Source organism: Eubalaena glacialis, chromosome 16 (assembly GCF_028564815.1).
Source record: "Eubalaena glacialis isolate mEubGla1 chromosome 16, mEubGla1.1.hap2.+ XY, whole genome shotgun sequence".
Lineage (NCBI taxonomy): Eukaryota > Metazoa > Chordata > Mammalia > Artiodactyla > Balaenidae > Eubalaena > Eubalaena glacialis.
This window is the reverse complement of record NC_083731.1, coordinates 62461394-62533482: the sequence shown is the minus strand read 5'-3', so window position 1 is coordinate 62533482 and position 72089 is coordinate 62461394.

The following is a 72089-nucleotide window of genomic DNA, read 5'->3' as shown; positions in this document are numbered from 1 at the left end:
GCTCAGACTGATAAAAACAGTAGAGAATCTCTGTCAAGTTCTGTGCTGTGTCCCTGGAAACCAAGATAATGACAACCGTGCTTTTTACGTAGGTAATCTTAAAACTTCATAACAATTATAGAAGTTTCTCACGTAATTATTATAACACTTTACATTTGAAATTTTATCAGTCTATATCACCTGGATTTACCTGGTATTAATAAAATATGAATCATTTTATGCCCTGTATGGAACAAAGTTTGCTTGATGCTTGTGCTTTTACTTATACTATAGAATACAACTTATTTCATTGTGATACATGTAATACTGTATTAAATTGGGCAATTTTTATATAAGTGGGTTACCCTTCAGATACCTCTTATGAGCTCAAATTAACTGGTAGTTATGGCTTCTATAGTTTAGTACTTTATATGTAATATTAAAATTTTGAAGTGATAAGGGACAAGTTACAGTTGTGTATATGTATTAAATGTAAACAGATATTTTACCAAGTACCAAGGCAACTTTAAAAGATAAATTGGCTGTTTTTTGATTTTTAGCTAGATTTTCTGGAAAATGCATACTCCAATGTGTCACAAATGTGCCTAGCATACTCTACGATTATGGTTGCAAAAGTCCAAAAGTCTCTGATTTTAAGGCCAATTAAAACTGTGGGCACGCCGCGGAGCAACTAAGCCCATGCACCACAACTACTGAACCTGCGCTCTAGAGCCCGCAAACCACAACTACTGAAGCCCGCATGCTCTGCAGCAAGAGAAGCCACCGCAATGAGAAGCCTGTGCACCGCAACGAAGAGTAGTCCCTGCTCACCGCAACTAGAGAAAGCCGGCGTGCCGCAACAAAGACCCAACACAGCCAAAAATAAATAAATAAAATTTAAAAATATATATATAAAAAAAATTTTTTTTTTAATAAAATTAGGGCCATCCATCGTCTGTGGCGTTTGTAAAGTTAAAAATAATAAAATATACCTGAAAAAAACAAACAAACAAAAAAAACTGTGGGAACTTAATTTGCCTCACCTAACTAAGCAGCATTCCCAGAAGCAAGTTTCTGCAAACATAGATCTCAACAATTCACTTCTCCCTGCATTTTTATCACTATGTCTTTCCTACCTTTCTTCTATTTTATACATAACTTCTTCCTTTTTACATTTCAGTTGACCACTTCCTTCACCATGATTATAGCTATCACCAGAATTGATCTGATTCCATAGACCTCACCCTACATTTTTGTTTTCACCCTATTTCTTCTGTGAATTGGAACCATTAGTAGTCCAGAATGCTGTTGTCCCAACAGTCTCATTGTTGAGCATGTAATGGGTTTAAGATTAGCAAATTGTTTTAGAGGAAACTTAGTAAGCAGATTTGTGTAGGGATCAGTAAATATAAATATTCCCCCCTCCCAACTTAAAGTCTGTTCAAGGAATTAAAGAATAAATGATGAATCAGGAAATAGTTCACCTCAATAGAAAAAAAAGAAATTCTAAAGTTTGAATGTACAGTTACTGAAATGAAAAATTCAATAGATGGGTTCAGCAGAGGTTGAAATAAGTAATTTTTCAAATGGAAAAAAAAAGTGTATTCCACAGAAAACACAAACTTATTCTAGAACTCTAGATGGGTCTGCACTGCACCTCCCTTGTTAGGACTTGCTAGGAAGAAAATGCACATTGCGCATTTATTAACTACTGATACCTTAAACATCTTTGGGTGTTAGAAGGTCATAAACTGAATCATAAGACCTATGTGATAGGAGCTTGTCTTGCATCCTGAACTTATTATAAAACTCTCATTTGCTGTCATTTGAAATGACCAGTCTTCTAAGCCAGGCTTTCCCAACCCCTGGGCCATGGATCAGTACCCGTCCATGGCCTGTTAGGAACCAGGTCGCACAGCAGGCGGTGAGTGACAAGCGACCGAGTGAAGCTTCATCTACATTTGCAGCCACTCCCCGTTGCTCACATAACCTCCTGAGCTCCACCTCCTGTCAAATCAGCAGCGGCATTAGATTCTCATAGGAGTGTGAACCCTGCTGTGAACTGCACATGCGAGGGACCTAGGTTGCTCACTCCTTATGAGAATCTAATGACTGATGATCTGAGGTGGAGCTGAGGTGGTGATGCTAGAGCTGGGGAGTGGCTGCAAATACAGATTATCATTAGCAGAGAGGTTTGACTGCACAGAGACCATAATAAATCAATTGCTTGCAGACTCATATCAAAACCCTATCAGTGAGTGGCAAATGACAAGCTGCATCTGGTGGTGGAATTTATAGTGGCAAGTGAGTGGATGTACTTCAATTGTACAGCTGCATCTGGTGGCAAGTTTTAAGTCAGAGTCTGACATTTATTTTAGTCCATGTGTGGCCTGCCCATTATTTTATTTACCACTTCCATCCGTGCCTCTTTCCCACACTACACACTTGTCTCAGTAGCAGTTTTGGTAAGCCCACAAGCTAACCCTAGCCATAAGGAGTAAAAAACAAATGTCATTGGAGAGCTTCTTTGAAAATGGGGAAAGACCCAATGATGAGACAGCAGAAGACTCTAAGATTGCCAACAAAAAGAAAGCTGCATTTAAAGGGAAAAACCAAGAGTCCTACTTAAATTATGGGTTCATTGCAACAGGTGATTCACATTCTCCAAGGCTGCTTTGTATGATATGTGGCAACTGGCTACCCAACGAAGCCATGAAACCGTCAAAACTGCTTTGCCACGTGGAGACGAAACACCTTGCATTAAAAGACAAGCCTTTGGAGTCTTTCAAAAGAAAAAAAACGTGAACATGAAGAACAGATGCAATTATTGAAGGCCACCACTTCATCAAATGTGTCTGCACTGAGAGCATCATTCTTAGTGGCTAACCACATTGCTAAAGCTAAGAAGCCCTTTACTATTGGTGAAGAGTTGATACTGCCTGCTGCTAAGGACATTTGTAGTGAAATTTTAGGAGAGGCTGCAGTTCAAAAGGTAGCACATGTTCTTCTTTCTGCTAGCACCATAATTAGATGAATTGATGAAATAGCAGAGGATATTAAGGTACAAGTGTTAGAGAGGATTAAAGAGTCACCATGGTACACAATCCAGGTTGACGGGGGGTCTACCAATGTTGACAACAAGGCAACAATGCTTGTTTTTGTGCATTATATTTTTCAGGAGGATGTGCACCAGGATATGTTATGTGGACTTTTTTTAAAATTTAATTTAATTAATTTATTTATTATACACAGGTTCTTATTAGTTATCTAATATACATATTACTGTATATATGTCAATTCCAATCTCCCAATTCATCCCACCACCACCACCACAACCACCCCCAAATTTCCCACCTTGGTGTCCATACATTTGTTCTCTACATCTGTGTCTCTATTTCTGCCTTACAAACTGGTCATCTGTACCATTTTTCTAGGTTCCACATATATGCGTTAATATACGATATTTGTTTTTCTCTTTCTGACTTACTTCACTGTGTATGACAGACTCTAGGTTCATCCATGTCTCTGCAAATGACTCAATTTTGTTCCTCTTTATGGCTGAGTAATATTCCACTGTATATATGTACAACCTCTTCTTTATCCATTCATCTGTCGATGGGCATTTAGGTTGCTTCCATGACATGTCTAATGTAAATAGTGCTTCAGTGAACCCTGGGGTGCATGTGTCTTTTTGAATTATGGTTTTCTCTGGGTATATGCCCAGTAGTGGGATTGCTGGGTCATATGGTAATTCTATTTTTAGTTTTTAAGGGAACGTCCATACTGTTCTCCATAGTGGTTGTATCAATTTACATTCCCACCAACAGTGTAAGAGGGTTCCTTTTGCTCCACACCCTCTCCAGCATTTGTTGTTTGTAGATTTTCTGATGATGCCCATTCTAACCAGTGTGATATGATACCTCATTGTAGTTTTGATTTGCATTTCTCTAATAATTAGTGATGCTGAGCAGCTTTTTCTGTGCCCCTTGGCCATCTGTATGTCTTCTTTGGAGAAAGAAGTCTATTTAGGTCTTCTGCCCATTTTTTGATTGGGTTGTTTTTTTTTTTTAATATTGAGCTGCATGAGCTCTTTATATATTTTGGAGATTAATCCTTAGAAGGTTATACCTTTCTAAGAATTTGTCCATTTCTTCCAGGTTGTCCATTTTATTGGCATAGAGTTGCTTGTAATAGTCTCTTATGATGCTTTGTATTTCTGTGGTGTCTGTTGTAACTTCCTTTTCATTTTTAATTTTATTGATTTCAGTCCTCTCCCTCTTTTTCTTGATGAGTCTGGCTAAAGGTTTCTCAACTTTATCTTCTCAAAGAACTAGCTTTTAGTTTTATTGATCTTTGCTATTGTTTTCTTTGTTTCTATTTCATTTATTTCTGTTCTGATTTTTATGATTTCTTTCCTTCTATTAACTTTAGGTTTTGTTTGTTCTTCTTTCTCTAGTTACTTTAGGTGTAATATTACATTGTTTATTTGAGATTTTTCTTATTCCTTGAGGAAAGATTGTATTGCTATCAACTTCCCTCTTAGAACTTCTTTTGCTGTATCCCATAGGTTTGGGGTCATCGTGTTTTCATTGGCATTTTTCTCTACGTATTTTTTGATTTCCTCTTTGATTTCTTCAGTGATCTCTGGGTTATTTAGTAATGTATTGTTTAGCATCCATGTGTTTGTGTTCTTTTTTTTTTTTTCCCCTTGTAATTGATTTCTAACCTTATAGCATTGTGGTCAGAAAAGATGCTTGATATGATTTAAATTTTCTTAAATTTACCAAGGCTTGATTTGTGACCCAAGATGTGATCTATCCTGGAGAATGTTCCATGTGCACTTGAGAAGAAAGTGTAATCTGCTGGTTTCGGATGGAATGTCCTATAAATATCAATTAAATCTATCTGGTCTATTGTGTCATTTAAAGTTTTGGTTTCCTTATTAATTTTCTGTCTGGATGATCTGTCCATTGGTGGAAGTGGGGTGTTAAGCTCCCCCACTATTATTGTGTTACTGTCAATTTCCTCTTTTATAGCTGTTAGCATTTGCCTTACGTATTGAGGTGCTCCTATGTTGGGTGCATATATATTTATAATTGTTATATCTTCTTCTTGAATTGATCCCTTGATCATTATGTAGTGTCCTTCCTTGTCTCTTGTAACATTCTTTATTTTAAAGTATATTTTACCTGCTATGAGTACTGCTACTCCAGCTTTCTTTTGATTTCCATTTGCATCTAATATCTTTTTCCATCCCCTCACTTACAGACTGTATGTGTCGCTAGGTCTGAAGTGCGTCTCTTGTAGACAGCATATATATGCCTCTTGTTTTTGTATCCATTCAGTGAGCCTGTGTCTTTTGGCTGGAGCATTTAAACTATCCACATTTAAGGTAATAATAGATATGTATGTTCCTATTACCATTTTCTTAATTGTTTTGGGTTTGTTTTTGTAGGTCCTTTTCTTGTCATGTGTTTCCTACTTAGAGAAGTTCTTTTAGCAATTGTTGTAGAGCTGGCTTGGTGCTGCTGAATTCTCTTAGCTTTTGCTTGTCTGTAAAGCTTTTGATTTCTCCATCAAATCTGAATGAGATCCTTGCTTGGTAGAGTAATCTTGGTTATAATTTCTTCCCTTTTATTACTTTAAATATATCATGCCACTCACTTCTGGCTTGTAGAATTTCTGCTGAGAAATCAGCTTTTAACCCTATGGGAGTTCCCTTTTATATTATTTGTTGTTTTTCCCTTGTTGCTTTTAATAATTTTTCTTTGTCTTTAATTTTTGTCAATTTTATTACTATGTGCCTCGGCATGTTTCTCCTTGGGTTTATCCTGCCTCGGAATCTCTGCACTTCTTGGACTTGATTGACTATTTCCTTTCCCATGTTAGAGAAGTTTTTGACTATAATCTTTTCAAGTATTTTCTCAGGTCCTTTCTCTCTCTCTTCTCCTTCTGCCACCCCTATAATGTGAATGTTGGTACGTTTAATATTGTCCCAGAGGTCTCTTAGGCTGTCTTCCTTTCTTTTCATTCTTTTTTCTTTATTCTTTCTCTGGCAGTGAGTTCCACCATTCTGTCTTCCAGGTCACTTATCCATTTTTCTGCCTCAGTTATTCTGCTATTGATACCTTCTAGTGTATTTTTCATTTCAGTTACTGTATTGTTCACCTCTGTTTGTTTGTTCTTGAATTCTTCTAGGTGTTTGTTCTTGAATTCTTCTAGGTCTTTGCTCAACATTTCTTGCATCTTCTCGATCTTTGCCTCCATTCTTTTTCCAAGGTCCTGGATCATCTTCACTATCATTATTCTGAATTCTTTTTCTGGAAGGTTGCCTATCTCCATTTCATTTAATTGTTTTTCTGGGGTTTTATCTTGTTCCTCCATCTGGTACATAGTCCTCTATCTTTTCATTTTGTCTATCTTTCTGTGAATGTGGTTTTCCTTCCACAGGCTGCAGAATTGTAGTTCTCCTTGCTTCTGCTGTCTGTGTGTTATTTGCACTTTTTTTCTACAACACCACAGCTGCAGAACTATTCAAGCCTTTTAATGATTATATATCAGGAAAAATGAATTGGTCATTTTGTATCAGTTTGTCAACAGATGGAGTGGCTGCCATGAATGGACAGTTTTCTGGTTTCACTACTAGGGTCAAAGAGGTTGCTTCTGAATATGAGTCTGCACGCTGAGTCATCCATAGAGAAATGCTGGCTAGCCAAAAAGTGTCACCTGAAGTTAACAACATTTTGCAAGATGTGATTAAAATTATCAACCATATTAAAGTATATGCCCTTAACTCACGTCTATTCGCACAGCTCTGTGAGGAGATGGATGCAGAGCACACAATTCTTCTCTTATACACAGTAGTGCGATGGCTTTCTAAACGTGGATTGCTGGCCAGAGTTTTTGAGTTACGAGAGCCACTCCAGAGATTTCTTTTAGAAAAACAGTCACCACTGGCAGCACATTTCAGTGACACAGAATGAGTCACAAAGCTTGCTTACTTGTGTGACATATTCAACCTGCTCAGCGAACTCTGTCACTTCAGGGGAGAATGACACTGTGTTCAAGTTGGCAGATAAAGTGGCTACATTGAAAGCCAAACTGGAATTATGGGGGTAATGAGTAAACATTGGGATTTTTGACATATTTCAAACATTAGCAGGGATTTTGAAAGAGACTGAGCTAGGGCCTTCTTTCTCCCAGCTGCTGCATCATCACTTATCTCAGCTTTCAAAAGAGTTTGAGCATTACTTCACAACCACAAAAATCCACCGAACTGAGAAGGAATGGATCCTCGACCCATTTGTGAATAAGTCAGGTGAATCGACTTTGTCTGTGCTAGAAGAGGATCAACTGCTTGAGACTGCAAATGATGGTGGACTTAAAAGTATATTTGAGACAACTACAAATCTCCATACGTTCTGGAGTAAAGTCAAGGTGGAATATCCTGAGATTGCCACAAAAGCACTGAAAAGCCTGCTTCCATTTCCAACATCTTATCTTTGTGAAACAGGGTTTTCTGCAGTGACAGCAACCAAAAGGAGATTATGGAGTACACCCGACATAAACAACACACTTCAGGTGTCACTGTCTCCCATCACCCCCAGATGGGGCCATCTAGTTGCATGAAAACAAGCTCAGGGCTCTCACTGATTCTGCATTATGGTGAGTTGTATAATTATTTCGTTATATATTACAAGGTAATGATAATAGAAATAAAGTGCACAATAAATGTAATGCACTTGAATCATCCCAAAACCATTCCCTCTGCCCCTGGTCCATAGAAAAATTGTCTTCCATGAAACCGGTCTCTGGGACAGCTGTTCTAAGCCACTGATCAATTGTTTGGAGCAATATCCCCAAGTATATTATATCCTCCCAAATCTTGAGGCTTCTTTTTAATGTTGGGAGGCACAAAGTGTAATGACTTTTCATTTACTTTAAACAGAATGTCCCAGTATATCTCAGACTCTTTGACCGAATAGAACCTTCACCCAGGTCACAGACCCCTAACTCATGGGGCTTGTTTCCAGCTCTCTGGCAGGCATGTGTCCTACCAGGCCATCTAGTATATTTGACATTTCATGCTTACCAGATTAAATTAGCACATTACAATTAGTATAATAGAACAGCTTGACATTGGTGGAATGTCGAGACAGTCAAGGTTTCAGCTGACTAGATTATATCTGATAGAAGAGATGACATAGCTCTGGAAGCAAATATTGAAGGTGTACTTCTGTTCCTGCTTTGTGAAGGTGAACTTTTTTTTTCTTTTACCCTCCCACTGTTAGGGATTGAAAAGAACATCTTTACCAGTTCAATAGATATATTCCAATATGTTGTTTAACCAGTAAATATACTTAATACATAAGGACAGCTATTATTGGTGTTGCCACCTGGTTCAGCTCACAGTAGTTCATCACCATCCACTAATATCCAACTAGTTTTTACAGGTGTAAAACAGAAAAAATTAACAGGGGTATACTTAGTACCACTCCTTAAATCTTTAAGAGTGGTATTAATCCCTGTAATTCCTCCAAATATATGGTGTTTATTCTAAATGAATATCTTGGTAAGATTTTGCAATTTCAAGGGCATACACTTGGCTCTTCCTATGATCACAACCTTGCTCTTTAGGGCAGGGAAATAATGTGAAGGTTTAACTAGGCCATGTCTGGCCTAATTATATAATTAGGGAGTAAGGAAATAACTGTAGAGTATTTAAATTTAGGGTAATACTCAGAGTATTGCCTGACCTACTAAGCCCCTCAATCTAAATGAAGGAACATGATGGTATGTCGGCTGCCTGGTTCCAGTGTCAGATCAGACCTGTTTCTGTTATGAAATAAACTGGACATTTTCTTTTACCTGATGAAACCTTACCCTGACCATACTCTAAGCCTCAGATTACTTACTGAATTACAGCTTTTTTATTCAAGGACACTGGGACAGTATACTAACTTAGATTTGAGAACTGAATCAGGGGTTTCAATTGTCCATTGCAGATGCTGAGATCAGTCTCTACTCACCAAATTTCAGTTGTTTTTTTATTAGACAAGTTGAGTACCAGCTTATTTGGCTGTTCTTCTTGACCCTAGTAATAACATAATTTATTAGCTACTGACACAGATCCCTGTGAATAAAAATACTAATTGCCATTTGGCCTTAACGCCTATTATAGAAATTATATCCACATCGTTTCTGATGATTAAGTGATAAGGATGATAGGGAGTTTTTTTTTTTTTTTTTTTTTCAGCATCTACTGTAGGCAAATCTAGTTTACAAAGGTCAGTAACCACTGAGCATCTTAAAAATGCCAGTTCCACCACTCCCTCCTTTAGAGTGCTCCACGTTAATTTCTCAAGAAATTATAGTTTGAAACCTCACAGAGAACATACTTCTGTGGTGCACTTTTGGTTCTTTCATAAGACATCAATTCTAGTACTCTCATCTTTTTGAGACTTCTTATACATCCTATAGTTTGTCAAAAATATTTGGATCTCTCTCTTAATTCTCTGTAGGTTGTTTCCTCTCAGGTTTCAGAGAGCCATCCAACGAAATATTGAGGCCAATTTACTACCCTATGCTGGAACTTTAAATGGTGGATCATGTTTGTGTGCTCACACATTTGTAAAATTTCTCCCATTGAGCAGTAAATTCTTTGTCTCTTGCTATAACACTCTCAGGATCCATTCCCATATATATTCAGTGTTTCTGACAACACATATTGTCTAGGTCCTGAAACTCCTTCAGCATGGAAGCTATTTTCTCTCAGAGTTCTGGTTCTGCAAAGACCTTACCTTATCCTGGTTACCAGGTAAGGTGTAGAAAGGCAGAGTCTGAGAACAAAAACTTCCCATGAGGTCAAGTCTTTGGGAGGAGGGTGGCTACTCTGCTCACTCAAGGTGAAGAGTACTGCTTCCGCTGCTCTGGAAGATTCAGATGACTTGAGGAGCTCCTGACTCTCAGGCTCAACTTTCAAATATTTCTATCCTAGATCTTAGGGATCTATTTTTTTTTCCTGTTAGATCCCTGACTCAGACACTGGAGACTTATGCTTTCATTGAATTAAAAGCATTCGATGACTCAAAAGATAATGTAAAATAACCCTTAAGGACATAGCAAGGTCACAATTTTTGAAAACTGAAGTTTTTGAATGCTACCATGAGTATTTTGAAAACGAAAATGGTTAACATTTGGAGGAAGCCAAATGCAAATTTTATGCAATCAACAATAACTATTGAAAAAACTCATGTTCCTCGTTTCAGGCTTGATCAATGTTTTCTGATCGGGGGAGAAGGAGCGCTGGAGTGGCAGAAGGAAGCAAAGATATGCTGGCTATTCAGTACAGAACACTAGGGGGCAGTGTACCTGAGGATACTGTCTATATGTAGCATGTTCCATGGGGAGTTGCCCTGGTCCTGGTCAATGCTGTTGTGACTTACTTGAAGCCTCAACTGGTCACATTTTGGCACTATGCCAAGTTTGAGCTGGTTCTTCCCCCCCCCCCCCCCCGCTGAGATCCCTACAGCTATTCAGAGATTGAAAAAAATTGTCAATAGTGCTCAAACTGTCCATAGTACTTCAAACACCTCACAGTTAAGGAAGCTCTACTGAATGGTTTGTGACCACTGAGGTGTGGATATGGTTTTATGTTGGGAGATCATCGGCAAGTGTGGTATCATTGGCTATGATGTCTGAAGACCAATCTTTAACATGTGATTATTTGCTGTATTATTTGGGTGTTCTTGGGCCATGTGTGGGCAGACTGGTATTTGATTAAAATAAGACAATGTGTCAAAAAAAAAAAAAAAAAAAGAGGGCATCGATTACTAGCAACATCTCCATATTACCATAACAGGCAGAATATTGTAGACCGGGTTTACTAGAGTACCACCTTGTATGTATCTGGGACCGTCTCATGGAAAGTTGCTTAAATTAGAACTGAGAAGCATGAGATTTTTTCCTCATTCTGTTTAAAACGACATGGGTGTGACTCTGAGATATTGCAAACTTAAAAGCTTTCTCTTCTCTGGTGAAACTTGACCTAAGATAGAATGGGTTATGTCTTAACAATTTTCAAGGGAGATCATGGACATGCTCACACATTCCCACCAATGTCTGAATAGTCTGGAGGGCCAAAGGAACTTAGATGCTAACCTACCAAGAAAGCAAAAACTTAAAAGAGACCAAGTATAAACCTGAAATAACTACATCAAATTTTCTATCATCAGGCAGAATAGAGGCTAGAGTTAGAGTGAAAGTCTATTAAAAGAAATACAATCATATAGAAGTGTTTCACATGAGTTTGTAATGTAAAATTCATATTTGCTACATTTAGTAAGATGCCAACTATGGAAAAACATACATGGTGAGATATATGAGAAACTACAATTAAAATCAAGGTGTTGTATTTATTTTTCAAATTTCCAAAAACTAATGTAAATACATCGGTTTTATCATCAAAAAAAGGCTTTGTAAGGAACTTTGAATACGATTTTATTTTATTTTCTCTATAAAATGTTTAAATGCCTGAGGAATTCAATATGGTTATAGACTTTTTCCTAGTTGTTTTGGTGCTCCATAAATTATCTAACACGTGAGGACACAAATAATTTTAACTTTATACACAATTTCAGAACATGAAAGTCATGTAAAATTTACTAAGCAAGGCCATAGAAGTCCCCGTTGTCATGATGGAGTTTTATAATGATATAATCCTTAATGAATTATACTTCCATTTATTATTCTATTATTAATTCTCTCATCTGAATTGCCTTGGGCATGTCTGCCATAAAATTGTTCAACATAATATTTCTTTCTGTGTCAATCATATAGCACATGCAAATCTCCCAACCATGAATAAGACAAACTTCATTTTCTTTAAAACACATACTCAGCTTTCAGAAAACATTTATGTTGAAAATTAAGATATGCTGAAAGAAAACTATGACTCACATTTAATGGACTAAGAGAGTTCTGACCTTAGATGTGTTGTCATATAGTACTTTCTTCTACTTTTTACAAATGAAAATAGATGGATTCTACTTTATACTTTTCACATCATTTCTCCCTTTCAATCATGCATTTGTTAATTTTAATTTAGCTCACAGCTCTATGAAAGTAGTTGTATAGTTCCAGTCACACAGATGACTAAAATAGATCACAGAAGACTGTAAAAAAACCTGCTGATAACAAAAAATGATAATAGGAGAATTGTTCATAATTGTCTATTTTCTTAGTTCTCTCTAACACTTTAATTTGACTGCCAACCTCAACCCAATATTCAGTGCTGCTCCACCATTGCTTTCCTTTTGTTTCTTGTTAGTTCCCTGTTCTATTTTCTTCCTTGGCTATTCCAGACCTTTATCATTCTCATTATGTTTTCCCTCCTTACTTTCAGCAGACAACAATGTTTTCTTCATAAAGATATACATTTTCTCAAAAACACATGTTCTGTTTCTTTATTTCCAACCAATCAATAGAAATAAGAAAATCCTTAATTTCCCTTCAGTTTCATGAAAAAAGATTTCCTTCTTTTATTTCTGTCCCAGGAGTCCTAGCCAGGCTCTAGTTTCCATCTTTTCCTCCCACTGTTGTGATCCTCTTCATGAAGTAAATCCTCCTCTTCTTGTGTTTAACTTATAGCTCTCTGCTTGATATTTCCCATCAAATTAAATATCTCTCAAAATTTTGAGGAAAAAATTAAACAAACGTACCACTCCTTATTTTCAGATAACTTGTAGCTACTACCCCAGTTTCCTCTTTTTAACTGATGTACTTTATAAGCATGTGATGTGTTTGCTCTATGCACTTCTTTATCTACCGAAGACCCCATACTACTCTCATATTTATCCACATAGTCACTTCTTCATCTTCAATTATGTGTATGTTTGTGATTCACTAACACTGCTATCTCTACCTTAAATGCTTTCATTTCCCTTCTTGGCTTGGCTAACTTTTGGTAACCCAAATATCCATCCTGCAAATACTTCTTTGGCATGTATTATGGTTAAAGTATTCTTCTAGTTTCTGTGACCTTTCCTCATTTGGTTGCTATTCTTATGACAGTTATTAAAAAAAGCAACACCACCTAGAACATAGGTGACAGTTAATAAATATTTTTAAATGAATGGATAGAAATGCAATCACAATACAAGTTATGAGTATCACTGAAGACCTTCTTGGGGGAAGTGACATCTAAATTGAAACCTGGGCATTGAATAGAAATTTGAAAATGAAAGGAGTGGGATGGAAAAAAAAAAAGTTTCAGAGGAAAAGCATGTTTGAGGAGTCTGTAAAAGAAAATAATTTAAAAACCATGTGTTAAAGAACTTGAAAGAAGACCAATGAAACTGGGGGTGGGGAGGGGGTGGGGAGCAGAATGGACGGTGAGACAAGATAAAGCCAAAGATGATATAGAAATGTATCCACAAAAGTTGTGGTTCATTTTATATATACATTTACTTTAACCTAAAAACAATGAGAAGTCAATAAAGTTGTTTAAGCAGGGAAATTTACTTGGTCAAGTTTCATTTTTCCAATGAGTTTTCTTTAACTATGGGAAAAATGAGAACCATTAGCAAACTGTTATTGATAGGACTAGTGCTCTAGACAAAGGTGTGGGACATGGAGAAGGGGTGAAGTAGACAGAATCAATAGCTGTGTCAACCTAAATAAACCTAGTAGGTAATAATCAAATAAAAGTTTTTATTTGGGATTAAAGAATTATAATTTAGGACACACAAATTTGGGTAGCAATCCAAACAGGGTCTGCAAGGAAGTAAAATCCAGGGCCTTTTAAAGGCAAAGAAGGAGGTTTGCATTACAAAGAATTTTAATTAGAGTAGAAGGCAGAAGACAGTCTTGGTTAAACAAGCTAAGGCTATCACTAGAGGGATGGAAAAGTGCATTACTGTGACAAGTTGCAGGTATTCTTGTAGAATCCTTGGAAATTTTTTGTTTTGCCCTTAGTTCCAAAGTTCATGGTCCCACCCAATGAGGATGCACATAATGTTCACCTTTTTAATGGCATCCCAGCTCCCTTTTAAAGCACCTGGATCTGAGTGACAATTTTATTTCGTGTTTCTCCCTTTTGATCAAGATTTTTCTTGGAAAGCATTGCTGATGAACTTACAGATTTGCTTTGTCTCATGTTGCTGGAAATGACCTGTCCTAGAAAGTTATGTCCCACATCAGGGGCATTTTTTAATCTCTGATGGTAATTTCAAGGAGTCAGTGTCATAAGGGTTTGGCCACATTTAAGGCAACGGAGGCATTCAGGAAATGACTCTTGGGCAGTTTTCTCATTCAGGATTTCATCAAATTACCTGAATGTTCAGGTCAATAAGACTTATCTATCATTTCAATCCACTGAGCAAACATAACCTTGGTGTTCGTAAAAGTTTTGGAGTAGAACTGAGTGAGGAGTAACATAAGAGTTTAAATATGAGGACATATAGCAAAATTCAATAAAAATTGTAAACAATATTTGAAGGCCTGATCTTATCCAAACACCTACACCAGAAGGAAGGCAATGGAAAATATCGATAGGGAACCAGAGGGTGCCATTAAAAGACATTGGACCAGAGAGGTTTGTGCTAGTGTTCTAATTTTTTGAGCTCTAATTCAACTTCATCAGAAGTACGGATCCACGTACAGCAGGCCATGTTGGCTACAGCACAGATGCCACCCTGTTCTACAAGGATATAATCCAGAACTATTTGATTACCTAATACAATCCTTGCTAGGGCATCCAGGGATAGTTTTTGTTGAGCCAAGGCTCGAGTAGTAGATCTGCTTACTTAGTTATGGTTAGGAATATATACTTTATCAACAGGTCATTATGGACTGAACCAATCCAAGGAACAAATACTTTGGCAATGATAATCAATGGAGAGTAGATAAGGTATAAAAAGGAGGCTGCCAAGTCTCAGCTAGGGCTATAAGATACTGGCTGGATTTTTTTCCTTTAACAAGAACTTCAGATGATATGCTATGGTATCCCAAAAGGCACTGCCCTGTCATGTGCCTGCTGTCTAGCCCATGGTTCCCCTTTGCAACCACATACAAATGTACATCTGGAAGGGCACATACTACATGGTGAAGCATGTTGTTATTTATGTTTTCATTGACAGGTATGAACTTCAGAATACGTTCTAACCAAAGATCAGTGTGGCCATTACAGCTCATTAAGGGGCCAGCTGACAACCCTTTGTCCCTAGTATGACAAAAGGTTTGACATAGATGGATGAAATCACATTTCTTACAAATTTTGGTCAGCCATTTGCTTGATGCTAGAAGCAAAAGAAAAAGCGGGAGGGTTGGAATGTTGGAGGAGTAGGGTTTTGGAGAAATATTTTGTGGCAGTGTCAACCCCATAAACAAGGTGGAGATACCAGATCAAACAGTTTTACTCTACAGGCAGTTTTAAGGGCTGAATGCTTAAAGTTTCCCATAGCATTGGGAACCAAGGAAAAATTTGTGATGGGTATAACTAGGAGGTCCTTATATTTGGATGATTGTGGTCTTTGGAGACATACTCAGCACTTGGAGGGATTTTCCCCAGTTGTTATAGTTTGGGAATAGTTCACTGGAATATTATCTCCCATTTGCCAAAAGTAGTACCCTCAAGGAAGGTAAAAACTTCAGCTAATATTAAACAGATTCCAACAAAATGCTGACTAGTCACCATCTTGGACTTAATAAAGGAAGTCATTAAATGATATTCTGAAACCACCAGCCAACTCAATGGGCCTTTCTTAACAAGAATGTTGAATTAGTATCAATAAACTCAGTAAATCCATCAGTGTGATAGAGCAGATTTATTATGAAATGGATCAGTAATGAGGTTAGAATAGTGTGTATGTGTACACTGGCCTCGGCCTGAATTTTGCGAAAACTGTCAGAATCAAGATGTGATCTGCTTCACTTCCTAGTTAATTTTAATTTTAATTTTAATTTTAATCCTCCAATTGTTTCAGAAGTCCAGTCAGGTGTTGGAGCCTTCTTTAAATGAGAAACATGAATCCAAGAATCAGCACCTTTAACCTTTGCAGCACAAGGATTAGTTAAGAGTACCTGATATGATCCTTTCCATCCACAGTGTACAAAATCTTTTAAAAGACAGAATCACCTGGTTATAGATTGTGATATTTGTTGTCTTCATCTCTCAGGAGCGCACTGTGGAAAGATAGTTCTACCAAGGTATATTTTTTAAGTAAGGCTCTGATTAGTCCTTTGCAATATTGAAGCATGTCTTTTTCAATTAGTTGAAGAACAGAGAGATCCAACTGCATAGGTCAGCCAGTAATAATTTCAAATTGTGACAGCTTGTGTCTCCCAAAGAAGATAGCTCTCAGATTCAAAAGGACCAGAGGAAGTGTCTAAGGCCAAGCCAATTTCAAGGTCTCTGTAAATTTTGCCAGTTGAGTCTTAATAATGCCATTTGTTCTTTCCACCAGTCCAGAGGACTGGGGGTGAAAGCACAATGAAAATGTTATAGAATATACCAAACCCCACTGATCTGTCTCATGAGACGGCTAGTAAAATGTGTTCCTCAGTCATGATGCAGTTCTGAGGGCACACCCAGGTGAATATAATCTTTTCTAAGAATATTTTTACAATAGCCAAATTTGTAGCCCATTGGCAAGGGAATGCTCCAATCCAATGAGAAAACATGCAAATCATAACAAAACCAAATTTATAGCCTTGGGAAGGAGACAACTGGATAAAATCCATTTGACATACCTCAAAAGCCCTTTTAGGCAAGTCAGAATGTCCAAGGGCAGTTTGGATAGTTTTCCCCAGGTTGTATTTAGGACACAGAGCACTAGTTAATTGTGCCTTCTTGGTAGCCTTAGAAATATTTCCGCACCACTACTGTTTCATGAAATTTCCAAGTTTATCTGCTGTTCAGTGGGTCATCCAACAAGTCATTTTCATCAGGAGTCTTTTCATGGATTCTGGCAAGACAAGTCTTTTATTTGGGCCATACCATAAATTAGTTTTACAGGCTAAAAATACAATTCTTATCTGTCCAATAAAGTCTTTTTTTTTTAATGTGATGCCTTAGATTGGGCATCTTTGGTCATTTTCATTAGCTCCTCTTTCGAAATGTAGTCAAAATTTGCCATACATTTTCAGTTTCATGTTGGGTGGCTTATAAGGCAGTTGTCCTTGCAGCCTGATCAGCCAAATTATTTCCTTTGATTTCATCTAAATTTAATGCCCAGGCACCTGAATGATGGCTAGGAGAGATGGAGGTTGGTTTGATTCCAACAACTTGTTTACCCAATTTCCACTCCTAATCTAGTTTTTTCCCAAGGTCAAAAATCCTCTTTGTTTCCAAAGCATGCTAAAGTCATGAACTGCCCCGAAAGCATCGTGACTGTTTGTATGGATATTCACAGTTTTGCCTTCCACTAGGGTACAAGCCTAAGTTAAAGAATGGAGTTCTCTGCCTGCTATACTGAAGTAGAGGTAAGCAGTGGATCTGCCTCAATTACTACAAAGGAGGAAGTGATAGTATGCCCAACACAATACTATTCTTTGCCATTTTTCAAATAAGAGACATCATAGTAAGCTATGAAATCTCAGCATTAGCAATAGGGGTTCTTGTAAATCAGCTCTAAGTATTAATAACTGATCAGTCAGGGTCAGATAATCATAAGGAATTTTGTCAGTAGGTAAAGTGAGAAGGCTTGCAGGGTGGAGGTTGTTGCAGTGGGATAGGGTCGTATGAAGAAAAGTTAGTAACAATATTTCACATGAGGCAAGATGGCTTACAGAAAGGTGTTGAGTGTGATGAGAATTGAGCAAGGCTTCTACTGCATGGGAAACAGATGATGAATGGAGAGGCCATAACTATTTCCTCAGTTAATTTTGTAAGGACTGATGCTGTTGAAATAGTTCTCATGCATGGGGGATACCTCTGGCTACAGGTCTGATTGTTGACTGCAATAGCTAGGGCATCAGTGTTTACCTCCGTGACTTTGAATAAGCACTCCTAAGGCATTCCTCCCCATTCGTACACAAAGAGGAAAAAGGGTAGTGTGCACTTCTTAAGTTTAGGGACTTCAAAAGAGCCCCATTGTGGCCTCTGAAATTTTAAATTATCTTTGGTGCTATTGGTCCTTTGAGACAGAAATATAAAAAGAACACAAGATGCTGGGAATATTTGTGGTCTGACCCCATTCAAAAGTTTATGGTTCCACCTGGTGAGGTTGAGTATTGTCACCTTTTTAATCATTTCCCAGCTCCATTTTAAAACCCCTTGACATAAATGACTCCATTTTATTTCAAATTGCACAGCTGTTTAAAAGAAACAAATAATAGCTGTCTTTAACTGGTTGTTGGGACTGAAAAGAGGGACAAGTCAAATAAATTTGAGGATAAAGAAATAATTAACTCACTTTTGAACATCTTAGTTTGTGGGAGAGATATAATCTAGATGTAGAAGAAGCAAGTGGAATTACAGACTTGCAGCTCTGAAAAAATGGCTGAGCTACTGTTATAAATTTGGAAACCATAGGCTTATCCTATGGGGGAAAGAAGTTTCCAGTAATGATGAGATCAAGAGTGTGGCAAGCAGTGTCATGCATAATATGGAGAGAGAAATTCTTCCAGATTTTCAGAACCTCTTTTCCTAATGAAAGGATAAGCAGCCTTAGAGTTAGCATGAGATTTCTTCGTTTTGTACAGATAGAGCTCTAGAGTCGCTTTTATTTATTGAGTCATGCAGAAAGATAATACCGGGTTAAAGTTGAAACTTTCAGAACTTTTTGTTTTTTTTTATTACTGATAATCCCTATAATGATTTCTTATTCTAACTTCTACATATCACAAATCGAGAGTTTTTTGGGCTTTGTATTTTTATCATCAGTCATAAGGATGTCAAACCATTAAGAGATCAGTGTGCTAGGTGGATCAGCTATATGGTTATTGAAGTTGTTCATCAAAGGACTTGACTCAAACATCATTTACCAAAGAAATTCTCCTCTGTAATTCCTGGGATTAAATAGATACTACTCCCATAGTCACCATTATTATTTCCTGCTGGCAATACTTGTTACATGTATTCTAATTATTCCTCACTGATGTTGGATCCTCCTAGACTCTGTGAGGGCAGGGGCTTTTGTTTTCTTCCCAGCATCTAGCCAAATGGCTGGTACATCATAAGCATTTATTAAACTGATTAATCTTAGCTTGTATTCATTTGCCTTGCATATTTTTTCCTTTGGATCTTATATTTTTATTTATACATTTATAGTTATCTTATATTTAATTATATTTAAATTTTATCCAGTGCTTGACTTCCCCCAGATTTAAGAAGAATTTGTTTTTCCATGTAATCCTTGGATTCTTTCACTTTTTAGGCCTATAATTTTTCTCAGTTAATACAAATCATTCTAGGAAGAAAGAAAATATACTGTAGCATTTTTATATCAGGTGAAATAGCATCAAGACAAAGGAGAACAAGTAAGAAGGAGGGAAACCTCAGAGGCAGAAAACTCTTCTCAGTTCTGAGGGGAGGATAAAAATGTTCAACCAAAGGAGGGTAGACACAACTCTCTTCAGGTGTTCCAGTCAGAGGACATCACTGATGGAAAGCAGAATGTACTGGAGGGAGAACTGGGTTGGCGCGTAGAAGGCACTGGAGAGGAATCACTTGGGAACACTAGAAAGCCCCAAGGTCCAAAAGATCCCAACTGAAGAAGGTCAGATAACTTGAATCCCTCTGCCACAGAAATAATGTATTTGAGAAGCTGCCGGAGAAGCCAGTAACAGGAGGAGAGGTTTATAATGTAGACGCTGCAGCCAAAGCACACCTGTGCTGAATCCTGACTCTAATGCCTACCAGATCATCATGACATTAGTATTTAATTTCTTTAAAACTTCAGGTAAGGTTTATGAAGGTGGTCATTTTACCTTTGTAAAATAGTGCGGACATCATGAAGTATTGTTATGGAGTATAAGTAAGCTAACTGCAGAAAAGACAACAGGACCTAGAAAGCACTCAATAAATATTTAGCTACTATTAGAATTGTTAATAAGATTATTATCACTTATATGATGACAAAGGAGAGCTTTCTGTTTCCCTGCTTTTATTTCAACCATCAAGGTTAGAATCGTGGAAGAAGAATTTCAAATTCCACTTTGCTAATATGGAGAGAAGTTATGATATTCCACTGCATCGTGTTCCCACAGGATTTTGCATAGTATAGTGAGCAGTCCTGTGTTGGTGCCAGTACGGTCACTGCCAGGAGCTGGGTAGAGGTCAGCACAGACAAAGTAACAGATTGCAAGGACACTACCTTCACCCCCACCCCAAACGCCCTGGTGAATATGCAAAAGTCTGCACATGTGTTTAAAGCAGACAGATTATATTAGCAGCACCTTGAGTTTTCTTTGTTTTTTTGTTTTTTTTTCTACTTGAAAGACACAAGTAATCATATACAATTTTGAGTTTGTTTTCTTGTTTTTACTTCTTTATCAGTAGACACCATTTTATCCTGTTTGTTAACAGCTACTCTTCCAAATATTTTGAGGTTATTTTGATTTCTAAAGTGGTCTGTCTTCCAAGGTGTTACCCATTTAACCCAACTTGATCCAATCAACACTTTGCAACCACATGCTTGTTATGGAATCTTGTTACACAGAAGAAGAAAGTGAGAAAATTGAAAAAGGTTCCTGAATATCAGACAGATCTATGATCATAAAGTGTACCCATATTTTGTAACACTGTCACCAAAAGGATCAGTTTCTTTGAGACCAGTGAAACATTAAACACTCTTGTAGAAACTGTGAGAAATCTACTTTTGTCCAAGCAAAACAGTGTATCACCAAGTAAACACCTGGACTCAGCTATAAATAGTTTAATTTTTATTTCAAAGTATTTGTCAACTTTTAAAAACTTAACATTTAATGATATATACATATACATGCACACATACACATAGACACACATATACATCGAAAATATATACATATATTTTAAATTCAACATTTAAAGAATATTTGTGATGTGTGTGTGTGTGTATGTTTTACTCTAGCCTCTAAGTATCACCCAAAGCTAAAATACTCTTCTTCATATCTCCTTCCGCTCTCTCTTAAACCACCAGACAGAGGCAGAATAATATAATGAAAGAACACACCAACTTTGGACTCAACCATGCCTGCCTTCAAATATTGGCTTTGACTCTTATTAGCTGAATGACCTTTATCAAATTACTTAACCTCTCTTATCTTTGGTTTTCTTATCCACATGTGGGGATGGTAATGCTTTTCTCATGGGGTGGTCTGAAAAATTGACTAGATAGTCTATCCACAGTACCAGGAACATAAAATGTACTTAAGGCATGGAAACTATAATTATCATTAGGAAAAAAAAAATCTGGAGAATTTGCATAAGCACACCATTTGGCAACAATACAAATTCATGGTCTTATAAAACTAATCACAACATTTCTCAGTTAAGACATAAACAAAGTCAAACCTAGTCAGTCAATTTCCTGACATAACACTTTATTCAAAATGAAGGAAATAGAGAATAAGTCTATAATTGGAATACAATACTTTTCTGTTTTGCTTTTTTCCCATAAATAATGATTATTATTTTGATTACATTTACATAAAGTAGGTGATTATTATTATGATCAAAATATAAATTATATTTTGATTTCAGGTACAAAATCCTTCCTGCCAAAAAGATTTTCTTCTTCTACCTAAGATTTTCATCCATAGTATCATAGTTTGGGATTAAGCATTACTTCAGATGATATTTTTCATATAAAATACATGAAACAGCAACTGGCTAGGATCCACAATAACACCGGCATAGAAATAAATTTAACAGATCATTTGTAAATGTTTCTTAGGATGGAAATCATGGAGACGGGGTAATAACTTTTGTTTTTGGGAGAGGGCATAGTGGAGGAGGTAGCATTGTTATTGACACTCATTAATCACCCTGGGAGAGGATGGTTAACTGCTATGTCCCAAAATGATGAATTAGGGCTTCCCTGGTGGCGCAGTGGTTAAGAATCTGTCTGCCAATGCAGGGGACATGGGTTTGAGCCCTGGTCTGGGAAGATCCCACATGCTACAGAGCAACAAAGCCCTTGCGCCACAACTACTGATCCTGCGCTCTAGAGCCCGCAAACCACAACTACTGAGCCCGCGAGCCACAACTACTGAAGCCCATATGCCTAGAGCCTGTGCTCTGCAACAAGAGAAGCCACTGCAATGAGAAGCCTGCGTACCACAATGAAGAGTAGCCCCCACTCGCCGCAACTAGAGAAAGCCTGTGCACAGCAACAAAGACCCAATGCAGCCAAAAATAAATAAATATGTTTTTAAAAAATGATGAATTAACCAAGTGGCCTAATGAAAAGTACTAACAATGCAGACTGTATCCTTCATCTCCATGAAACCTCCAGATGACCCTGCTAATTATAATGATATACCGATGAGAAATAGATAGATTTCCAATTACATCAACAAACTAGGCCCATATACCATATTGGCAGAACCACAGATCAGGTATTTTTGTCCAGGTAAGACTTGAAAACCAAACATAATGATATAAAACATCAAATTTCAAAATATGAAAATGAAATTTATATACAAGGCAGCAAATCCCATGTAAGAAGTAAAACTATTTACCTTATGGCCAAGGAACTCAGCCAGAGTAGTTTATGAATAAATGCAGTTGGAATGACCTATATCCTGATAAAGAATACATTGGTAGGGGCTTCCCTGGTGGGGCAGTGGTTGAGAGTCTGCCTGCCAATGCAGGGGACACAGATTTGAGACCTGGTCTGGGAAGATCCCACATGCCGTGGAGCAACTAGGCCCGTGAGCCAAGCTACTGAGCCTGCGTGTCTGGAGCTTGTGCTCCCCCACAAGAGAGGCTGCGACAGTGAGAGGCCCGTGCACCGCGATGAAGAGTGGCCCCCGCTCGCCGCAACTAGAGGAAGCCCTCGCATAGAAAATGAAGACCCAACACAGCCAAAAATAAATAATTAATTAAAAAAAAAAACAACTACATTTACCAGGTCCCCTCATGCTGTAAACCCCTTCCCTTGAAGAATCAATCCCTAAAAAAAAGTGTGAAAAAAAAAAAAAGAATACATTGGTAGATAACTTAGATCCTACAACCTTGACTGATATGAGATGGTTATGTTTTTAATTGAACCCTAGGATGAGGATAAATTAGTAAAATTATTGTTGCATTGTTAAGACAAATCTATGAAGACTTGTCAAAATCAACATTATACTAATAATTATAATTAGCATAAGAATGAAATGCTAAAATATCTCATTTAAATGTAGGCTGTTAGCGCCTTTAAAAACTAATTTCAATATAAAAACAAAAATCAGGGAGGAGAAGATGGCGGAAGAGTAAGACGCGGAGATTACCTTCCTCCCCACAGATACATCAGAAATACATCTACACGTGGAACTGCTCCTATAGAACACCCACTGAACGCTGGCAGAAGACGTCAGATCTCCCAAAAGGCAAGAAACTCCCCACATACCTGGGTAGGGCAAAAGAAAAAGGAAACAACAGAGACAAAAGAATAGGGACGGGACCTGCATCAGTGGGAGGGAGCTGTGAAGGAGGAAAGGTTTCCACACACTAGTAAGCCCCTTCGCAGGCGGAGACTGTGGGTGGCGGAGGGGGGAAGCTTCGGAGCCACGGAGGAGAGCGCAGCCACAGGGGTGCAGAGGGCAAAACGGAGAGATTTCCGCACAGAGGATCGGTGCCGACCAGCACTCACGAGCCCGAAAAGCTTGTCTGCTCAGCTGCTGGGGCGGGCGGGGCTGGGAGCTGAGGCTCGGGCTTCGGTCGGATCGCAGGGAGAGGACTGGGGTTGGAGGCATGAACACAGCCTGAAGGGGTTAGCGCACCACAGCTAGCTGGGAGGGAGTCCAGGAAAAAGTCTGCAGCTGCTGAAGAGGCAAGAGACTTTTTCTTGCCTCTTTGTTTCCTGGTGCGCTAAGAGAGGGGATTCAGAACGCTGCCCAAACGAGCTCCAGAGATGGGCGCGAGCCGCGGCTATCAGCGCGGACCCCAGAGACGGACATGAGATGCTAAGGCTGCTGCTGCCGCCACCAAGAAGCCTGTGTGTGAGCACAGGTCACTATCCACACCTCCCCTCCCGGGAGCCTGTGCAGCCCGCCACTGACAGGGTCCCGTGATCCAGGGACAACTTCCCCGGGAGAATGCATGGCGCTCCTCAGGCTGCTGCAACATCACGCCGGCCTCTGCTGCCGCAGGCTCGCCCCACATCCGTACCCCTCCCTCCCCGCGGCCTGAGTGAGCCAGAGCCCCCGAAGCAGCTGCTCCTTTAACCCCATCCTGTGTGAACTAAGAACAGACGCCCTCAGGTGACCTACACGCAGAGGCGGGTCCAAATCCAAAGTTGAACCCCGGGAGCTGTGGGAACAAAGAAGAGAAAGGGAAATTTCTCCCAGCAGCCTTAGGAGCAGCGGATTAAAGCTCCACAAACAACTTGATGTACCTGCATCTGTGCAATATCTGAATAGACAATGAATCATCCCAAATTGAGAGGTGGACTTTGGGAGCAAGATATATTATTTTTTCCCCTTTGTCTCGTTTTGTGAGTGTGTATGTGTATGCTTCTGTGTGAGATTTTGTCTGTATAGCTTTGCTTTCACCATTTGTCCTAGGGTTCTGTCCATCTGTTTTTTGTTTTTTTTTACTTTAAATTTTTTTTTCTTTTTTTCTTAATAATTTTTTATTTTAATAACTTTATTTTATTTTATCTTACTTTATTTTATTTTATCCTCTTTCTTTTTTTTTTCTTTCTATTTTTTCTCCCTTTTATTCTGAGCCATGTGGATGAAAGGCTCTTGGTGCTCCAGCCAGGCATCAGGGCTGTGCCTCTGAGGTGGGAGAGCCAACTTCAGGACACTGGTCCACAAGAGACCTCCCAGCTCCACATAATACCAAACGATGAAAATCTCCCAGAGATCTCCATCTCAACACCAAGACCCAGCTTCACTCAACGACCAGCAAGCTACAGTGCTGGACACCCTATGCCACACAACTAGCAAGACAGGAACACAGCCCCATCCATTAACAGAGAGGCTGCCTAAAATCATAATAAGGCCACAGACACCCCAAAACACACCACCAGACGTGGACCTGCCCACCAGAAAGACAAGATCCAGCCTCATACACCAGAATACATACACTAGTCCCCTCCACCAGAAAGCCTACACAACCCACTGAACCAACCTTAGCCACTGGGGACAGATACCAAAAACAACAGGAACTACGAAACTGCAGCCTGTGAAAAGGAGACCCCAAACACAGTAAGATAAGCAAAATGAGAAGACAGAAAAACACACAGCAGATGAAGGAGCAGGGTCAAAACACACCAGACCTAACAAATGAAGAGGAAATAGGTAGTCTACCTGAAAAAGAATTCAGAATAATGATAGTAAGGATGATCCAAAGTCTTGGAAATAGAATAGACAAAATGCAAGAAACATTTAACAAGGACATAGAAGAACTAAAGAGGAACCAAGCAACGATGAAAAACACAATAAATGAAATTAAAAATACTCTAGAAGGGATCAATAACAGAATAACTGAGGCAGAAGAACGGATAAGTGACCTGGAAGATAAAATAGTGGAAATAACTACTGCAGAGCAGAATAAAGAAAAAAGAATGAAAAGAACTGAGGACAGACTCAGAGACTTCTGGGACAACATTAAATGCACCAACATTCGAATTATAGGGGTCCCAGAAGAATAGAAAAAGAAAGGGACTGAGAAAATATTAGAAGAGATTATAGTTGAAAACTTCCCTAACATGGGAAAGGAAATAGTTAATCAAGTCCTGGAAGCACAGAGACTCCCATACAGGATAAATCCAAGGAGAAACACGCCAAGACACATATTCATCAAACTATCAAAAATTAAATATAAAGAAAACATATTAAAAGCAGCAAGGGAAAAATAACAAATAACACACAAGGGAATCCTCATAAGGTTAACAGCTGATCTTTCAGCAGAAACTCTGCAAGCCAGAAGGGAGTGGCAGGACATATTTAAAGTGACGAAGGAGAAAAACCTACAACCAAGATTACTCTACCCAGCAAGGATCTCATTCAGATTTGATGGAGAAATTAAAACCGTACAGACAAGCAAAAGCTGAGAGAGTTGAGCACCACCAAACCAGCTTTACAACAAATGCTAAAGGAACTTCTCTAGGCAAGAAACACAAGAGAAGGAAAACACCTACAATAACAAACCCAAAACATTTAAGAAAATGGGAATAGGAACATATATATCAATAATTACCTTAAATGTAAATGGATTAAATGCTCCCACCAAAAGACACAGACTGGCTGAATGGATACAAAAACAAGACCCGTATATATGCTGTCTACAAGAGACCCACTTCAGACCTAGGGACACATACAGACTGAAAGTGGGGGGATGGAAAAAGATATTCCATGCAAATGGAAATCAAAAGAAAGCTGGAGTAGCAATTCTCATATCAGACAAAATAGACTTTAAAATAAAGACTATTACAAGAGACAAAGAAGGACACTATATAATGATCAAGGGATCGATTCAAGAAGAAGATATAACAATTGTAAATATTTATGCACCCAACATAGGAGCACCTCAATACATAAGGCAAATACTAACAGCCATAAAAGGGGAAATCGACAGTAATACAATCATAGTAGGGGACTTTAACACGCCACTTTCACCAATGGACAGATCATCCAAAATGAAAATAAATAAGGAAACACAAGCTTTAAATGATACATTAAACAAGATGGACTTAACTGATATTTATAGGACATTCCACCCAATAAAAACAGAATACACATTTTTCTCAAGTGCTCATGGAACACTCTCCAGAATAGATCATATCTTGGGTCACAAATCAAGCCTTGGTAAATTTAAGAAAATTGAAATCATATCAAGTATCTTTTCTGACCACCACGCTATGAGACTAGATATCAATTACAGGAAAAGATCTGTAAAAAATATAAACACATGGAGGCTACACAATACACTACTTAATAACGAAGTGATCACTGAAGAAATCAAAGGGGAAATCAAAAAATACCTAGAAACAAATGACAATGGAGACACGATGACCCAAAACCTATGGGATGCAGCAAAAGCAGTTCTAAGAGGGAAGCTTATAGCAATACAAGCCTACCTCAAGAAAAAGGAAACATCTCGAATAAAGAACCTAACATTGCACCTAAAGCAATTAGAGGAAGAAGAAGAAAAAAACCCCAAAGCTAGCAGAAGGAAGGAAATCAAAAAGATCAGATCAGAAATAAATGAAAAAGAAATGAAGGAAACAATAGCAAAGATCAATAAAACTAAAAGCTGGTTCTTTGTGAAGATAAACAAAATTGGTAAACCATTAGCCAGATTCATCAAGAAAAAAAGGGAGAACACTCAAATCAATAGAATTAGAAATGAAAAAGGAGAAGTAACCACTGACACTGCAGAAATACAAAGGATCATGAAAGATTACCACAAGCAACTCTATGCAAATAAAATGGACAACCGGAAAGAAATGGACAAATTCTTAGAAATGCACAACGTGCCGAGGCTGAACCAGGAAGAAATAGAAAATATGAACAGACCAATCACAAGCACTGAAATTGAAACTGTGATTAAAAATCTTCCAACAAACAAAAGCCCAGGACCAGATGGCTTCACAGGCGAATTCTATCAAACATTTAGAGAAGAGCTAACACCTATCCTTCTCAAACTCTTCCAAAATATTGCAGAGGGAGGAACACTTCCCAACTCATTCTACAAGGCCACCATCATCCTGATACCAAAACCAGACAAAGATGTCACAAAGAAAGAAAACTACAGGCCAATATCACTGATGAACATAGATGCAAAAATCCTCAACAAAATACTAGCAAACAGAATCCAACAGCACATTAAAAGGATCATACACCATGATCAAGTGGGGTTTATTCCAGGAATGCAAGGATTCTTCAATATACGCAAATCTATCAACGTGATACGCCATATTAACAAATTGAAGGAGAAAAACCATTTGATCATCTCAATAGATGCAGAGAAAGCTTTCGACAAAATTCAACACCCATTTATGATAAAATCCCTGCAGAACGTAGACATAGAGGGAACTTTCCTCAACATAATAAAGGCCATATATGACAAACCCACAGCCTACATCGTCCTCAATGGTGAAAAACTGAAACCATTTCCAGTAAGATCAGGAACAAGACAAGGTTGCCCACTCTCACCAGTATTATTCAACATAGTTTTGGAAGTGTTAGCCACAGCAATCAGAGAAGAAAAAGAAATAAAAGGAATCCAAATCAGAAAAGAAGAAGTAAAGCTGTCACTGTTTGCAGATGACATGATACTATACATAGAGAATCCTAAAGATGCTACCAGAAAAATACTAGAGGTAATCATTGAATTTGGTAAAGTAGCAGGATACAAAATTAAAGCCCAGAAATCTCTTGCATTCCTATACACTAATGATGAAAAATCTGAAAGTGAAATTAAGAAAACGCTCCCATTTACCACTGCAACAAAAAGAATAAAATATCTAGGAATAAACCTACCTAAGGAGACAAAAGACCTGTATGCAGAAAATTATAAGACACTGATGAAAGAAATTAAAGATGATACAAATAGATGGAGAGATATACCATGTTCTTGGATTGGAAGAATCAACATTGTGAAAATGACTCTACTACCCAAAGCAATCTACAGATTCAATGCCATCCCTATCAAAGTACCACTGGCATTTTTCACAGAACTAGAACAAAAAATTTCACAATATGTATGGAAACACAAAAGACCCTGAACAGCCAAAGTAATCTTGAGAACGAAAAATGGAGCTTGAGGAATCAGGCGCCCTGACTTCAGACTATACTACAAAGCTACAGTAATCAAGACAGTATGGTACTGGCACAAAAACAGAAACATAGATCAATGGAACAGTATAGAAAGCCCAGAGATAAACCCACGCACATATGGTCAACTTATCTTTGATAAAGGAGGCAAGCATATACCGTGGAGAAAAGACAGCCTCTTCAATAAGTGGTTCTGGGAAAACTGGAGAGGTACATGTAAAAGTATGAAATTAGAACACTCCCTAACACCATACACAAAAATAAATTCAAAATGGATTAAAAACCTAAGTGTAAGGCCAGACACTATCAAACTCTTAGAGGAAAACATAGGCAGAACACTCTATGACATAAATCACAGCAAGATCCTTTTTGACCCACCTCCTAGAGAAATGGAAATAAAAACAAAAATAAACAAATGAGACCTAATGAAACTTAAAAGCTTTTGCAAAACAAAGGAAACCATAAACAGGACCAAAAGACAACCCTCAGAATGGGAGAAAATATTTGCAAATGAAGCAACTGACAAAGGATTAATCTCCAAAATTTAGAAGCAGCTCATGCAACTCAATAATAAAAAAACAAACAACCCAATCCAAAAATGGGCAGAAAACCTAAATAGACATTTTTACAAAGAAGATATACAGATTGCCAACAAGCACTTGAAAGAATGCTCAACATCATTAATCATTAGAGAAATGCAAATCTAAACTACAATGAGATATCATCTCACACTGGTCAGAATGGCCATCATCAAAAAATCTAGAAACAATAAATGCTGGAGAGGGTGTGGAGAAAAGGGAACACTCTTGCACTGTTGGTGGGAATGCAAATTGATACAGCCACTATGGAGAACAGTATGGAGGTTCCTTAAAAAACTAAAAATAGAACTACCATACGACCCAGCAATCCCACTACTGGGCATATACCCCGAGAAAACCATAATTCAAAAAGAGTCATGTACCAAAATGTTCATTGCAGCTCTATTTACAATAGCCAGGACATGGAAGCAACCTAAATGTCCATCATCAGATGAATGGATAAAGAAGATGTGGCACATATATACAATGGAATATTACTCAGCCATAAAATGAAACAAAATGGAGTTATTTGTAGTGAGGTGGATGGAGTTAGAGTCTGTCATACAGAGTGAAGTAAGTCAGAAAGAGAAAAACAAATACAGTATGCTAACACATATATATGGAATCTAAGGGGAAAAAAAAAAAAAAAGTCATGAAGAAACTAGTGGCAAGACGGGAATAAAGACACAGACCTACTAGAGAATGGACTTGAGGATATGGGGAGGGGGAAGAGTAAGATGTGACAAAGTGAGAGAGTGGTATGGACATACATACACTACCAAACATAAAATAGATAGCTAGTGGGAAGCAACTGCATAGCACAGGGAAATCAGCTCTGTGGTTTGTGACCACCTAGATGGGTGTGATAGGGAGGCTGGGAGAGAGGGAGATGCAAGAGGGAAGAGATATGGGAACATATGTATATGTATAACTGATTCACTTTGTTATAAAGCCAAAACTAACACACTATTGTAAAACAATCATACTCCAATAAAGATGTTAAAAAAAAATCAGTTTTAAGTAAAATATAATTATATTTCTATTTAGAGCACAATTGATTATTTAAAGTATCTAAATGTTGATTATTCAGTATTCATATTAATAAGTTGCACATTAACAAAGTACAAAGAAGAATTGAGTATTCTACTACTTATCAAAAAGACACTTGGAAATCAAAGAATATATGTTCCATTATTATAAACAACAATGTAGCATAGTTATTTGTATAAATATCTCTGTCCTTTGAATTATTTACTTAGGATAAATTATCAAATCGTGTTGTGGGTCAGAGGTATGGTTAACACTGAGTTTCTTTTTTTATATTGCTAAATAGTTCTCCAAAAATAATGTGTTGATGTATAATCTCCCAGCCATGTATGGCTTCACCTGAAGTTTACATTCAACTCATTCTTAGCCTTACTAGAGCTTGGTTTTCGGTGTGTATGTGTCTTCTACAACTTTGATCTTTGTGTCTTTCCTGAACACCTTTTCTCTGTTAACAGCCAACTTTAAATCTTTCCATCGTAAAAAGAGAAGCCTCCTTGGGCTAGCCCAATTTTCCTTTTCCAAACATGGAACAGGTATCATCTTCCCTTCCTGTCTCTGATTTCTCACTTCTCTAAAACCTCAATTCAAATTATTGTCATGCCATTGAAATATCTTAAATGCTCTAGAACATTCTCATTCTTGTTTTGACTTCTTAGTGACGGTTGGCTCTCTGAATCACTTCTTTCTACTTGAAATGTTACCTCACTTGTTGTCTTTGATGTCTTTTTTCTTGTGGTTTAAGAAGTGATGACTGGGGAATGTTTGTCAAAAGTTTGAAAAGTTGTACTTCTTAAAATTAGTATTTTGAGCTTCACCTACAAGAAATTAATACCAATTATCTTGTCAATTGGAATATTAAGTATCCAACTGTTTATATATAGGTGATTTATAAATAGCATATGCTGAAATGTTGTAGCATCAATGTTCCTCAAACTGTGTGTTGCAGAAAAATACTCATCCATGTTATACTAAATGATGTCTTATAAAGGACTTTTATCAAATAAGTTTATGGAATGCTGAGTTCAACAAGTATAAGGAGATTTCTTTTTCTTGGGGAGTGAACTCGGTCTTTAATCTGCAAACCCCCAATTTACTATTCAGCTTTTTCTTTTCCTAAACTAATTTGAAATTGTAACCCTTATTGCATGAAACTCATTGTAATTATCTACTTAGTAATGACTCAAGGAACCAAGTTTTGCAAACACTGCTCTAGAAGAAAAAAGAAATTACATACATGTAGATTCATATCCTAACCTAGTTTATTTTTCTGACTTTGTAATCTTTGGAAAATACATTTAACTGTTTAAAATTTCAAGTTATCTCTGAAAGAAGACTAATAAGGGATAGATTAAAAGAGAGTTGTGAAGGCTTAATTTGTTAATATAATAAGTATTTGATATAATTACAGTATAAAAATAGTCCCTACAGTTAATAAAATGAAAAAATATTTTAAAATAGGATTAACATATTAACATCAGGAATAACTGAGCCCTCCCAAATCTTAGGAATAATAATCAAATACATAAATTAAAAGATCAATTCCCTTTAGAAGTATAATAAATAGTGTTTTAGGGTCACAGAGGACATGGAATTCATTTTTTTTGGCTGTTTTACTGAAGGATTATAGAGTAAGTAGAAGAAGAAAAAGAGAAATGGAGAAATGAATTGACACTACTATTCTCACATTCAGGCAATATTGGCTATGCTCACCTCCATTAACAAGGTAATAATTTTCAAAACTGCTTTTGTAACTGCAGAAGTTCTTATTGAAAACAATCTTATTGCTCCGTGCATAAGGCAATGCTGATCCAAATAAAACAACATATAGCGTGCCTACAGCCATGCCCACTTACCTTCCCAGTTTCAAAAACATGGCCCAAAGAACAAAGTTAAAATTCTATAGTATTCAAGGCTCATTCATGATTGTTCTGCAATCTATACGTTTAGGTTAATCCCCACTACCTTCCTTCATAATAGCTTTTTAAAAGCAGCTGTATTGAGGTATAAATGACATACAATAAACTCTACACAATTTAAGAATACCATTTGATAATTTTTTGATTTATATATGCACCTGTGAAACCATTGTTACAATCAAAATAACAAACAGATCCATCACCACTCTCCCCCTCTTTAACCTCCACCTTTCCATCCCCAGGCAACCACTGACCTAATTTCAGTCACTGTAAATTGACTTTTTCTAGAATTTTATATAGAGGATTCCCTTGCAGTCCAGTGGTTAGGACTCTGCACTTTCATTGCTGAGGGCGTGGGCTCTGTCCCTTGTGGGAGAACTAAGTTCCCATGAGCCGAGTTGTGTGGCCAAAAAAAAAAGTTAGAATTTTATATAAATTACACTATGTACTCAATTTTGCCTATGATTTTTAGCAAACAATTTTAAGCTTCATCCATGTACCAAAACTTTATTATTTTATTGCTGAATATATTCCATTGTACAGAATAACATATAATGGAATTGTGTTTTCTATTTTTTATAACTGTTCTTTGTTCATTTTGTTCTCTTTTTCTGTCTTCTTTTGGATACATTTTTATCCATTTTATTGCCTTTGTTGGCCTATTAGTTATAGCTCTTTGCTATATTATTTTAGTGGTTACTTTAGGGTTTATAGTACATATCACTACTTTATCACAGTGTAACTTCAAGTGACATTATGCCACTTTGTGTATGGGATAAGAACTCTATCTACATCAGTATACTTCGATTTTTCCCCTTCAGCCATTGTGACCTTGTTGTCACACGTTTTATTCCAATGTGTATTATAAAGTACACAATACATTTTAATCATTTTTACTTTAAGCAGTTGACTATCTCTTAAATATATTTCAGTAATAAGAAAAAAATGTTATTTGTGAATGCTGTTGCAATTTCCAGTGCTCTCTATCACTCTGTGTAGATCTAGAACTACATCTGCTATAATTTTTCTCCTGTTTGAAGGACTTTGTTTTACATTGCTTGTTGTGCAAGCATGCTGGTGATGAGTTCTTTCAGCTTTTGAATGTCTGAAAAAGTCTATTTTTCTTTTTTCTTCTGAGCAAAAAAAAAAAAAAATCTTTAGATTGATAGATTTTTAAATTTTTGTTTGTTAGTTTGTTTTTTTAACCTTTCCATACTTTAAAGATGTTGCTCCACTGCCTTCCAGCTCACACTGGTTTGAATGAGAAATATGAAATATGTTCTCATCCTCATCTTTGTCCTTTTGTACATAATGTGTCCTTTTTTTTTTTTCCTTCTGGCTGTTTTTAAGGTTTTTTTTTTTTATATATATATATATATATTTGCTGGTTTAAGACCATCTGATTGTGATGTAACTATGTAATTTTCTTCAAGTATCTTGTCATTGAGATTCATGGAGTTTCTTGTATTGGTGATTTTACAGGTTCTTTAATTAATTTGGAAACTTTTCAGCTATTATTTATTCAAATATATTTTCTATTTCCCCCTACTCCTTTGAAGTTGTCCCATAGCTCACTAAAAGCTCTATTGATTTATTAATTTGTTTTTATCCCTCTGTGTATTTTATTTTGGATAGCTCTATTGATATGTTTTCAAGTTCACTCATCTTTCATTTTGCCATGTCTATTTGATTGTAAATTTCATCCAGGATATTTTTCATCCCAGATATTATATTCAGATTTAGAAAGTTTTCTCTCTTATTTTTAAATTTTTATTTATTTTTTTTACATATGTTGAATAGATATATCTATTCTTTTTCAAATTCTTTTCCAAATTAGGTTGTTACAGAATATTGAGCAGAGTTCCCTGTGCTATACAGTAGGTCCTTGCTGGTTATCCACTTTAAATATAGCAGTGTGTACATGTCAGTCCCCAACTCCCTAACTATCCCTCTCCCCCACCTTCCCCTCCTGGTAACCATAAATTCGTTCTCTAAGTCTGTGATGTGGAACTTTTTTATCTTCTATGTTGCAATTTAACATGTCTAATCTTTCCTCTAACTTCTAGAACAAGTGAAATAGTTAAAATAACAGAGTTAATGTCCTTGTCTTCTAATCCTATCATCTATGTCAATTCTGGGTCAGTATCAATTGATTTTTTTTCTCTTCATTATAAATGATAGTTTTTTTCTTTGCATCCCTTCTAATTTCTTATTGGATGCTAGTAATTTTGATTTTATTTTATTGTGCAGTGGACATTTTTGTATCCCTAATATACAGGAATATATGTATTCCTTTGTCCTGGGATGCAATCAGATTACTTGGAAACAGTTTGATCTTTTTGAGTCTTGCTTTTAACCTTTGTTAGCTTTGGTCTAGGACTACTTTTCCCTGCTCCTTACACAATATCATTTTGATTACACATTGCCCTGACAATTATGAGACTTTCCACTCTGGTTAGAGAAATAGGCACTATTCCCCAGTCCTGTGTGAGTGCCAGAGATTGTGACCTCTAATCTTTGAAGGTATTTTTTTTCCCCCAGCCTCAGACAGTTTCCTCACATGCGTGTGTTGATCAGTGCTGTGTTGACTCCTCAAAGGGAACTCTGAAAATCTCAGGATTTCTCTATGTTTGAAGCTCTTTATTCTATAGTGTTCTGCTCTGATTATCCCAGCTTCTTTGGTCTCACCAGACCCTCTATTCATGGAGTCAGTGGGGCTCTGCTTGGGTTGTTATTTCCTGAACCTCAACCTGAGATTACATATTGCAAACTGGGGCAATCATGGGTCTCAATGCATTTGTTTTAAGTCTCTCAGGCATCAGTGTACTTTGTTGCTTTATGTTTAGTGCCTTAAGAACTATTTTTTTCCCATATATTTTGTCTTTTAGATTTTTTGGGTCTGGCTGATAATTTCTATCCTTGTAAATCCACCCAGAAGTATAGGTCTCCCTTATAGCTTAGAGTCTAGTCAAAACAAACTCCTAACCCATTTTTTAAGTATGCCATGTTCATATATATATAAATATATACCCACATATACCCATGCCCCCTGTCATTCCCTCTTATATATCCTTGCTCTCTTTGCTATCTGAGCAACACCAACTGAATTTCCAAAGCACACTCCAGTTCTCTGATTAGTTTTTCTAAATGCTCTCAGGCACGTTTAATCTTTTTTTTTTTTTTTTTCTCCTGCCCACACAGCACTTTACTTATTACTTAATTATAGCCCCAGGAATAGTTTTATGATTATATATTTAGTTATTTTTTTCTTTTTATTCAACTAAACCATGTCCAGATATATTGGGCATTTCAAATATAAAACAATGCCAGCTCATTAAAGGAACTCAGTGAAATTTGTTGACTGAGTTGATGAATTTGTTGATGAATAATATGTCCAAAGCTCTGTGCCTCTCCTCTGTGATCAGGAGCATGAATAGCTCAGATAAAAAGGGGCAACTGAAGTTAGATGAGTACTTTTTAAAAAAACTCCTTTAAGTTTCAATTTTTTATAAAGTATCCATTTATTGGTAAAGAGTAGTCAAATATATGTCCCTTTTTCTATTAAAAAAATTATAATTTGTCACTTAAATTTTCTTTTAAAAATTTTTCTCTTATTTCCATATTTTGTTTTTATTTCTGATATAGAGAAACTTTCCATAATTTATACAACTACCAACAAAATATATTCTTATGATTTATTAAAGCTGTTTCCAGCTCAAATACAAATGTACTATAATGTTGTATCATACTATACACCATAAAATATTAGATTAACAATCAAGGAGGAATTGTAGAAATATGTTGGTTGAAAGATAAATAAAAGCAGTTTTTGAGGGTTTTTAAGGGCATGATATACCAGCACCATGACAAAATAAACGGGGAGGGAATATCTGATGAAATGTTCACCAAAAAAAAAAAGTAAGAAATATGCCCTGGCCAATTATTCTAGTCTCTCTACTCACTGCTGCAACATTAAGGAAATCATATCAAATCACTCAGCTTACCATTTGTATTTAGCTGTATTCTGAACCATAGGCTATATCTAGATATTTGCTAGTTACATTCTTTTGTTCTTTGCGTTATATTTTTCTCCCAATATTTTCCGATTAAAAAATAGAAGCACCTGATCCTCAATCTCCTACCACCTATTTGTGTTTAGTAGGTCTGTTTTGGGATCTAAGAATCTGTTTTCAAAAGCACCACCAATGAAGATGGTGCTGTAGAAGGACGTGCTCTCACCCCCTCTTGTGAGAACACCAGAATGACAACTAACTGCTGAACAACTGTTGACAGGAAGACACTGGAACTCACCAAAAAAGATACCCTGCATCCAAAGACAAAGGAGAAACCACAATGAGATGGTAGGAGGGGCTCAATCACAATAAAATCAAATCCCATAACTGCTGGGTGGGTGACTCACAAACTGGAGAACACTTATACCAGAGAAGTGCACTCACTGGAGTGAAGGTTCTGAGCCCCACGTCAGGCTTCTGAACCTGTGTGTCCGGCAACAGGAGGAGGAATTCCTAGAGAATCAGACTTTGAACGGCTAGCAGGATTTGATTGTAGGATTCTGACAGGATTGGGGGAAAGAGAGACTCCACTCTTGGAAGGCACACACAAAGTAGTGTGCACATTGGGACCCAGGGGAAAGAGCAGTGACCCCAGGGGAGACTGAACCAGACCTACTTGCTAGTGTTGGAGAGTCTCCTGCAAAGGCGAGGTGTGGCTGTGGCTCACCGTGAGGACAAAGACACTGGCAGCAGGAGTTCTGGGAAGTACTCCTTGGCGTGAGCCATCCCAGAGTCCACCATTAGCCCCACCAAAGAGCCTGCAGGCTTCAGTGTTGGGTCGCCTCAGGCCAAACAAATAACAGAGAGGGAAGCCAGCCCCACCTATCAGCAGTCAAGCAGATTAAAGTTTTAATGAGCTCTACCCACCACCAGTCCCTCCCATCAGGAAACTTGCACAAGCCTCTTAGATAGCTTCATCCACCAGAGGGCAGACAGCAGAAGCAAGAAGAACTACAATCCTGCAGCCTGTGGAACAAAAACCACATTCACAGAAAGATAGACAAAATGAAAAGGCAGAGGGCTATGTACCAGATGAAGGAACAAGATAAAACCCCAGAAAAACAACTAAATGAAGTGGAGATAGGCAACCTTCCAGAAAAACAATTCAGAATAATGATAGTGAAGATGATCCAGGACCTCGGAAACAGAATGGAAGGAAAGATCTAGGAGATGCAAGAAATGTTTAACAAAGACCTAGAAGAATTGAAGAACAAACAAACAGAGATGAACAATACAATAACTAAATGAAAAATACACTAGAAGGAATCAATAGCAGAATAACTGAGGCAGAAGAATGGATAAGTGACCTGGAAGACAGAATGGTGGAATTCACTGCCTCAGAACAAAATAAAGAAAAAAGAATGCAAAGAAATGAAGACAGCCTAAGAGACCTCTGGGACAACATTATACACACCAACATTCACATTATAGGGGTCCCAGAAGGAGAAGAGAGAGAGAAAGGACCAGAGAAAATATTTGAAGAGATTATAGGTGAAAACTTCCCTAACATGAGAAAGTAAATAGCCACTCAAGTCCAGGAAGTGCAGAGAGTCCCATACAGGATAAACCCAAGGAGAAACATGCCTAGACACATAATAATCAAATTGGCAAAAAATAAGACAAAGAAAAATTATTGAAAGCAGCAAGGGAAAAATGACAAATAACATACAAGGAAACTCCCATAAGGTTAACAGCTGATTTCTCAGCAGAAACTCTACCAGCCAGAAGGGAGTGGCATGATATACTTAAAGTGATGAACGGGAAGAACCTACAACCAAGATTACTCTGCACGGCAAGGATCTCATTCAGATTCAATGGAGAAATCAAAAGTTTTACAGACAAGCAAAAGCTAAGAGAATTCAGCACCACCAAACTAGCTCTACAACAAATGCTAAAAGAAATTCTCTAAGTGGGAAACACAAGAGAAGAAAAGGACCTACAAAAACAAACCCAACACAATTAAGAAAATGGTCATAGGAACATACATATCAATAATTACCTTAAATATGAATATATTAAATGCTCCAACTGAAAGAGACAGGCTTGCTGAATGGATACAAAAACAAGACCCATATATATGCTGTCGACAAGAGACCCACTTCAGACCTAGGGACACATACAGACTGAAAGTGAGGGGATGGAAAAAGATATTCCATGCAAATGGAAATCAAAAGAAATCTGGAGTAGCAATACTCATATCAGATAAAATAGACTTTAAAATAAAGAATGTTACAAGAGACAAGGAAGGACACTACATAATGATCAAGGGATAAATCCAAGAAGAAGATAAAACAATTATAAATATATATGCACCCAACATAGGAGCACCTCACTACATAAGGCAACTGCTAACAGCTATAAAAGAGGAAATTGACAGTAACACAATAATAGTGGGGGACTTTAACAACTCACTTACAGCAATGGACAGACCATCCAAAATGAAAATAAATAAGGAAACAGAAGCTGTAAATGACACAATAGACCAGATGGATTTAATTGATATTTATAGGACATTCCATCCAAAACCGCATACTACACTTTCTTCTCAAGTGTGCAAGGAACATTCTCCAAGATAGATCACACCTTGGGTCACAAATCAAGCCTCAGTAAATTTCAGAAAATTGGAATCATATCAAGCATCTTTTCTGACCACAGTGCTATGAGATTAGAAATGAATTACAGGGAAAAAAAAACGTAAAAAAACACAAATACATGGAGGCTAAACAGTACGTTACTAAATAACCAAGAGATCACTGAAGAAATCAAAGAGGAAATCAAAAAATACCTAGAGACAAATGACAATGAAAACACGACGATCCAAAACCTATGGGATGCAGCAAGAGCAGTTCTAAGAGGGAAGGTTATAGCTATACAAGCCTACCTCAAGAAATAAGAAAAATCTCAAATAAACAATCCAACCTTACACCTAAAGGAACTAGAGAAAGAAGAACAAAGAAAACCCAAAGTTAGCAGAAGGAAAGAAATCATAAAGATCAGAGCAAAAATAAATGAATTAGAAACAAAGAAAACAATAGCAAAGATCAATAAAACTAAAAGTTGCTTCTTTGAGAAAATAAACAAAATTGATAAACCATTAGCCAGACTCATCAAGAAAAAGAGGGGGAGGACTCAAATCAATAAAATTAAAAATGAAAAAGGAGAAATTACAACAGACACTGCAAAAACACAAAGCATCCTAAGAGACTACTACAAGCAGTTCTATGCCAATAAAATGGACGACCTGGAAGAAACAGAGAAATTTTTAGAAAGGTATAACCTGCCAAGACTGAACCAGGAAGAAATAGAAAATATGAACATACCAATCACAACTAATGAAATTGAAACTGTGATTAAAAATCTTCCAACAACCAAAATTCCATGACCAGATGGCTTCACAGGTGAATTCTATCAAACATTTAGAGAAGAGCTAACACCCATCCTTCTCAAACTCTTCCAAAAAATTGAGGAGGAAGGAACACTCCCAAACTCATTGTATGAGGCCACCATCACCCTGATACCAAAACCAGACCAAGATACTACAAAAAAAGCAAATTACAGACCAATATCACTGATGAATATAAATGCAAAAATCATCAACAAAATACTATCAAACAGAATCCAACAACACATTAAAAGGATCACACACCATGATCAAGTGGGATGTATACCACAGATGCAAGGATTCTTCAATATAGGCAAATCAATCAATATGATACACCTTATTAACAATTTGAAGAATAAACACCATATGATCATCTCAATAGATGCAGAAAAAGCTTTCGACAAAATTCAACACCCATTTATGAAAACTCTCCAGAAAGTGGGCGTAGAGGGAACTTACCTCAACATAATAAAGGCCATATACAACAAATGCACAGCAAACATCATTCTCAATGGTGAAAAACTGCATTTCCTCTAAGATCAGGAACAACACAAGGATGTCCACTCTCACCACTATTATTCAACATTGTTTTGGAAGTCCTAGCTGCAGCAATCAGAGAAGAAAAAGAAATAAAAGGAATACAAATTGGAAAGAAGAAGTAAAACTGTCACTGTTTGCAGATGACATGATACTATACATAGAGAATCCTAAAGATGCCACCAGAAAACTATTAGAGCTAATCAATGAATTTGGTAAAGTTGCAGGATACAAAATAAATGCACAGAAATCTCTTGCAGTCCTATATACTAATGAGGAAAAATCTGAAAGAGAAATTAAGGAAACACTCCCATTTACCATTGCAACAAAAAGAATAAAATACCTAGGAATAAACCTACCTAGGGAGACAAAAGACCTGTATGCAGAAAACTATAAGACACTGATGAAAGAAATTAAAGATGATACCAACAGATGGAGAGATATACCATGTTCTTGGATTGGAAGAATCAATATTGTGAAAATAAATATAGTACCCAAAGCAAGCTACAGATTCAGTGCAATCCCTCTCAAATTACCAATGGCATTTTTTGCAGAAGTAGAACAAAAAATCTTAAAATATGTATGGAGACACAAAGGACCCCGAATAGCCAAAGCAGTCTTGAGGGAAAAAAGCAGAGCTGGAGGTATCAGATTCCCTGACTTCAGACGATACTACAAAGCTACAGTAATCAAGACAATATGGTACTGGCACAAAAACAGAAACATAGATCAATGGAACAAGACAGAAAGCCCAGAGATAAACCCTCGCACCTATGGTCAGCTAATCTATGACAAAAGAGGCAAGGATATACGATGGAGAAAAGACAGTCTCTTCAATAAGTGGTGCTGGGAAAACTGGACAGCTACATGTAAAAAGTGAAATTAGAACACTCCCTAACACCATACACAAAAATAAACTCAAAATGGATTAGAGACGTAAATGTAAAACCAGACACTATAAAACTCTTAGAGGAAAACATAGGAAGAACACCCTTTGACACAAATCACAGCAAGATATTTTTGATCCACCTCCTAGAGTAATGGAAATAAAAACAAAAATAAACAAATGGGACCTAATGAAACTTCAAAGCTTTTGCAGAGCAAAGGAAACCATAAACAAGATGAAAAGACAACCCTCAGAATAGGAGAAAATATTTGCAAACGAATCAAGAGACAAAGGATTAATCTCCAAAATATATAAACAGCTCATGCAGCTCAATATTAAAAAAACAAACAGCCCAATCTAAAAATGTGCAGAAGACCTAAATAGACATTTCTCCAAAGAAGACATACAGATAGCCAAGATGCACATGAAAAGATGCTCAACATCACTAATTATTAGAGAAATGCAAATCAAAACTACAATGAGGCGTCACCTCACACCAGTTAGAATGTGCATCACCAGAAAATCTACAAACAACAAATGCTGGAGAGGGTGTTGAGAAAAGGGAACCCTCTTGCACTGTTGGTGGGAATGTAAGTTGATACAGCCACTATGGAGAACAGTATGGAAGTTTCTTAAAAAACTAAAAATAGAATTACCATATGATCCAGCATTCCCAGTACTTGGCATATACCCAGAGAAAACCATAATTCAAAAAGACACATGCACCCCAATGTTCATTGCAGCACTATTTACAATAGCCAGGTCATGGAATGCCCATCAACAGGTGAATGGATAAAGAAGTTGTGGTACATATATACAATGGAATATTACTCTGCCATAAAAAGGAACGAAATTGGGTCATTTGTTGAGACGTGGATGGATCTAGAGACTGTCATACAGAGTGATTTTAGTCAGAAAGAGAAAAACAAATATTGTATATTAACACATTTATGTGGAACCTAGAAAAATGGTACAGATGAACCGGTTTGCAGGGCAGAAATTGAGACACAGATGTAGAGAACAAACTTATGGACACCAAGGGGGGAAAGCGGCAGGGGGGTGCAGGGGGTGCTGTGATGAATTGGGGGATTGGGATTGGTATGTATACACTTATTTGTATAAAATTGATGACTAATAAGAACCTGCTGTATAAAAAAAAAATAAAATAAAATTCAAATATTCAAAAAAAAAAAAAAAAAACACCACCAGCATTTCTGATGCAGCCAGGCTGGACGTGTTTGGAAACACTGCCTAAGATCATAATGTGGTGAGTGAGTAAGTAGTACAAAAGGGCCTACAACATTATTCTGGGAACTTACCCCTCAAGAAAAGTGAGAATGGGTCTTGGTTTCCTTGTTAAGTCAAAATTAAGCTGTTGCTCTTTTCTGCATGCCTCTTACCTCTGTCTCCGTCCCTGCATACTTTGTTCTATGTGGGGCTGACTGATGTCTGTAGTGATGGAGTATTACTACGTTTGAACACTTCCTTGCTGTGAGGGAAACAACATAAGTATGTGAGGAAGGACATTTCACGTTTAGAGATTATACCCTCCATGAGCTTTGTGTCTCAACCATGAATATACATCCAAGACTGGCAAAGGAGAATCCTTGTAAATGAAACTTACGCATGTAATTATTTACTGATTTCAAATTTCTATAATTACTCATTGAAATTTAACTACTTCTTGCCTGCATGATTCAAGGGCAAACTCCTTCAATAAAGCAATAGAGTCGACAGCTTTTATGCTGGCGGGTCTCTGCCTTTACGATAGATTTTTTTTCCCTTCAGAGAAGAGTTTACACCTCTCTTTGCTGAAACCTCCATAGTCTGGCCTTGTGATGCTTCCTGTCTGTCTGTCATCAGAAAAGTTTTAGATAGTAGGGCAGATTCTGCTACTATAATCCTATTAAATCCCTCAACTATTAGTCAATTATATGGCAGTTTGAATTCTCAATAGACTTTTTTTTTTCATTAAAAAAACCTGTACTGTCATTTCCTGTGGGTTGGAAATCACAGAAATTAAGCAGAAAATACCGAGGAAGACCAATACAAAAGAATGGCAAAGCATCTCCCCAACATAGCAGAGAGCATCCTGGGCAGCGAGTCCATGAACAGGCCTCCAGGCTGCCTGGGACTCAGCTCTCCCAGTCCTCTAGGGACTCTGTGTCCATTGTCACCCTTTCTGGTTCCTGAAGGTCGTTCCCAGGCCCTCCCACACTATTGTTAACAGGGTGTAAATAGGAGTCACACCTTTGCGCCTCTTCTGACTTCTGTTCTTTCTCCTACTCTTTGTCCCCTGTGCTCTCACAGAGATTTTAGCCACAAAACTAATTTCTAGGAAAGTGGAAATATTGTGTATCATTCTCTGTCCTTCATTCTTCCTCTTGTCTAGAATGTGGATGTAGTGGCTGGAGCCCCAGCAGCTATTTTGTACCTTCCAGAAAATGACTGTGTCAGGATTGGTGAAAAGATGTAATGAGCTGGGTTTCTTACAGCTTTAAGAAACTCATATAAGCCCTGGATTGCTGACATCTGACCATATAATGTGAGATAATAAAATCTTATGTGTTTAGGCCATTGCTAACTTGAGTTTACTCTAGCTTGTAGCTGAACCTAATCCTAACTGGTACCTTAGGTTACCATATCACTTTGCCTTTTGTTAATCCTTAGCTCTTTATAAGGAATATGATAGTTTAGATACAGACTTTCCAACTGTCAAAAATCGGTGATTATTGTGCTGATCTTTGATGATTACTATTAACAATTACTGTTACTATTACCGTTCTTTGGGTTGACTTCAGCTGCCTTCACTAATGTAATCATTCATACATATTCATATACAGATTACTCTGCATTGCATTTCCAGGCAGAGATATCCTGGGTCAGGAGTCCCAGGTAAGCGACAGGAGAAGGCTATGAGCTCAGCAAAAGTATACTTAGAACACAAGGGCAGGGCTAGGTTTGGAGTGGGGAGTCATTCTCATTTGCTAAGAGAAAATAATGAGGCCCCCAAAGGGAACTGGAATAGTTATTGGCCACAGACTTGTCTGATGCCTCACTGTATTCCTGATAGCCCATGTGTCCTCCCATATCCAAAACTGATTCTATGCATGGGTGCTAGTTAAGGGATTCCAAGCTCTTTGGTGACAAAGAGGCTAAATGGGAAGTGATAGTTATGGTGTCAGGTTTTACAGGAGCTTTTTCTAGAATCCCAAAATCCCAGATGTAGTAAACTGACTAGCTGGTCTTTCACTTGTATCTGGAGCACTAATTGTTGCTATAGATATGGCCAAGGAGATAGCATTCAGCCCCACAGCAAGTATTGGATTCATTGTGTGGCCAGGATGCAGGTGTTACAGGTCAGTGCAAAGAGGAAAGACACTTGGAGGCCCAGAAAGCTTTTGTGCACTGGCTGAGCCTTCAGTAACCTGTGACCAGATGGAGATGCCTTGACAATAGGTGTGGTCTATATAACAATACATGATTAATCAGAAGAACTTTATGCTGGAAAACGGGAGACCTGTTCTAGTACTTAGGCTGTTATTACCTCATGATAGAACTTTAAAATTACTTACCACCTCCAGGTCTTGCTTACCTCATCTGCAAGTGGAAGGTATCACACTAGATTATAACTGAGGTCCATTTCCTCTCTAAACTACATTTCTAGTAGAGTGAATTTAGATAAGGATTTAGTTCCTGCCTGTGTTCACATCGGAAAACAAAAGTTACTCAGTACAAACAGCCAAATCTTGTATACACAGCCGGAATGGGATGTCCATTCCAGGAACATGTTTTGATAGGCTTAGTATGACTATCATATAAAATGAGATAGTTCAAGGCTTCACATTTTAAGCACTCAGATGGGAAGATGCCAGTGTCATAAATCATATACATTTTGACCTTATAAGAGATGGAGGTTGAAAAACAAACTAAAGTGAGCCTACAGGTCAGGAGGAATTACTGCTTCATTTTCTGCACAAGCCATCGGAAATTACTAGGCAGAGCTCCTCTTGTACTTGAACAAAGTTTCTAGCATAATGTCCAGAGATTTAAAATGGAAATTACTAGTCATTATAAATGAGAAGCAGCTATGCCAAAATCACTAACGACACATTTTTCTTGAGCTGTCAGTAAGAACAGTCAACATTGACTTTATTTGTCTTCAAATGATTTCTACCTTTCTAACTTCTTGTTATTAACCAGTAGAGTTCTAACAATATGGGCTAGATGCCATAGGCAACTGGAATTCATTTGTATCCGCTGTATATCTCAACGACAGGAATGGCAACATCCTCGATTTCTTCCCGACCCTATAGAGCAACAATCTCTTTGATTCAGTTAAAAGCACTTGCAGATTTGTTCTTTCTTCAGCAACCTACAAGTGGCAGGTAGGTCTCATCATCTATTCATAACCTTCTTTTACATTTCATCTGCAATCTCAGTGAAGACCATAGAGAATATATTCATAGAATATACTAGAAGTTTGATAAATATTCTTAAAGTGTAAGTCTTGGTCACCAGCAGACGGAAAGTAAATGGTGGGCATAGGCAGGATGTTGGTGACAAGATGCAAGCCATGAGTTTTCACATGTACGTTTTGAGATTTACTGTATGATTGTATCTCTATAGGTAAAAGTCAACTGTTTTAGCAATATTTATTTGTTTACTCACTTATTTGTTTATTTATTTTAGTTCTCCTCCAAAAAGTGCAATGACGTGTGATCTCCCACTTGTGATTTAATAATATCACAAATATACTGGCCAAAAGAGACGTTCAGGCATACCTCGTTTTATTGTTTTGCTTTATTGCCCTTCACAGATATTGCACTTTTTACAAATTGAAATTTTGTGGCAACCCTACATGGAGCAAGTCTATTACCACCATTTTTTTCTAACAGTATTTGCTCACTTCAGGTCTCTGTGTCACATTTTGGTAATTCTTGCAATACTTCAAACTTTTTCATTATTATTAAATTTGTTATAGTGATCTTTGAGTAGTGATCTTTAATGTTACTATTGCAAAAAGATTATGACTCTCTGAAGGCTCAGATGATGGTTAGGATTTTTTAGCTATAAAGTATTTTTAATTAAGGTATGTACATTTTTTAGACACAATGCTATTGCACACTTGATAGAATACAGTATAGTGTAAACATAACTTTTATATGCACTGGGAAAGAAAAAATTCATATGACTAGCTTTATTGCACTATTCATTTTATTGCAGTGGTCTGGAACCAAACCCACAATATCTCCAAGGTATGCTTCTATTAGGAAAAACATATTTCAGTCTTACTTCCACTACTTTCTAGCTGTATGAACATGAGACCATTACCCTATTGCTAAATTTTCCCCTCTGTAAAATAAGGATTCTGTCAGTATCTATTTCATAGAATGACTAGGAGGAATAAATAAAATAGGATATGAAGCATCTAGTATAGTATTTGAATATAATAACTCTTCTCTGTCAATTATAATTATTATACATAGTCTACATTTAAGATGAGAGGAATCTGGGTTAAAAGATAACACAAATTTACTTGGATTAGTCCTGGGAAGATTCATGGAGGATGCATATTCAAATTTTGACTCACAAACACTAGAGACTAGGACAGATCCTACTTTTTAGTGCGAGTGACAAGAATGAAGAAAGGAAAATAAACAAAAGGCCAAGGAGGCATTGTGTAAATCACTATGTCTGCATTGTGACTATCTACCTAAGTCATGTGATATAGGCCCTGGGGTGACCACTAAAAAGAACCCATGGGGCAATAAGGAAAGTCCAAACTCTAATCACATTTTAAGGATCTCATAGCTCCTCCAAGGTCAATAGGGCTCAAACACTAATTTCCTTCCTACTGTATAGCACAGTGAACTATATCCAATATACTGTGATAAACCATAATGGAAAAGAATATGAAAAAGAATATATATATATTTATAACTGAGTCACTTTGCTGTACAGCAGAAATTAACACAACATTGTAAATCAATCAATTTTATACTTCAATAAAATTAAAAAAAACACTGAGTTCTTCAGGAATCACATCTCTGCCAGGTTAATAGACATGAGTTCATACAAATACACGTATCTACTAACTCTTACCTTTTAAGATAATCTATCCATGAGAAAGCTTATCCAGTCCTTTTCCATCCCTCCCTGGCTTGAGTCAGCTGCCTTTTTTTTCTTTCTTTCTTTCTTTTTCTTTTACTTTTTTAATACAATTTTTAAACTCCCTTTATTAAGTGTTTATTATGTGCTTCTGTAGCAACCTGGACTTCCCTATGTAACAGCACTTATTACCGTGCACTATGTTGTTGCTAAACTTACATTTTTTTTCTCCAGTAAAGTGTAATCTCCTTGAAGTCAAGGACAATATTTTGCCACCATAAGGGAATACCCAGCACATAGTTAATTCTTAATATTTGCATAAAAAAATGATACCTCCACGTTCTCATCCTTTAAATCAGGATTACATTACTTCATAAACATCAATTTCCCTTAGTTTTAACATTCTAATAAGATACTAGTCACAGTCATAATATCTTGAATTAATGTAGACATTCTTTTGGTTTCACTTTTCAAAACTGTAACCACAGCAAAAATCTGTGTTCTTGCAACAAGGCTGATTATAATAAAAAGTATGAAAAAGATCACTAAAAGATTTAAGAAGACCAGGGCACAATTAGAAACTTTTAAATTGCTTTCTGTCTCAGATTCTAAGAACATGTTTTCTTACTTTAACACTGCTGATATTTGAAGCTAATTCCACAGATATGGATGATATACATGTCATCGTTTTTTGTATTATCAACTGAAAACACAAAATGTCCCGTAGTATCCAGAAGCAGACTAGGGAAATTACACTAATTATTCTAAAGGGTAAGTGCTTGCTTTTCATTTATTGGGTTAGTTTTATGTTTCATGTGTTACATTTGGCATAAAGGCAGGAATCTTAACTTGGATGCATGTCTGTGATTGATATGAAAATAGAAGTTCACATTAACCTTCAGAAAGTATTTAAACCTTATTGTGTACAGAAAATTCTTCCCAGATAAAATAGGAAGTAATTCTACTCAAAGATATTATATAAAATGTTTACAAATAATATCATTGTGCTTTTTAAACAATGTGCTCTTTAAAGTATTTAGGTATATTACATACATGTCCACCTATATATGTAATAAGTACGGTCTAATATTTTGGAAGTAGGATGTGCTCAATAAATTTTAAAGGGTATTTTAACACTCTAGAGCAAGACGGTCCAATAGAAATATAAAGTGAGCCATAAATAATTTTAACTTTTCTAGTAGCTTCATTTTTATAAGTAAAAATAATTAGGTGAAATAATATGTTATCAATGAAGTGTGCAATCAATAAAAATTATTAATGAGATGTCATACGACTTTTTAATATTATCTCATTGAAATCCAATATATTTTTTATCCTTTACTACATTTGTAATTCAGATGTGCTTGATACTACATGTGGTTAGATACTTGATACTACATGTGGTTAGTGGCTTGATACATGTGGTTAGTGGCTACCATATTGGATCAGGTAACTCTAGAGCAGTGGTCCCCAACCTTTTCAGCACCAGGGACTGGTTTCGTGGAAGACAATTTTTCCACAGACTGGGGCGGGGGGGATGGTTTTGGGATGATTCAAGCACATTATATTTATTGTATACTTTATTTCTATTATTATTACATTGTAATATATAATGAAATAATTATACCGCCATAAGGCAGAATCAATGGGAGCCCTGAGCTTGTTTTCCAATTGATTTATTATGGTCTCTGTGCAGTCAAACCTCTCTGCTATTGATAATCTGTATTTGTAGCCACTCCCCAGCCCTAGGATCACCGCCTCAGCTCCACCTCAGATCATCAGCATTAGATTCTCATAAGGAGTGAGCAACCTGGATCCCTCACATGCGCAGTTCACAGTAGGGTTCATGCTCCTATGAGAATCTAATGCCCCCATTGATCTGACAGGAGGCGGAGTTCAGGCGGTTATGTGAGGGATGGGGAGCAGCTGTAAATACAGATGAAGCTTCGCTCGCTCGCTGGCCCGCTGCTCACCTCCTGCCGTGCAGCCCGTTTCCTAACAGGCCAGGACTGGTACTGGTCCGTGGCCCAGGGGTTGGGGATCCCTGCTCTAGAAAACACTACTGTGTATATCTATATAGTAGCAATACACAACCAATTTATCCAAATACCTATCATCTACTATCTATCTATCTATTTATCTATCTATCTGTCTACTGTAGTATATACAATGGAAGCAATAAAAGTAACACTAAGAAACTATATTTCAGAAAGAAGTGTTATCAATGACACTGCAAATTCTAAGTTTTCTAAGTGTAAGTGGTTCTCTACAGAACCATCCAAGCTAAACGACAACACATTAATGTATTAATGTATTTAGTGTATTAAACATTAGGATAATAATACATAATTAAGGTCATAAGATAATAAGATTCATAATCTTAGCCCCTTACTACACTACCACTTCTACAAAACCATCAGACACTTCTAAAATTTATGAAATTTGTGCTGGATGGACATGTAGAAAATATGATATCCAGATCCAACTATCATCTGTCTACCTCATTGACTGGTTTGGTTGATTTAATTTTGTCCCTGGAAAAGTTGCTCTTCTCTTCCTCTCCCACTGGTTCAAGAAAAAAAATGCACTTGCTTAAAGGAGAAAAATACTTTCCAGGTAAAATAGGAAATATTTTTATTCAAAGACATTATGTAAATGTTTACAAATAATAACAATGTGTTTTGTTTAATAGTGTGTATTTTAAAATATTTAAATAGGTTACAAAATTAGGAAGAGTTTCTATCTTCATGCCAATGGCAGTATTTGAGTCAAATGCCATTAAATACACTGATAAATCTATAAACACTAAAATGATCACTTTTAAGTTGTGGTATTGAGGTGAGTAGCCATTAGCCACATGTAGTTAATTTAAATGTGGCTAATGAAACTGAGAAATGATTTTTTAATTTTAATGTAAGTAACTTGAATATAAGTTTTTTCCTAGCTTTATCAAGATATAGTTGGCAGTTATTGTGTACAATGTGATGATTTAATACATGTACGTGTTAGGAAATGATTGCCATAAGAAAGCTTATTCCTCTATCACTCTCATAATTACCACTGTGTGTGTGGTGTGTGTATGTGTGTGTGTGTGTGTGTGGTGAGAACATGTAAGATTTACTGTATTAACAACTTCCAAGTATGTAATACAATATTGTGAACTATAGTCACCACGATGTACATTAGGCTCCCAGATCTTATTCATCTTATAACTGGAAGTTTGTACCCTCTGACAATATCTGTCCATTTCTCCCACCCCCTTCCACTTCTGGTAACCATCATTCTACTCTCCATTTCTCTAACAAAGCAGGACCCTATGGGGCTTTCCTGAGGCAGACCCCTTCTCCATATCCTTTGCTTTAGCTCCTCTCTGAAGTACCTAGATAATAGTATCTGATGCACAATTCCTGAGTTGCTTTACAGATGCTAAAACTCCCACCAAATTGAAGAAATTAACTACTTGATGACCATGAGCATGTTGCCTCACACCTACTGGAGCCTAAGGATAGATAATGTTAACCCCTGTGACATGGCCCTGTTACCTCACCATCAACCAATCAGAGAATTGTGCATGAGCTGATCACACACCCTTGGACTCCCCTCCCTCACCTGGCCTTTAAAAATGCTTTGCTGAAACCCATCAGGGAGTGTGGGCTTTTTGAGCACTAGCTGTTACAGACTGCTATTATGGTTCCTTACAATAAATGCTGCACCCTTCACCACAACCCCAAACTGGTATCAGTTGATTGGCTTTACTGCATGTGGGCTGGCACACCCAAGTTTTTGTTCGGTAACATTTCTATGAGTTTGGCTTTTTAGATTCCATATATAAGTGACATCATACAGTATTTGTCTCTTTCTGTCAATTTTTTTTTTTTTTTTCTATTCAGTTGTAAGAGTACACTATACACTTTGGATATTAACCTCTTCTCAGAGAGATGGTTTGCAAACATTTTTATTTAAATTTTAAAATTGATTCTCTGTTCAGTTTGTTTGCTGGAAAACTTTTAAATATCTCAGGAACAGCTTCAGCATATGAATCCACTTTTTCAACTGTAAATTTTATTAAATCTAAGTATAGATCAAATCTTTTCAACAAAATGTTCATGTTCAAATTGAGATGTGTTATACAATACACACTCAGAATGATAAAAATGATTTGACAGATTGCTAATAATTTTTATATTACTTATACATTAAAATGATAATATTTTAGATACATTGGGTTAGATACAATGTGTTATTAAAATTAATTTCCTCTGTTTCCTTTATTTGTGTAATATGGCTTCTAGGATATTTAAAATTATATATGTGGTTCACATTCTAACTCTAATGGACAGCACTGGCAAAAGGGCTTATTGTCCTTTCCATATATACTTGTTATCTCAACAAACTATGATAGACCTTATGGAGGGAAGGGCAGTTTTCCCAAGACAGAATTATCTTCAAAGGACACTAACTCAGGGCATTACCTTGTGTTAAATTATTTAGTAAAATGAAAATATCAATACAACCAATGCATGTAATGCCATGTATATAAAGCAGTGTCATATAATTAACATAAAGAAAATCAGATTACTATTAATGGCTGATAATTACAACACAGTTAAGCAATAAAATCATAAATCATTGCTTACCATGGAAGCTTTGTTAGAAAAGAAGGCATAATGTATCATTGATCAGAGCACCTTTTATCCACAGTTATTGTTAAAATGCTTCATGCTTATTTATTTCACTTTCAAGGGGAAGAAAAAACCTACAAAAATCATACTATGATAACATATAGCTTGCAGTATGTAACCATGAAGTTTGATAATAATAATTTGATGCCAAATATAATGTAAGAGATATCAATATTCAATCTTATTTAAAATTACCAAAATCCCATTATGTGCATGGCATTGTGGTTAGCTACTGGGAAAAAAAAAAGGGGGGAAGGAAGGCAGGACTTCTGAAAGATAGACAATTAAAGCCAAAATAATTTTACCAGTTGTGTTGAAAGTGTTGTATCTTGGGAAATATTTTTAGCTAGAAGATTTAGGAAAGAATTTATTTTTTAATGGGGTCTTACTCTTAGCATAAACATAGTCCATATCTGCAAGGTAACTTTCATAAATTAAACATATTGCCATATTTAATGTGTGAGGTGTATTTAATTCTTTAATCAGTGTTTGTCAAAGTGTGCATGGAGGTCCCCTAAAGACTCTTTCATATGGTCCCTGAAGTCCTTCTTTTTCTAATTTACGTATCTGTGTGAGCCCTGACTTCTTCAATTACAAATCCTGAAATGGCATTTCACAACAGATTATATGCAGAAACGTATCCAGCTGTGTACAATCAAAGGAGACATTAGAAACATCTTTTTTGTGTGTGTGTGTGTGTGGTTTGGAAAATATTTTTCATGAATGTTTCATTTTATTTTATTTTAGTTTCTTGGAATGTATCTTAATGAAACTCTAAGAAAAAATGGTTCAAATACACAAATACAAAAATATTCACATGGCAGGTATTTGATAGGAGAACACTCAATCCAACGTAGAGTTCAAAGAAAAGGGTCAGAATATGGAGCATTGAATTTGTTTTCCTTTTGGCATATGCCTTCTTTCTAAATGTCCTGATTCTCATGTATTACTTCTGCAATTGCTTTCTTTCCCCTCCCATTCACCATTCAACACACTCTAATATGACTTCTGGTTTCACAGCTTCTCCAAAACAGCCTTAGTAAAGTCTCCACTGATAAATACTTATTGTCATTTAAAATATTATGGCAACCTGGCTTACATATTCTTACCTCTACTTTTTTCTCCAGCTTCATTTCAGCATCTCCAACAGCCTCACCTCAGCCTGGCTCTTGTTCCCACTTGCCACTGTGGCTAAAGTCAGCAAGCAGTCTCTCTTACACCCAGGCCTGTTTGTGTCTAAGTTTGACTACATGCTCTAACACTCTTGCATGGCCCTCAGCTTTTCACTGGATTGTAGATAAAAAGCAAGATCATTAAACTGATTGGCAAGACCCTCCACAGTATGGTCCTTCCAGCTTCTCCAGTATATTCTAGGCTTCCCTTCAGTTTCCGGGACACGTCCCTGTCTTTATCACCATGGAGTTTTGCACACACTAAATCCTTCCTTGAGTGGGTTTACTTCACTACACTCACTTGGTTAGTTACGGCCTTCGTTTGCTTTGGATAGCAGCTGAAGTCTGATTTGTTTTGGACACCTTCCCCAAACCTCCAAACTGGGTTATTTTTCTCAGTTAAACTCTCCAATAGAATCATGTTTCCTGCTCCCCTTTGCCCTCCCCTTTGTAGAAAGTTGCTCACTTCATCATTTTATAGTAAGTCATGCAATCATTTGATTAACATCTACTTAAATTATATATGTAAATGTTTGTCTAAATTTAATTTGTATCCATATGATTATTTGATTTATAGCTAACAAAATTGTAATTCCTGTGAGAATCGATAGTTTGTTCAGCTTTTTATTGCTAGTGTAAAACACATAGTAGGGGCACAAAAAGCATTTTTGAGTATCTCTTCATTACTCATAAGGTATGAACTTTGTCCCACAAGCAAATGAAAATGAATTACTCAAAATGATTTCTTTTGGGAAATTGGAAATATTCTCAGTTGTGGATATAGGGATCATTGTAATTTATTGTCATGATTTTAGCTGGGGGCATTAGAAGAGGAAACATAGAAATTGATCTGAGGATTAATACTTTTGTGGTTTTCCTCCAATTTTCTAAGTACTAAGTAAACCTAGTTAAGTTATGTGCAAACTTAGTTTTAACATAAAGTCATTTCTTGACTAAGATAAAAACTTTACCAAACACTTAGAGTGTTATGCCATACAAATATTATCAAGATTTCCTAAAGGAACAAGAAAGGAGTAATTTTAAATACATACTTCAAATGCTCCTTACTTCTAGTGTGTGCAAGAATATTTGTGTGTGCATGTTTTACTTCATCTGATTGCTCTTTGCTTTAATATTGCCTTCTAAATAGGACTTTTTGTGAAAGTCAACCCTCTCCTTTTTTTTTTTTTTTTTTAATTGCCGTTGCTTATCTTTCACTCCCATGGCACAAATTAAAAGGCCAACTATATAAGGAGGGGAAACCCTTTAGGACTATGGAGACGTCCTCAAAAGAGACAGAGACACACGAAAAACTGATTCATTTTCATAAGGTTCCAATGGTTGGGGAATATAATAAAAGTACAGACTTTATAGAATATACATTTAAAAGTATGTTCACATTAACAACATTAGCTTTATCAGAGTCAATCCTTAGGGCTCCCTTTGATTTTCTGAATTTTAACAAGCATAAATTAAATTTCCATTTGATCACTACAATGGCTGCAAAATTGTTAAAACAAATCTTCATGGACATCATCACGCTCAGAAACTTTGAATCCGTTCTTGGGTAAAAATGACTATCCTACAATCCCCACATGCAAGTCGTTATTGTTGCCTCAATGTGTCAAAAATATTTAACGAAACCTTTTAGAAATAGCTAACCGCATACATATGTAAGGAGAACCGGAAACTGTTTAGCACTTGTAACATTTGAATGTTTGTGGAGATAAAAAATATACATATGTATCTCCTAGGAAATATGTTGCCTACATAGCGAGGTTTTAACTGAAGCAGTTAGACTTTACCAGCAGATGGGATCACAATCCCTTCTGTTTCAGGACACGGTGTCATTCTGAATGTGTCACAGCGCTACTGCAGTTTCTTCCCAGGAGCCCACTCACGTCAGTCATTCACCTTCTGGTACATCAGGGTTTCCTTAGCTCATAACTACCCGACCTTTTGTCGGGTGCGAGTCAACAGGTAGTTCATACCCTTTGCTGTCAGAATTAGCATTCATGATACTACTTAAACTGTGGTGCAAATTTAAAGTTCATTATTAAATGAGGCATATGTTACTACACTTATAACTGATTCAGTCTAGTTATTTTTAGTTTGACCTTTTCTGTATTCATCAGATTGGTTTTGAAATAGACATTGAGATACACTTTACAGTTCATTATAAAAATTTCTATGACTGATATTTTATGTGGAGTTTTCCAGATTCTCAGTAGTTCCATAATAAATGTTAGACTTCAGTGTTAGTTTAAATAAAAGTGAAGTAAGCATGGATCCCCAGGATATTAATGATCTTTTTCTCAACTCTGCAATAGCTTCACTCTGCAAGTATAACTGGATTTGAAAGAATACACCTTCCCTTAGGTATGAAAAGTGACAAAAGTAGAACTAAGAAGAACAATTTATGTTGTGGATTATTGTAAATTATTAATTCCTTTCTGACCCTCTCTACCCTTCCCCCATTAATCTAACATTGAAACATATCAACCCTGAAAAGCTAGATAATACTCAGCAGAAGAGACTACAAACTTTTCTCATTAAACACAGCTCAAACACATCTTAATAATTAGGAATTTCAAAAGCATGATTTCTAGAAATTACTACTGGAGCAAGAAAATAGCTCCAAAGAACTTTGTTTCTCAAGAATGGAGTCTAAGGACCATAAGAATAAAAACCATTTAAAGTGTAGAAGGGGCACACAAGTACACAGGAGAGGAGAAAGATATATATTTAATAAAGGTTAAAGCAGGAGATACAAATCTTAAGGGGTGCTTTTGGTCTTCCCTTATCCTTGGTGAAATTCACTGCTGATGCTATTGGAAATGAGTGAAATTTTGCACTCATTCCTCTACAAATTTTATGGATTTATGCATGCTTAAGTGAAGATGATATGTAATAAAAGTTTTTGCACTTAATTATCTCACTATTTTTTCCTTTTTTTACTGTCATCCTGCAGCAATTTTAATATTATTATGTAGATTTTATGCCTATTAGCAAATGAACCAAAGAGTGATGTTTGTAGCCTACGGAGACTCAGTTAGCCCTGGGAAGTTTTTTTTAGATGCTGTAGGTGAATTCTTTAAAAAATAGCACATAGAATATTCCAAAAGCCTGCTTCTCCTGTAATATCATAACGACTCCATGTCAGTGTTTGGTTACTGAAGTAGGATTACAAGAGAGATGTTACTAAGAGGTCAGTATTGTGCCTTTGCTGTGTCTTCATTTGCGCAGTTACCGGTCAGTGACATATTCTCTGATTTTAAATTTGCAAGCTTTTCTTGCAGTTCAGATAATGCATTGTCCATTAAGTCGGACGCATACACAGAAGGACTTAATTCCTTATCAATTCAGATGCTTTCAAAGACACTGACTTTGGAAAAAGAGTAGCAGTAAAACAATAAAACATCAGGAACTGAGCTTCTCCTGTGAACTGATTTGGGAGGGTTAAAGGTTAATCACAGAAGTGACTTCAATCCTTCTGCTTTTAAAACATATTTATTTTTCACCACTCAATTCTCCATTTTTATTTCTCTTTGCAATGTTCACTGTCTAATATTTCTTTTTGTGTTATCCTTCTTATTTATCCATGATGCAAACTTCCAGAGACCCACAACCACCTAAATCTAACTGGCAAAGGTCCACTCTTCAGAATGCTGCACACTTGCAATCGTGGTATTTACTCACCCTTTGGGGGAGGTTACCTTCACTTCAAGCTCTTAGTTCTTTTATCATTCCTTTGAGCAAAAAAATAGGTTTGGGCATAACCCAAGAATTTAAAGGGTACACTGAGAATCAGCTTAGGTTTATCATAAGCCTTAAACTTGAACTTTACAAGAGATTCAAAAGCAACTTCTTCAGTCTCAGATACGATGCTGGCAAAAGAGTAATTCAAGTACCGAAAGGACGAGGCACATCATGTATTTAAGAAACTAAAAACTAATAAGTTCTGAGATCGTTATTTAGGGAACTAATGTTTTCATAATTTCACTAGAGACAAATATTTTTAAACTGATGTTAAACTTCTCTATGCCTGTTTGCACTTCTAGCCTGTGATGACGTTAAGGAAATATGCTTGCTTTTTGGATATGTGTGAATGAAGTAAAAATGAAGAATAATAAATGATTTATTTTATATAGCTGTCTTATAGTTTCTCTTCCCCTCCTACTTATATTACTTATATATTACATGTATAATGATAGTTAATATTCTCTTTCATGTTGAAATATATAATTTTATAGTAAAATACATTATATTGAAATGTATTTTGATATTAGATTGACATTTTTATATTGGAAGACAGGCTGTTAAATACTCTAGCACTCTCTTTTTACATAAAGGTTAAAAAGATGTTCAATGCTTTTATTTCAAAAGTGGTGGCTGAGAGAAGTTTGTCAGAATTTTTAGCAATTTCCAAATTTATTACTCATTTGATATGTGAGAAATATTTTGCACTTTGAAAATATATTCTTCCTTGCACACCCATGTTCATTGCAGCATTATCACAATAGCCAAAATATGGAGATAACCTAAATATCTGTCAATGGATGTATAAAGAAAATGTGGTATATAAATACAATGGAATATTATTCAGCCTTAAAAGAGAAGGAAAGCATGTCAAATACTACAACATGGATGAAAGTTGAGGACATCATGCTAAGTGAAATAAGCTAACACGAAATTATATACTTGCTTTTTAAATAAATTGTTATTTTCATAGATTAAATTAATCTAGTCCATTTACTTCACTCAGTTTCTATGAGAAATAATTTAATTGAAATACCAAATTGCAAAAGTATGGCATAATATCAAAATGTGACACACTGGCCTAGAAATTCAGATCTTTGCCAAACTTTACCAAATGTCAGTGTCAACACACACACACACTTTTTTTTTGTTTTTTTAACTTCTAAAACCTGTTTATTTCCATCATCTAACTAGAAATTTTATATGGAGCACCATGATTTTGATTCCCTCTCTTCAATTAATCTGATTTTCATCACAAAAATGTTAAATGCAGAAGAAGAAATTACCTAAATGTGTTTTAATATTTTTAATTATAAAATAATATAAATTTAGGTGAATTATAAATTTAAAAAAAGGATAAATGGTTAAGTTCATACATGTTCAATAATTATTTTAGCTTGTATGACTGAAGAGACAATAATGATAATATTAATAAGGCTGCTTATGTTTATTTTTAATATCTTTCGAATTCCTTTTTCTCAGTTTGCCTTTTTATGGGTTGGGTAGAGCAAGTTGATGACTTTGCAGAAGTTGTATCATAATTAGTTTGTATATTTGATGTATGTAGAAAATAAACTTTAAATAAAAAATATGTAGTGGGTTTTGATTCAGAGACCAATCTTGAAAAATGTGCATCCTTAATTAGATGTATAAACGTGGCTAAGATATAACCATAATGATTGTCCCCATATCTCAAATTACAAATGAAGTAATGCTAAACTTAAGGGATTTAATGAGGTTTAAATGAGATAATATTACATATCTAACATGAAATTTATTTCATTCTTTCCTTTCCAAAAGTGAATATTTGATTCAATGATTTGGAAGTCAGAATACAATTGCTCATATTACATGCAGAATAAGTATTGCCACTTTTCATTTCAGATTTTCCCATAGGTAAAACATGATAAAAAGTTTAGTATTACAACTATAAAAATCATATATAAAAACTACTGCTGTGGAAAATCATTTCTGATCCATACATAGGACACAAGACACATTTGTTTGTTTATATATTATTTGTTTGTAGGGGTTCTATGTGGATCACTGTTTATATGCTGTGATAGTGGATAAATATTTATGAATAATAATAAACCATTAATTCTATACATTTGTAACAGAAAAGACTTCTTAATCAAATTCTTTATGTTCAAGTTTAGTAATTATTTCACTCAAAAAAAAAAAAAAACTTAAAGAAGATTCTAGACTCTGATTCTTAAGATATTCCTTTCCTTACACAGATTGCTGCTAATTCAAGGATTTTGTGAGTCAAAAGAAAGCTGTACATGAATTGTAATTATGTCCATGATACAATTTACCAGGTCATTAAGTCTAATAATCACAGCTTCACTTTTTATTATTGGGGGATAATTATTAATAGGATTTTTAAATAATGTTAGATATTATTATTAATAATTCTAAGTTAAAAATCTAATATAATGCAAGTTGTGAGGTAGCCTTTTGCCCATTTGAAACAATTTGTAGAATGCTAAGAACGGTGGACGAGAAAGAGCCTGGTTTCCTGAATGCATATCGGGGCCACTACACACTTCCTAGAATGTCTACTCCCAGGCTGCTTGTCATATGTGAAAATGTACATACACTCTGCATTGCCATGGCAAACTAACCTTCTCTTTGGTATTCCATATTCCCGAAATATCTATCTCTACTTCTTCAGCCAAAATATTCCTTTTCTGTATTCAATCAGTATATCAGAAAGCTATTAAAAAAAACAAAACACCAAACACCAATAAAGAAAACTCTCTAAATTCAATGGCTTAAAAAACCCAATCATTTCATTCTTACTTACTTGCAGAATTGTTAACCTGGGTGACCCCGTTTATCTCAGCTAAACCCACTTTTGCCTCTGGGGGTTGTCCCATCCAGGCTGTATTCAGCTGGCTCCCCTATATTCTTCCCATGGAGATGGTAGAGGCTGTAAAAGAGAAAGACCAACTACAAGTACATTTCAAATATCTACTTGTGTTAGATCTATTAACATCCCATTCTTGTTACTGAAAATCATAAGTTTAGTTCATCATCAAAGGAGTGAGGAAGTTTCATCTACCATGGAATTGAGGGGAAGAAAGTGAACATTTGTGAGCAGCGGTCCAATCTTCTTCAGAGTCTTTACATTAATCTGAGAAGTGGTTAAATTTCTAACTTGTATGCAATGAGGAGAGCCACAGAGCTCCAGGTATTTCCAATAAGACCTCTGCTCTGGCATCCATACGTCGAGGAGAAAAGAGGGTGCCCCCAATTGTTTTGTGATCTTAGCCAGAACTCCTCACCACTCCCTGTACCTCTGTGATGGTCATCTCTCTTACTATAACAATCTGATTGAGGCCACAAAGATTAGTATCATTTTACCCTTAGTTGGAAGATTATCCACAGGTCTCTTTCATTAAGAAACATTTTGTGATTAGATGTTCTGATAACGTTTGTTATAGATTATCTTTTCAAGGATGTTGTATGGCAAACAGATACAAGATATTCCAAGATACCTATCTTGGAAGATAGATATTATGTTACTTTCTGGAGCAGAGAGGGGTTCTATTTATTGTTCAGTACAGAGTAACCAGTATAATGACTTTTCCAGGGCAAAAATCAGGCAGGTTAACTTGTAGCCAAATTTAAAAGATTTGGTTTCTTTAAGCTGGGTGTTCCTTATCCGTGATACAAACACACTACATGCACAGCTACCACATGGAACACTCTAGATCACTCTCAGGGAACTTGTAGGACAAGAGAAACCAGCATGAACAGGAAGGGCATGCTGCTTGCTGGACTGTGGAGTTCTTTGCTTCTGATGCAGGAATCTAATGTCTTCTGCCAGCATCTATGAAACAGTGGCAGGATAACTTGTTAGCTTGCAAGTGGGGAAAATCTCAGAGTTTTCACACTTCATAATGCCCTTTATCTTGGTTTATACCAATTACTAAGGAAAACCAGGACTCCCAGGTTATTCCTGATTCTCACTTCCTTAAAATTGAGTATATACCATTTTATAATCCATTTCTCATTCCTTTTGGGCTCTCAAAACACTTCTCCTGTGCTCTTAGAAATGCTCCTAGTCCATAGCAAAATTTGTTATATTCTGAACCCCTTCTCTGAATGTTCTTTACTTTCTTGCTCTGACTCCTGTCTCTACCTTGAGGGTGCTGATTCTCTCTAGTGGAAAGCGATTTTTTTCTCCCACAGTGTGGAGCTAGAAGTAGGGTGAATATGTCCCATTCTGATTGCTGTTTCCATACAAATCTCCCTCTTCTTCTCCCCTTTCCCAGCCCCCCCATCAAAGTCAGCCTTGAATCTCATGTCACCAAATAAAACCAACTGCTACCCCTCCTTTTCTAAAACCACTTTAGCTCTCTTCTTAAAACAAATTAATTAAGGGATAATATTCATATTACAAAAACACATCCATTTTAAGTGTACATTTCAATGATTTCTAGTGATCATTTAGTAAAATTTCTGTGTTGTGCAACCATTATCATAATCCAGTTTCAGAACATTTTATTACCCTCATAAGTTGCTAGTTAATAGTTAATGTCCTTTCCTATCCCAGCCTCTGTCAGCCACTAATCTATTTTCTGTCTCTATAGATTTGCATTTTCTAGGTATTTCCTACAAATGGAATTATAGAATACATGATCTTTTCTGTATTCTTACAACTAGCATAATGTTCTTCAGGTTTACGCATGTGGTAGCATGTCAGTATTTCATTCCTTTTTATTGAGGAATAGTATTCCATTGTATAGATGTACACACTTTCTTGGTCAAATTACCAGTTTATGGGCATTTGAATTATTTCCATATATTGGCTATTATGAGTCATTCTCTGTCTACATTTGCTTACGTGTCTTTATGTGGACATATGTTTTCATTTCTCTTGCTTAGAAACGTAGGAGTGGAATTGCTTGATAATATGGTAAATATATATTTAATATTTTAAGAAACTGCCAAACTCTTTTTCGAAGTATCTGTATAATTTTCCATTCGCATAAGCAATGCATGATAGTTCCATTTTTTCACATCAGTATGTGTTATTATCTCTCTTTTTTATGGCAGCTATTCTGATGGGTGTGAAATGGTATCTCATTGTGGTTTTAGTTACCTCTCCTTTTAGGAGTCATTTTCTAATCCAGTTTATTTCCCTCAGTCTCTGTAAATTTTAGATTCTTACTCATTATAATTTTACTGAAAATTCTTACTGTCATAATTCTTAGTGTTTATAAAAAACACATATATGCTTTTTTCAATAATGTGATCTCTCAGTAACTAGACCTTCTTTCCTCTAACTTCATAAAGTCAGTTTCATGAATCTGACATTTTTATGCCTCTTCTCTATGCCAGCTTACCTAGTCTCTGGTGACCCACACATTACTAAATCCAATAATCATGTCTTAGTCAGTGGTGTTAAAATTTAATAGTGCCTTTTAGGAAGAGAAAAAAAGGTTCAGTTTTAACAGTCTGCTGATTTCCGTGGTATAAATATTCCAGCCATGGCCAGTTTCAAACTTCCACCTTAATGCCAATGAACACAGAGTGTGAAGGAGTGCATGCAACTGGCTTTTATTTTCTAGTAGAGGAGGTGTCAACACCCAATGAGTTGGTCTTAATGATGTTGCCATATTTGTAATATTTGATGCAACTAATCACTCAGTACTTCTCAACTCAGCACTACTTTTCTGGAAAACTACTCTTTCCTGGTATTACTCCTATTTAATGTGGTTTACTCCTTCTCAGCCTCTTTTGTGGAACATGCTCAGACCTTTGATTTCTGGATGTTGGAGTTCCCTGTTTTTTTTCCCTGATACCTCTTTTCCATCTGTATTCTAACTTGAAGATCTCATCCAAGCCCTTGAAATTAAATACCCTCTATAATCTGAATATCCTGTCAGGATTTCCCTCAAAATGTGTGAATGCATACATCCAATTACGAACTCAATATCTTCACCTGGATAGTTAAAACTAAACATGTCCAATGTTAAACTCCAGGCATTCCTTTCCCCAACCTGCTCTAACCACAATATTTTCCATTCTTCCAGTTTCTTAGTCCAAATGCCCGAGTATCATTCTTAACTGTTCTCTCTTTCTCACATCTACATTCTGTTACTCTTGTGCACACATCAGTAGTCCTGTCATCTTTGCTTTCGAACTACTATGTGTGAAACTACTACGCGTTGCTATGTTCAGAATCTACTGCATTTCACCATCTCCATTACAACCATCCTGTTCCAAGTCATCATTATATTCTACATTCATTATTTCAATTTGCCCTTCAGTTTTACTGCTTTCGCCCTTTCCTTTATACTCAAAACAGAAACTATTCTAAAAACAGAAAAAGACCAAAGTGTCCTTTTGAATAGTATATCCTATTATATCACTGTTCTATTGGCATCTTTAAAAATGGCTTTGCAGCTCATTCAAAGTTAAGTCTTTACATTGCCTTACAAATTTCTACTTGGGCTGACCCTCTCAATTTTGGTAACCTCCCTCCCTATCACTCTTTCCTCCACTTACTCAGCCCCTGTCAAACGGGCTCCTTATTGCTCAAAGCATACTCTCATTTCAGGGCTTGAAATGTCTTTCCCTATATATCCCCATGGTTCACTCACTTACTTCCATAAGATTTTTGCTCAAATGTCAAATTCTCAGTGACACATTCCCTTACCACAATTTAAAATTTCCACACATTCCTACTATAACACCTGACACTTTCTAGTATAGCATACACATACACACACACACACATTTTTTAAATAATTTTTTATTTGTTTGATCCTGCCAGAATATAAATTCTATGGCATCAGATACTTTTTGCTTTTATTCTTTTGTTTACTGACATATCCTGAGCATCTAGAAAAATACCTGTACTTTATAACATAAAATAGGAACTCATAAAAACTTGGTTGAAGCAATAAAGAAATAATAATTTACCACTTATTGATCATTAGCTATGTTTCAAACACTGTGATAAATGCTATGGTTATTATCTTACATGACTCTCACAAATAATGAACCTAGGGTACAGTATTGGGGTTTAATTTTAGTTCTGTCTACCTATTCACAAGCATATAATAAAAATGTGGTCCTTGAACTTCCATGATTCTACATTAGCTTATTCACCAGTCCCATATAATCATTTCTGTATGTGTTTATAACTGTTTTCTTTTATTGCATATTCTGCAATTTTGACCAATTTTTTTTTTTTTTTTTTAATTCTGGGCTTAATAGGCCAAGCTACTAGAATTTGATTGTCATGCAGTCTGGTTGATTTTCATCAAATTCAATATATTTTCTCCCTAAAAATCCCCCTGCATAGGCAAGAATAGCTCTATTTTGGATTCAATATCTCAGCAATTTAATATTTCAACACCAAAACACTGATTAGAATTTACAGGCCCATATATCATGAAAAGGTGGATATTTGCCTAAACTTTAAATCTTCTAATTCAGAAACCCATCCCAGACATCCTTCAAAGTAAAGATCGAAAAGCTCTGCAATTGCCCTAGTCCACCTTACCATGATTTCTTTCTGAAAAGATTGTAAATCCAGGATACTTTCAATTTTTGTTTCTTATTTATTTGGCAGATATCTGCAAACTTGATCTTGTTTTCGTTAGCTTCTCTGTATGTATGTTGGGGGAGGAGCATGCTTAGAGAAGATAAAGTTCAAGTTTACAAATCTGTATGGCTATACAGAAATATCAGACCGTATGATCTAGCATTATTTAAAAGCTATAGTTCCTTGAAGCCAAAGTTAAACAAAGTTTAATGGGAAAAATAGGTTACTGTTATTTTCATGTCTCAAAAGTTATGTTTTTTAATTATAATTATACATTTATAATATTGGAGAAAATATGGTTTAATAAAAATAATAAAGTTTTTGTTTTGTTTGTGTGTTTTTAATCACACATCTTCCAGCAGCCTTTGTTACTTCCTGAAAGCAAAATAGGTCCTTAGAGAAGTGAATTGATTCTTTCAGGCTGTAAGATACAAGTCTGTAATACTGTTAAACATTCTATTAACAGGCCAGAGGGGGAAACTGATATATAAATACAGGGAAAGTAAATTAACATGGAAGAGAATATAGAGACAGGAGGAGAAAATCTGAATGTAAGAAGGGAAAATGTGAATGAGATATAGGACAAAGGGAATGCAATCTTTGTAACATGTTTCTCTTTAATGCTCTCCCCTTCGAATCTATGCTTTTTTCTTTTCCCTATGCACAGCTTTTGGCCATAAGAGGATGGTACAAAATATATTTCTAGAGAAACTGGTATTAAACAAACCATACTCTGTAAAACACAAGCTAAAGATAAGCACAATAACACACGGACTTTTACAACAAAGGAGCCTACATGGTTATTGTTTTTTATTCTCTTGCTGTGAGTGGACAAAATGCACAGAAAAAAATTCATGGGCAATGGTGATATAAACAGAGGTAATGCAAAGTGGAATAGATAATAAAGGATATAGCTGGAAGAAAATGCAGTAAATAGAAGATGAGTCCACAGATTGTGGCATGGAAATGGAGAGGAAGAATAATTTATTAAAATGCTGTAATTTGGCAAATGTTATTAAAGTCACAAGCCAACATTTTGTAAGACTATGTTGAAAGTTAAACTAGCTCTGACTTCCTAATTCCTATAATATGCATTCATTTTAATTAAATTCATTGGTTCATTCATTGGCTCATTCTTCATATGTCCATTTATTCATTAGTTATTAATTAATTCAAAGTATGAACAAACACAACATGTAAATCAACTATACTCCAATAAAAATTTAAAAAAAACAAAAACAAAACAAAAAAATTCTATAAGCCAGGTACTTTGCTAGGTATGGGAGACACAAATGGAAAAGCAGAAGAAGTTCTGGCCCTCATGTAAGTAAGTAAGTAAGTAAATAAATAAATTCAGATAACCATAAAAGTTATGGAAAAATGAATTATGTGTTGAGATTGAGAGAAACGAGAGATTGATGCCACTTTAAATAGGATATTCTGGGAAGCCATAACTGCTGATTTTTTTTTTTTTTTTCCATTAACTGCTGATTTTTTCCATTTTTTTCCATTAACCATTAGCCAGGACTTATGATAAATGGTAACTACAAACCTGCTAAAAAAGATAAAAATGAAAAAAACCTGACTTGGATCAATGTTAATTCAAATGTAACAATTTTTACCACCCACCACTTGGAGTTGGATGGAGAGAATTGGCCGCCTGTATTCAAACCCCCTGTGACAACTGTAAAAAATTGTTCAGAACTAAAGTGGCTAAAATGATGTAAAATTAGCTTGAGTATGCTACTTAATAAATTGTATACAGTTTAAACTCATGTTTTTATATTGTAGCATGTCTGTTAATTTCACTTAGAGCACTCATTATGAAAGAAAATGTTGGTAATTTTTATTGCTGCTTGGGTTTTAATATGTTCATAATACTATGTTTTTAAATCCTAGAAATTTTATGATGAGGAATTTTATAAAAATAAGTATAATTTCTAAAGTGTGAAGACATTCAAAGTGACATTGGGAAATTATGCTGAGGAAGGGAAAAAGAGAGGAGGAATCTTTAGATTCACATATTTTAGGTTAATAAGAAAAATCAATTATGAAGAAAGGTGGAATTTTGAATCAAGCTTTGGTATATGTTTATCATGCAACTCAGGCAACTCAGACAAAAACATGAGTCTACCTATTAAAATGCATAGTTTTAAGTTTTCCAAGCTTAAAATGTATTTATTATTATTATTAATTACTACTTTAACCTTCTCTTTCCTTAAACACCTAGATTTAAAATCACTTTGCCTAAATATGTTCTTTAAATTCAGTCTACCAGGGCATTGCCATCCCTTTCATAACTATGTTTCCCATTTTAAGTCACATAAGTGTTATCTATTTGCTCTCTGACTTTTAAGCTTATTGGATTACTTATAATACATCTATAGTAAACACCCACGTTTTCACTGTTAGCTGTGACAAAAATTCAGGTAATATTGTTGATAGTTTTGAAGATGAAGATGACATCTCACAGGTGTGTGTTAACTCTTGACCAGATAGGAAATAGGAAGGGTAGTACTTAGTGATTCTAGACTGTCTACTGTTCAGATATGCAATGAGTGTTCCTGTCACTCATGGATTAGAATTTATTTTTTAGGATGAGTAAGCCTTTTGTTGCTTTTCTTAGAAGTTAAAAGAATGAGAGAAGGAACAGGTGGTGGAAAGTTACAAGTTTGACTTACTAGAGTCGGTTATCAGCTGATTTGGAAAAGTTTTGGTAAAGAAGATACAGGCAGAGATGCAGGAATGTATTTTTTCCCTCTTTTACACATTTTTAAATTAAAAAAAATTGAAAAACTATTTGGAACATTTGTGTGCATTTTGAGTGATAGCTATTGCTGTGGATTGGGCAACAGATGGTCAAAATACGATGAGGCAGCTATATGCCAGGGGAGCTGGTTTGTGGTGAAATCAAATTTCCAGTTAAAAAGAAAGAAATGAAAAAGTTTCCAATGTTAAATTTGGAGAAGGGTGGTATTCTCCTAAAACTAATAGGCTATCTGCAGCCTAATAGGCCAAATCTTGAATACTAGTTTTAATAGTGAGAGCTTCCAAAATAAAACTTTTTACATAAATGAGATATGGATTCTTTAGATTTTTCAAAAATACCCAGATACTTAGACAAATCTCTAGAGGTTGCTGAGTAATCTCATGTGTATTTTCTTTTCTTTATCCCTTCTTTCCTCAATCCCTTTCTTCCTGAGGTTGGTAATTCAGAGCCAAAATGGATTAAATAAATTTCTTGCTATTGTCCAGATTCCAGTAGGAACACTGGCTTCTCTTAGAGGTGGATTTGTTTGCTGTTGAAGGAGGAAAAAGCAAACAAGACACTGAGGCTATGTTTCATGGAAGAATTCAATTTAAATCAATATTGATAATTTGTGTAGTGGCTCTGGGTGCTTTAGATTCTACTTTCCATATCCTGTCTTTGTAAGTCTACTTCTACTTTTAAGAAATGATTAGATCTAAGGCAGTCTTGTATCCATTTGGAGATAGATCTATATGTATCCCTGAGGGCTGAACTGAGGTCTGTAGAAATCACGCCTTCAACCCAAGGTATGATGTCTTTTGTGACAGGTGCTTTGAAGTCTTCCCTCAATCTTTCTTTAAAGAGAAAAAAAAATTTCAAACACACTTTTTTTTATTTTTTCTATTCAGAGTTGAGTTTAAAAGTTTACCTGATCATAAGATGGGGGGAAGAAGGAAAATTATTATTTTTTTCCTGATGACATTCATTTCTCTTTGAAGTCCAGCTTCTAGACAAGTCACATCAATATCAAAGAATCCATAAGCAGATTCAGAAAAGCTCAGATTGGAAATACTGGGATAAGTCAGTTTTCTGTCTCTGAGCCCGTAAAACTTTACACAATCCTGAAGGTGATTAATTAACAATATATTAAACATATTTTTGATAATAACATTATTAAATAAATATTTTATAGATCAAAATATTTAGCTGAAAATAAAACCAGATTATCACATAAATTAAAGTTGATCCTTGGTTTCTCCTATTCCTGCTAAAGCCTGCTGATGATGTGAGTCAAACTGTTTACTTCCAGGAAACATGGAATCTAGAGGCAGAAATCAGCATTTCTTAAATATTCTAATGCCAAATTGTTCTAACATCTTTTAGTATTGATCAGTTTACGTATACTTGAAAAATCCAAAACAAAATTTCAGCTTATTAAAATTCCAATATATATTATTTAAGATTTGCTACAAACTTTTAGAAGATATTACTAACCCTATTATAGTGGGAAAACATACGTGCACCAATGATTAGAAAGAGAATTTCAACGTCTTGGAAGTGTCAATAACCAGAATTTAAATCAAATATAGCTTAACTCAAAGGTTGATGTTTTTTCCACAACACAATGACTTTCTCAAGCATCTTTGGTTTTGTCTCCATGTGTTTTCTTCCAGTTTTTCCAGCCTATCTTAGTGGTATTCTCTCCATATTAATGTGATATAACAAAAAGCTTTAAAGTTGGATTCAAAAAATAAAAGTTAAAATATTGGCACAAAGCACCTTAAAAATGGTGAAAAAAAAATATGTGAATGTCTGTACCTCAATAAAAGTAATGACAGCACTGGTAAAAGTTATCAAAACGTTTTCAGAACTCAAGTTATTTAACCAAAAGCTTGCAACAATTCTTTCACAATCTATTCAAGAAAAGGAGGTAAATCTGGGTAAGAAGTCAAGCTTTGTGTCATTTATGTTTGCCCTATTCCCATCCCTCTTCCCCGCCCAAGCTCTGTGGCTGTCTTAAAAACCAGCAGCCTAGGGAACATGTTAGCTGTTAAAACCAGCATCCTAGCAGCCCCCAGATGGGGCAGAATGTTTTTGGATTTCCCTCAAAAACCTAATCCCCTGAAATCTGTCACTATTTGATCTGTCTAGCAGGTCCTTGGAAAAGCCCCTTTCAATGGGACTTTTCTTTCTTTGAGGTGACTTGAAGATCACTAAGTGAGGAAAACCCTATCCCCAGGGAATTTGTCAAAAAACTAATCAGTGGAGGTTGTTTATCATTGCAGTGTGTGTCTGAGGCAGCACTACCAGTTGGGACAAACGTAATCTTGTCAAAATCATAAAAGGAAAATCTTGAGAATGAGATATCCATGGAAGGTTTGAAAGGCTCCAACACACTCCAAAGATATATAAAGCCATTCATATGTGCAGGACTGTGCACATTCTCAGGAAAGATTGAAAATGTTCAAACTGCTAACCTCTGACTGATCTTCAGGCTGTGTGCAAGCAGAAAGTCATGGCTAAGGCAAAGTGGTAAACTGCCTGCCTGGGTGTTGAAGGCATGACCCAACACACACCCAGAACCCCTCAGAAAACAGTGGGAGACTTACTGGCTCTAGGAATTTTTTAAAAAGGATTTATCTAATCATTAGTGACCAAGTAAGCTAACGGGACAGGGATTTCATTGGTGACCTTCAAACAAAAATACAAGTTTTACAGAATTAGTTTAGGAATGACAATAAACAAACAAACTAATAACAACAACAGATAGGAAAAACAACTGACCCTGGGTGTGGTCAAATGTGATTTCCAGAATTGTCAGACTATATTGTTTAAAATGTGCAGTTTTCAACAGAAAAAATAAAAATGAGAACTTCAAAGAAATAGGGAAGTGTGGCACATGCCCAGAGAAAAATGAAGGCAATAGAAATTGACACTGAGGAAACTCAGGTATTGGTTTTGCTAGACAGATACTTTAAATCAGCTACTATAAATGTGTTCAAAAATTAAACTTTGTCTAAATAATAAAATTAAGTAGAAACCAATATCACGCCAAATAGCGAATATTTATAGAGAGATAAAAATTATATGGAAAATAGATATTTTGGAGTTGAAATGTATATTTGAACTGACAGACAAAAATATTTAGAATATTTGAAGATAGGTCACTTTAGGATACTCAGTTTGAAAAACTGCATTAAAAAAACCATAAGAATCTGCATAAGATAAATAGAAAGAAAAAAGGAAGAAATGAACATACCTTCAAAAAAAATGTGGAATATAATTAAGTGTATGTACAATCATAATGGAAGTCTCAGAAGGAAAAGAGAAAGAGAAATAAGTGGAGAGAATATTTAAAGAAACAATGGCCTGAAACTTCTAAAATTTGTTGAAAAACATTAATCTACACATCGAGGAACCTCAACAAATTCCAAGTAGAAAAACTCAGAGATCCATGTCTAGCCACACCATAAACTGTCAAAGGCCAAAAAACAAAGAGAGAATCGTGAAATTAGCAAGTGAAAAATAACTTATCAAAAGGGGTCTCCAGTAAGAATATAAGCTGACTTATCATTACAAACTGTAGATGGCAAAGACAGTGGATAACATATTTGAAGTGCTAAAAGCAAAAGACTGTCAACTAAAACTTTTGTATAGAGCAAAACTATCTTTCAAAAAGAGAAAGTAAAGTAAGACATTTCCAGATAAATTTAAACAAACAAACAAAAAAAATGAGAAAAAAATTTGTTGCTAGCAGACCTGCTCTACAGGAAATAATAACTGAAAAGACATATGTCAGTAGTAATTCAAATCCACATAAAGAAAGGAAGAGCATGAATAAAGGTAATCACATAGGTAAATATAAAAGATTTTATAAACATATTTTTTGTAGTTCTTTTCGTCTTCTATCTGGTTTGAAAGAGATCTGCATAAAGGAATAATTATAAAAATTTTATGAGCTTATAATGTATCAAGATGTAATTTGTATGTTGATCACAGTACAAAGGCAAAGGAGGAAATGGAGCTATGTTGGAAGAGAGTTTTTTTATACAATTAAAATTCACTTAATGTTAATCCAACTAGATTATTTTAAGGCACAATGTTGTTTCTAATGCCAAGGACAACTACTAAAAAAGTAATTCCAAAGAATATATTAAAAGAAAGAACAAAACCCTAAAATGCAACATTAAAAAATGTTTATTCAACACAAAAAAAGACAGAAATAGGTGAGGAATAGGTGAATAAAAACCAACAGAAAAGTCATATAACAAACAGCAAAATGGCAGACTTCAACCATACCTTATCAACAAATACATTAAAAATAAGAGGATTGAAATTCCAATAGAAAAGCAGAGATTGGTAGAATGATAAAAAAATAAATGCTCCAAGCATATGATATCTATGCTTGGATATATATTATGTTCAAAGACATCAATAGATTGACAGTGAAAGGACAGAGAAAAGATTGACCATGTAAACAGAAATGAGAAGAGAGCATGAGTTACTGTGTCAACATTAGACAAAATGGACTTTAAGACAAAAATTCTTACTAAAGGTAAAGAAGGACATTTTTTGATAATGAAACATCAATCTTTCATGAAGATATAATGATTATAAATATATATTCACCTATCCACACAACTGTTAAATATGTGAATCAAAATCTGACAGAATTGAAAAGAGAAATAGACAATTCGTGAATAATAGCTGGATAATTCAACATACCTCTTCCAA